Genomic DNA, 72089 nt, shown 5'->3' with positions numbered 1-72089 from the left:
GCTGTATAATTGAAATTCATATAGCTTCTTGGCATAAAAATTACAAATCTGTGTCGAATTTTGTACTAAATAAATTTAAGAGCAGATTCGAGATGAATATCCATTTGTCTTTTCTATACGACAAAAACACAAAGCACTTCATAATATTAAAGTATACAAAAAAAAGTCAAAGAAAGAATGTTCTTATTGCTTTTTATCTTCTCGTGCATGACATATACTTAGATAAAGTATCGTAATCCCGAACAAATTCGAATTCGGAGGTAAATCTCCCCATTTCAGATCTTCCTGATTTGATTCCTGGACAAGATTTTCAGAATTTTGTTTCTTTATTGCTTTGTCTATCAGTTAGTACGATGGTTCCACAACACTTTGAGTTACATGGATGAAATCTGGCAAGTGGTCTTTGCCTTAAATTTGTAAATTTCGATCAAATTTTGAACGAAATCCAATCAGAGATACAAGTGAGTTTCAAAATATAAAGAGCTAGATGGATAAACTTTGGAGCGCAGATTAAGCAATTAAAATATATATTCATTTCAAATTTTGAACCAAAATCGACAAGAAATAAACCGTTTTTCTGTTTGCAATTTGACATGCGTATAAACTCGATAAATAAAAAGCAGAACGACTTAAATAAAAGAATATATTATGAAATGTTATTAAATCTGTAATTATACATTCAGTTTTGGTTTCAGTTAGGGATAAAAAGAGTTAAAAATGAATATTTGGTTTTCTTTACCACTAATCTCAAAAGTCTCATATGCGGAATCGGAAAAAAATAATTATTAAAAAAAACTGAGGTGTTTATGACCTTCCCGTTTTCGACCAAGTTACCTTTAATTTTTTTTTCAGCTAAGAGAGGGAAATAATACTTTTTTGAATGGTACGCGAAAGAGTTCCAGGGAGATTAATTTGCAATTGTTATTTCTTCAGACTTTCTGACTCATAATGGTAAGAATCGCAAAAGAAATTGTGATAGGAGTTATTGGGTCACAAACTCTAAAAGATTTAGAAACCCTAGCTCAAGTTTTTCAGATATACCGTTCGTTTCAGTATTCTGAGACGACCACTTTTCGATGATTCCATCTCATTAAGGGGAGAGACGCGGAAGGAAGAGCGCTCCGTCATTCTTTCATCTTGATTTGTTTTAGCTTGTATGCGAGTATCGTTTTGTTTCTGACCGTACTTTTTTAATTCAGTCTGCGAGTAATCCGAGTTATTTTATTGTTAAATGTAAACATCCCCTCCTTTCATCTTTCTTCTCACCCCTATTTTGATAAATTAAACTGATCCTAACGCATGCGCAGAAGCCCGTAAAGTTTTGGATTTTTTTAGTTTAGTTTAGTTCTATTAAAGCCCCGTTGTAAAACAACACTAGGGCTATTTTGGGACTCGGTCAGATGACGAGGACGACACCTGAGCTGGCACCCCTCTCTCCACACCACACCACACCACACCAGCAGGAGGACGTTTGGCATGACAGATTTAACGTGCAACAGACCCCCTTACACGACGGTTCTTCGGTGGAATCGGGTCTTGAACCTGAAACCCTACGGCTCACAAGCCGAGACCTTACCACCAGGCCTCCGCGGCCTCGCAAAGCTTTGGAATCCGTTGTCAAACAACATCTGTGCATTCATTAATGGGTTCTGTTTCTGTTTATCTCTTTTTAGTATCTGCTAGATGTTATCTTTCTCTAAATGCTTAAACGATGCGGAATTTCCTTGTTTTATTACAATTCCCGCATCACAGAAGATTTCGCCCTTGAAAAAATCCAATTAATCGCCAGGATTGCAATTACCCGCATGCAATCGCGAATGCCAGACAGCGAGGACTGATGAACTTTTGTTCAAAGGGTATGCGCCATGTTATTCTGTCAATAAAACCTTTGACGCAAATGCCTGGTTTTTGGTTGTGTTATTTATAATAACTTGGAATCGGTAATACAAAATACTATGTCTTTTCAATATAATTTACATTAGTCAGAAATATGTTTTCTTGTGTCGTTATATTTCTCGAATGTATGCTGCTCTAACTATCTATGAAATTGCCCGTCTTGATGAAAATTTTGACAAAGCATAAAATTTCATTTTTATTTTAATGCTGCAAATACTTCAAATAAATCAAATAATAATAAATAATAATCAATAATCAAATAAATCAAATAATAAATCAATAATCAAATAATAAATCAATAATCAAATAAATCAAATAATAAATCAATAATCAAATAAATCAAATAATAAATCAATAATTAAATAAATCAAATAATAAATCAATAATCAAATAATAAATCAATAATCAAATAAATCAAATAATAAATCAATAATCAAATAATAAATCAATAATCAAATAATAAATCAATAATCAAATAAATCAAATAATAAATCAATAATTAAATAAATCAAATAATAAATCAATAATCAAATAAATCAAATAATAAATCAATAATCAAATAAATCAAATAATAAATCAATAATCAAATAATAAATCAATAATCAAATAATAAATCAATAATTAAATAAATCAAATAATAAATCAATAATCAAATAATAAATCAATAATCAAATAATAAATCAATAATCAAATAAATCAAATAATAAATCAATAATCAAATAAATCAAATAATAAATCAATAATCAAATAAATCAAATAATAAATCAATAATCAAATAATAAATCAATAATCAAATAAATCAAATAATAAATCAATAATTAAATAAATCAAATAATAAATCAATAATCAAATAATAAATAAATAATCAAATAAATCAAATAATAAATCAATAATTAAATAAATCAAATAATAAATCAATAATCAAATAATAAATCAATAATCAAATAATAAATCAATAATCAAATAAATCAAATAATAAATCAATAATCAAATAAATCAAATAATAAATCAATAAATCAAACAAATACTTCAAATAAATCAATAAATCAAACAAATACTTCAAATAAATCAAGAGAATAACCGCATGTTCTAAAAAAACAATTATTTTTCTGGAAAAGTTAAAAAACAGCAGGAGAATTCTCACTTTGCTTTTTAAGCACAACAGAGGAGTCAGACAGATTGTGGATATAGGCAATGCACAGCATGCGATCCATCTTTGAATAAACTAATCATTATTTATTTTAACATTTTAATACATTTAAATTTAATAAACATATTAATAATTTATTTTCGGCTCATTTATTTATTTTATTAATTTTTTGGATATGTTTTTATTTATTTATTATGACTCATGATCAAGTTTGGGTACAAAAATGCATGCTAAACGCAATTGGATGAATCGGATTCAGTAATACGAAATACTATGCCTTTCGATATAATTTCATATTTCTTTAGATGCTCGGTGCTAATAAATTTTGCTTTAACGAAGGGAATCCAATGAAACAAATATGAGACCTGAACAGGTTTGCTTCACAAAATGCTAATATCCTGATACAGTAGACTCCCGATTATCCGCAGGCGGGTTATCCGCGCCTGCAGCACTAATTTTTTTTTTTTTTTTTTTTTTGCTTCCAAGCAAAGAGAAAATGTTTCCAAAGCAAGAAGCAAACACAAATGACTGATTCTTTTAAAAATGTGTAGTTTTACAGTTATGCTTGTGTAATTACATAATACATTATAGTATTAAAACAATACATATGTATTCATTTTTCTGTGTATCCTCGACTCCTCTCGTAAATACAAAGCACTTTTCTGTTTTCATTAACAAAATGCATTTTAGGTTAGTTTTGAGTGATATACTAAAATATGAAGCGTTAGTTAAACATTTCCTGCTGTTTATTTTACGTTTTATTGTACATAAAAGAATTTTTCAAAGTTGGAATGACTGTTTTCTCTTTTGCTACACCCGTTTTTAGCTTTTTTCGGATTATCCGCGATTTTTGTTATCCGCGGCGGCCGCGCCACCCAATTCCGCGGATAATCGGGAGTGTACTGTATTTTATAATTTATAGAATTTGTTTTTTATGAACTTATTTGTAAGGCAATTATTTTACTAAATTTTTTTATTCTGATTACGTGCGGCCCTCTTTCAGTCCAGAGATCGCAGGCAGCTACCTAGATAGAAATCCGACTCCGATTGGTGTGTGTTGTGTTTGGTTTCATTATATAATTAAGGGACTCGGAATGGATTCCAGAGGCCCTAGGTAGCTACCTAGAAAATTCGATATTGCTCGTATGTGAGAGATGAAAATGGTGTATTTTGTGTTTAGCTTCATCAATTTAAATAATCATAATGAGTCCAGAGGCCCTAGGCAGCTGTCTAGTCAAAGTCTGACATTATTGGTGCATTACATTAGGACGAAATAGTGTATTTTTTGCTTTATCATATAACTAAGAGCGAGAATTGAATTATGGATATCTTTTCTCTGATGACTGGATAAAAAAATCTATAGAAATAGATACTTTTGGGGGTAGGATCATATTCAAAATTTTTTTATTTTATTTTATTTATTGCATTTTTGAGTTATAGTGTTCATATAAATACCGTCAAAATAGCAGAGAGGCATTTTGACTTTTTCCCCAAACTTTTTCTGCATTTTTTTTGTAACGATTATTTACCGAAATTTGGTTCTCTTTATTATTATTTTTTTTTTTGGAGTCATAGCTTTCATATGCATATGATAGAAGAATGACTGATAATCAAGCTTTTGATTGATTTAATCCAAAATTGTATACAAATCTATAATTCTAATTATATGAACGAAATTCAACCGTAAAATACATTTACCTCATTGAATTTTTAAATTATGTCCCTGTATACGCAGATGGATGTATTTCGTCGAAAATTTAATACATGTCTATAATCTGAAATAACTAAAGAAAGTCTAATTTTATTGGGTCAGTTCTCACCATTTTTGTGATGCATTTATTAATATAACTCCTAAAATTGCTTTTTGAGACCTAGCGAGGTCTGAAACTTGAAATTCTTTAAAATCTGAATCAAATTTCTTGAAATGTATGATTTTTTTTTCCCGAGAAAATAAACATTAAGAAAAATCCTTTTAAAACATAAAAGTAAAAACTAAAAAGATAGAATTTTTCTCGGTAAAGTTAAAAACAAATCCTAAAATACTTGTTATATAAGGCATATTGACACAAAATTTTAAATAGAAATTAATTTATATGTTTTTATAAAAATATTTTTATTTCCTGTCCTTGATTCTGCAAGGATACTTCCTTAAGAAATGTTTGTGAAAATGTATTGTTTTTACTTTGAATAAATATGATAAATGAAATCGTTTTGTTAATTATTTATAATATCTCGATCTTCCACATTCATTAAAAGTACCAAACCATCTCACTTCGCACTAAGCCCTGAAGACCTTCAAGTGAAAAAGACAAAGAAACGTCCCAACCCTGTAAAACAGCTTTTCTGCCGGGACTTTAACAAAAAGGGAAAACTGTTTTACAGGGGTCAAATGAAAGCCAAGAGAAGGACAGAGGATGGGTACAGAAAAACGCGAGAAGGGGGGTGAAATATGGGTCTTGACAGGCAGCTGCGCGAATAACGGAGAGTCCTCCCCATCATGTAACGTCCTTTTGACATTGAGGGTTTTTCGATTTCGAAGAGGGGGGGGGACTAGAAAGAGGGAGCACGTGCTATGGAATACAAAGGAGGTTCATATGAAGAATGGACTGGGATGGGGTGCATTCGCGTGCAGACATTTTCATAATGGAACGAAGCAATCCCCCTCCTGCATTGAGAGGTACCTTTTTCTGAGGGGGTGGAGGTCAACGGTGAAAGTGAAAAATATCGTTTGGTGGACTAAATGGCTCAGCAAACAATTCGGACAGCGGTGGTTTTTCAAAGGCCACCGATGCCTGTCTTCCTGTTTACTGAATTTTACGGAGGTCCTTGCCTTGGCTATTGTATGATCAAGGCGTAAGAGGTCTATGCTGTGGAGGTGTATGCACCGTTGTATAGACGCATGCCCGTTTTTGGCAAAATGTCTTTGAGTGATTGATTTTGTTTACTAATATCGTGTATTGAGAAAGAACTGCCAAGATTTTGAGGGCAGATCTTAGAACAGCTGAAAACCGTTTCACTGAACTCCCAATAGAGCTTTTCAGATTTTTTATTTTATTTCATACGCGTATAAAAAAATTCAAGGAATAATTAAATGTTAATGTGCTTAATGTATTCTTTTTGCTTAATTATATTGGTTTAATTATTGTATGTGTTGTATTTTCCTCTCTCTTTTGAAAGCTAAAAAAATATTGTTTAATATTTTTATTATAATATCGATATATATCTAATATATATAGATATTATATATCTAATATCTGTATATTATACGAATTTCATTTTTTTTCTCGTTGGTTGATTTATACATAGGGGTCATATAGGTCAACTGTATTCTAAAAATTAGGAACTAAAATTCTTTACTAAAAGTGAAGTTTGAAACTAACTTTATAAAAAATAAATTTAATAAAGATTTTACATTGTTTATTCATAAGAAAACTGTGGATTTTTGTTTGTTTGTTTAAATGGTAAAAATCAGAACTGGCCAAGCAATTTCCGACCTCCTAAGCCCTTTATATGTGCGCGTAAACTTTTTGAGTTGGAAAATTTATCTCTACTTTACTTCTATTTAAAATTAAATGAGATTTATTAATATATTTCAAAATTAAATATAGTCCAACGTTTACTTATTATAACATAGTTGAAAGGTTATATATCTATTGTCGTTATAGAATAAATTCCGGACAATCCAAGAAATTTAATTTCTTCGGTCTTAAACTAGTGACGGGGAATTGAACCAGAAAACCGATCAGACACCGGGGAGAAATTTATGGCATTTTACTGATTCGATAAAATCTTAAAACTCATTTGATAGGCGATGAATCTCGAAATTGAATTTTGGTGAAATAATAAATGTGTGAGCACACTGGAAAATTCTTTTCAAGGAAGATGCTGCAAATGCTCTTTTCATATGCTTTAGTTACTTTAAATTCAATATTTTTCAATATTTTAAGAAGTTTCAGTAATTTTTATCTTCTTTTGACAAAAAATAAGGATGTACCAAACACTTTGAGCTTCTAGTCTCATTATATATCTGTGTTGTTTCTAATATTATTTATTGTTAAATGTGAAACATTTTAAAAATTTATTTATCATTATTAATAACTCTAATTTAGCATTAATATTTTTCAATACATTAATGTTAAAAACATCACATATCTTTTTCCCTCTTCATTTATAAATCCAACATTTATGTTCTTTGATCTCTAACGTAAATCCGTAAAGAGAGAAAAAAACAGGAGGAAAAAAAGCCCTCAATGTCAAATAGAAGTCATATTATCACTCCACATTCCATCAGTCGCTTTGAGGACTCAGCCATTTGTTGATTTTGGATTCATATTAAATGAGATGTCTTTTCGACTACGGCACGAGTGCAAGCTGTATTATCTGATTAATAGTGTTATCCAGTATCTAATTACAGCAGCCCAAAGCCAAAAAAGAGAAGCCTTCAATGTCAGCTGAAAGTCAAATAAACAGTTCTTGCGTTCCGTCAGTCGATACCAGGCATCTGTTTACTAATTCCTGCTTGCTTGCTGCTTACTACCAAAGTCACCTTGAAATCAGCATCAAGATCAATAGAGAAAACTTAGCAAATTGCCCTCTTCCACTTTTTTTTACATCTTTTTCTCCCCACCAAAAAAATGAAATGGGGAGATATGCCAGAAAAAGGAACCGTTCGGTTCCTGAAGTTGACAAGTAGTCTTCTTCCAACAACAATACCATAAAACACTACTGGTGCGCGTGCCGATTGACCTTTGAAGTTCTTCAATGTCACACGCGACGGCACGCGCAACACCAACTTTTCCTCTTTTCGTCAACAAAAGAAATAAGAGAGAGCACCTAAAAGTTCCTTTCCCTTACTGAAACGGGGGTTCCTTTGTTGGGTTGATTCCCTTTCCAGCAAGTGTTTAGAGGGTGGTTTTTTACACATCTTCTGAAGGTGACCTTCGTTTGTATAAGTAAACACCATCGGCTTTGCAGCAAAGATTTGCTTCGTTGAACTGCGTTGGATATAGAATGTAAATGGAAGGTATAACCGAAATGCAGCTGGAAAAAAAAATTAGCAAGAACTAAATAAGGAAAGATATATTCTGGCAAAGCAAGAGTATCTCCTTTAAAAGTAGATTAGCTTTTTTATAATAATTCAATGAAATTTCAAATTTTATGAATAGATAAAATTTAATAATTATAACAGATAATAATTATTGATAAGTGATATTATAATAATAATTATTGACAGAGAGACGATATTAAGTGGATATTTATCAATGTCAATCTCTTTGAGCTTGCTGCATATTTATAAATTGGACAGATTTTATATCAAATATTCTTTAAAAATACATGAACGTGTATGTAATTTTCGAATATCTTTATTTTATGTTTCAATTATAGTAAACGCGTACTGGAGAGAATGCAAGAAAGTTTTAGGAATATTACTTTCTTTGGTTTATATCTGTTATTCTCGAATTTCACTTATCCAATGATAAACATCAGTCATTTATGCTTTGGAACCACGTATTTTACTTTATTTACTTGGCTTACTTGCTATATTTATATATATATTTAACAAAATTTACATCAATTAAGTATTTCAACAAAAGACTGATAATCTCTGCGAAATAAATAGTCTCATATGTTATTTTAAATAAAACTTTATTTTAATATCTTCTCATTTCTGTATTTACTTTTTCGTTAAACACCCACTGTTAAGTTCCAAAAATATTTTTGGTTGATTAGAACTTTCAATTCTAAAATTGTAAACAAACAAAAAAAAAACAAAAAAGATTTATCTAATGATATGTTATGCTGAGTTGTAGCGTAATAGCTGCTGAAATTTTACTAATTTCCGATTCGCTGCTCGTAATGAGGCTATTTTGAAAATGGGAGTGTTTATGCAAATTTGCATTTATATTTCCTTGCATTTTGTATGCATTTATACTTCTTACTACGTAAGAAGTTTGTATTTTAAATATTTTCACCTTTATGTTTTTAGTCTGCTCAAATTTAGATTAAATATTTAAATGAGTGATTAGCTTATTTTAGATATTTAATAGATGATGAGTTATCTTTAATCTTTTGAACTATTAGCTTGTTAGTACCAAAATCAGAACAATCTGTTTTATCAAATGCATCGACTATTCACATTTTCAGTGGAAATTTATTGGTTGCAATTTGCTTTTATAATTTTATTAAAATAGCTTAAAGATTAAGATAGGTGCAGATTGAGCCACAAGCAGTTGTCTAAATTGAGTTGCCAAAGTTACTGGGGCTATAATCTTGAATTAAAGGAATGGTTCAACAAGCAGTTTGATCAATAGTAAGCCTCATAAACTGGAAATGGAAAAGGCCAAAGCAAATAAGAATATATTAAAGACACTACGTGCTGATTAAAAAGGAATAAGAATTTAAGATACTTGGTTTTGTATCATATATGAGAAAACAAAAGAAAGCGAAATGTTATAATACATAATATATCATACTCAGGCCAAATATAGAGTATGCTGATTGAATTCAAAAAGTAAAATAAATAAATTGATTAACAGATATGGCTGAATGTGTGTTGGACCGTTGATCCAGGTTTACAAGATTAAAGACAAGAATTGTAAATTAAAGAGAATGGAAATATGCACTTCAGATTGATTTTTTTAATAAAATTTTTTAATAATTTTTCATTAATAAAAAAGTAAGAAAAATTTTGTCATTTTCTCATTTCTTGTAATATTTTATGAAAATATTGCAGCACAAAAATAATTTTTTACATCATCTTAAAATTCAAAAAATTACCTTCAGTTATTTCAATTTTTTTAAATATTTAATTAATTTAAAAAATATTTTAATATATTTTACAACGATACATTTCTTTGTTATAGTGAAACTCAAATCGTTTTCATTGTTGCTATAAATATTATATCCTAGCCTTTTTTTCTCTTTTCATGATCAAAATATGAAGATTCGGCTTATTTTTTCATGCAAAGTAGGCTTCAGTATAAGAAATGATTTTAATTAAACCTTTGAAATTTTACGGAACTTTTTTTAATTATGATTTGATTTGAGCGTCAATCAATTTTTCAAAATGAGCCCATTTTTAAATACTGCTTCTTTTTCCTATGATCTAATTAAATGTAAAAATATGTAGACAGAAAAATTGGGAAAATGCATTGTACAATGAACAGAACAATACAAGTACAGACAATACAAAACAGCGTGAGTCATATGACTATCAAAACTTTAAGTTTAAAAATATTTCGCTAAAGATGCCATTAAAATTAAATGACATCAATTATTTCATCGAAGTTTCCAGTAACGATGTTGTTTCTTATGGCACTTGCCATGGACAAGCCCGCTGTTACGAAGACAGCGATTTTAAGCCGGTGGGGGAGTGTCTCATGTTTTCATAGTAGTGCCAACTAGGGTCAAGAGTACGTCTTAGCTACTCACGCATCACTCATTGGCTTGCACAACCCCTTTTTACATGAGGGCACATTCACACACCTCACAGATAGAACAACGGAAGAACAACCGTCCTCAAACCTGGACTCCAACTCAGAACGCCCAGATCACGGGGACGAAGCGCTACCCCTATACCAGGACGCCGGCAATTTCCAATAATAATCTATCCCTACGAACGAAATAGCGAGAAACAATGATAGATAGTTAAAAAATAAAAAAGAACTTTAAAAAATATTTTTACTTTAATTGTGCTTAAAGAATGCCTTGCAGGCCAATCTTAAAAGCTGGTTCGATTGCACAAGCTATTTTTTCCCTTCAATTTCCCTTCAATCACTTCAAATTATATTTCCTAAAGCTTTAATTGATATTTGTTGATAAATACAAAATAATCATATTGGATTCTTTGTATTAACATTGCTTCAACACCAAAGCACTTTAACCCATTCTAGGTCCTTGGAAAGTGTTCTTGCCACAAACTTCATTAATCTTTGTATAAAGTTATGTAAAGATTTATTTTCTCACAAATTTTTCAGTGAAGCAAAAATCAAGATATTTCAGTTTCTTATCTTTCACAAAATGATGTATCTTGATTTGTCACCTAGTTAGTAACGAACCAAATTAATTAATATATCCAATTTTATTTATCTATTAAACTAAACGAATCATTTTTCTTAAATCTATAATAATCCAAAAAATATTTTAATATATTATTGTCTTTTAAAGGATTAAAAAATTTCTGAAGTTTGACCGTAATCGGCAATTTTTGATGTATTTTATATTTATAAACCTTTTATTTAACTGTAAGATGATATAGAGCGCATGATTGTGCGCATTGAATTTTACATTAAAATGTTCATAAATATAATAAAGCTAGTAAATTAACTACATATTTTCATATATGAATTCCCTAAATCAACAACAAAAAAAGGCAATGAAGAAAAAATTATTCTAGAGTCGGAGATGTAGGCTTCTTTTTTTACCTATCTTACGAAAATTTTGTATTCCCATAAAATATAAAAATTAATTGAATTTTATAAAATTTTCATAAATTTTTGTCCTTTATTAATCATTAACTGACTAATTTTTGTTGAAGTTTTTGACCGCATAAGTTGTAAAAGTATTATTATATTCAAATTAAGTTTTCCCATGAAAATATTTGATATTTTTGAAAAAAGAATATCGTTATTAAATAATCAATAAAATTATTTCAATAAAAAACGAAAGACAGAATAAGTTACAGATCATTACTATAACTTCCAAATTACATATTTGTGTACGGTATTTAATTATAAAATAAAAACCAAATCAAAAACATAATGTTTCAGATATGACAAATCTGCTTTGTTCAACTTATAGACGAATTTCAAATTTGTTGTTGTTTTAAAGAAACGAAGCATAGAATATACACTTTCTGCTACATACAGCATTGACTGATATACAAGGTGGTTATAATTAAAGTTCCACTTTGAAATGGTCATAAAAGGAAAACTGCTGGACCAAATGTTATCAAACTTGGTAATAATTTAAAGGAAGTCATGGGAATTTCTTTTCTACAAAAATAAAAAAGTTCAAAAACTCACCATCAGGGGGAGATATTGTTATGCAATATTGTTCAACAAAATAAGGCATATAGACATCAGTTTAAAATCTGTTTAATCGTCTCTGAAACGAAACTGTTTGTGGGGTTATGTAAAACCACAATGTCTTGTAACTGGCTTACTGCAGGAAAAAACAAATGATTTATGCAGATGCGTTTTACATGTCATTTGGTTTTCCATATAAAAAGTGAGCTTGTTTGTCAGAGTTACAAATCGACAATGTCTCTATCCATGCAAGATCATGCTTTTCTTGATAATGTTATCATGCATGCGATAGCATTGAATGGCGTACTTTGAAAAGATATCTTTCAGTAACAGGAATACACCAAGGGATATGCTAAGAGCTCTTGATGAGAATGTAGTAATGCGACTTAACTTGCTTTCAGAAAAGGAAAAATGCCATATGGACCATGTTTTATAACACATTTCAGAAACGAATTAACACATTTTAAAAAACTGTCTTCATGACCTATTTTTTTAACAATATTGCATACAGCGCCATTTACTCTCCTGATAGTGAGTCTTTGAATTTTTTTTTGGTGTCAAAGAAATTCCCATGACTTTCTTTAAACTATTACCAAATTTGATAACATTTGGTCCAGCAGTTTTCCTTTTATGACCATTTCAAAGTGGAACTTTAATTATAACCACCCTATATATTGAATGAAACTGAATTGTCAGGCGTGCAAAAATTATGCTTTAATTATAACCACCCTGTATATTGAATGAAACTGAATTGTCAGGCTTGCCAAAATTATACTTTAATCCTAACCACCCTGTATACTGAATGAAATTAAATTATCAGGCGTAAAAAAATTATGCTTTAATCATATCCATTCTGTATATTGAATGAAACTAAATTATCAGGCGTACAAAAATTATACTTAAATCATAACCACCCTGTATATTGAATGAAACTAAATTATCAGGCGTACAAAAATTATACTTTAATCATAACTACCCAGTATGTTGAATGAAACTAAATTGTCAGGCTTGCCAAAATTATACTTTAATCCTAACCACCCTGTATACTGAATGAAATTAAATTATCAGGCGTAAAAAAATTATGCTTTAATCATATCCATTCTGTATATTGAATGAAACTAAATTATCAGGCGTACAAAAATTATACTTAAATCATCACCACCCTGTATATTGAATGAAACTAAATTATCAGGCGTACAAAAATTATACTTTAATCATAACTACCCAGTATGTTGAATGAAACTAAATTGTCAGGCTTGCCAAAATTATACTTTAATCCTAACCACCCTGTATACTGAATGAAATTAAATTATCAGGCGTAAAAAAATTATGCTTTAATCATATCCATTCTGTATATTGAATGAAACTAAATTATCAGGCGTACAAAAATTATACTTAAATCATAACCACCCTGTATATTGAATGAAACTAAATTATCAGGCGTACAAAAATTATACTTTAATCATAACTACCCAGTATTTTGAATGAAACTAAATTGTCAGGCTTGCCAAAATTATACTTTAATCCTAACCACCCTGTATACTGAATGAAACTAAATTATCAGGCGTACAAAAATTATACTTAAATCATAACCACCCTGTATATTGAATGAAACTAAATTATCAGGCGTACAAAAATTATACTTTAATCATAACTACCCAGTATTTTGAATGAAACTAAATTGTCAGGCTTGCCAAAATTATACTTTAATCCTAACCACCCTGTATACTGAATGAAACTAAATTATCAGGCGTACAAAAATTATACTTAAATCATAACCACCCTGTATATTGAATGAAACTAAATTATCAGGCGTACAAAAATTATACTTAAATCATAACCACCCTGTATACTGAATGAAACTAAATTGTCAGGAGTACAAAATATATTTTTGGCTCGGAGTGGTATATACAAAATTCCAAACTCCCCAAATAGGGATCGTTGGAACTAATGCGTTAATTTCTTATTTTGTTAGTAATAGCATTTCGTTGTTGACAAGTTATTTTAAAACAGAATAATTTGTATAAAAAATGTATTAAAGTATCCCCTTTTATCTATGCTTTATTTTTATTAAGCAATAAACTTAAAGTACGTTAAATGTTTCAAAATTCCTGAAAAAAGTATTTATTAGCCTCTCCTAAAGTAAAACTTCCATAGTTTTATACCAAATGTAAATTTAAGGTTATAGAATCATAATGTCTGATAATAATAATAATCAAGACATTTTCCTGCAATAGAGTTTAAACATAAACCCAAAGTGTCATTTGGAACTTTTTGCACTTTTTTCGGATTGCGTGTGAAAAAATCATTTCACATCTGAGAATACAGCAACAGCACAACAGAAGTCATCATCGTCGCTGTGAAATATTAAATCAAAATGGTTTTAAAACGTGACGTGTCCCATTACAAGTAGCGACAGTTACATTCGAAAGAATAAAATGGAGATCATCTCTTGACAGCCGCGAAATTATATTATTCTTCATTCTTTTATTGTGTTTTAGTTAGAAAACATACATTTCGGTTACGTTTAAATCATAAAAACTTTTCCAAACTTATTAAAATTGATTATCAAACCAATATAACCCATTGAAACATGCTACGACACACGCGAAAAACAGATTGAGAATTATTACTGTTAGATAAAAAAAGAAAATCTGTAATAGACAAAAAAAGTAGCTCTTTTATGATTTCTTAATGTGATTTATATGACACGCATTACTGTGCTTGTGCATCGCCTATAAGTAGAACGGACAACAAATCGTCTATGAGAAAAATTCACTTTCACATAATTCACAATAAAGGAATCATGGTACCTCCCTACTCTTTCATTGATAGATCAGTTAGGTTTTGATCATCTAGAACGCAGTTAGGGTTTCAATGGCGTATAGAATTTTGCAACGATATCGATTATACATCGGTCGTCACGCAAAGAAATCGTATCGCTTCACGAACCAATTATTGCTCTTTTGGCTTGCATTCTTTTTCCTTTTTTTTTCAATTACTCTCGTCCCAGGCTGTGACGGACACGGCGAAAAAGCAGACGATTTCCGTGCTTGCTATCGTAATTATGACATGATGTGAAATGGGTGGAACTCTTTCGGAATCAGATTTTAATGAACAAAGTTAGAGAATTCAGATTTTGTATTAAATTTCCTTTTACATGTTTTGTTTAAAAATAAAAATGTATTTATTTACTGCGATTTGGCAATCATATGAAATGCAATTCATTACAAAAGAAAGTTTCTTTTAAAAAAATGACGGACACTAGATAATTAATTGCTTATATTTCGTTCAAATACTATTAATATTTTCGTGATGGCAACAAGACAGAATGGAACATTTATTCGAAAAGGCATTCCAAACCGATTTTCGAACAAAAGAAAATTCTACTATAGTCGTCTGCAACACGAATATGTTATTCTACGTGTTAGTAATATTGATTATTTAAATTAACAAAGATAGAAAAGAAAAATAATTTTTGTGTGATTATTTTAACAAAAGAAAGGACATTTTTTACAATCGATATGTATCGAATGTGATGAAACATTGGTTGCTATTATGGCCTACGTATCTTTTGACGGTAAAGGCATTAGAAAAAGCACATCTCATATTCATTGGAATGATTTTATGCACGCTTTTCTTTCTACAGTTTAGGGGTTATATACATAAAATCATCATTAGAGAAACCTACCTGGTTGAAAGGATCACACTGGCATCTATTATACGCTGAACTTCAGATTGAAAAAAAAATTATGGAAGCATTCTTGTCTAATGACCAACAGTTCATAGAAAATGATTCCAGAATAAAACAGCTCTAGGAAAAATCATCTTTGTTATTCTTTTGAAATCTATTTTAATCGTTTTATAATAATAGAGCATGTTTATATGAAAAATCGTCCTATCATCAATGCCCAATTCGAAATAATTATAACAGCATGCAAAAGTCAGACGATATAAATTATTAATGTTAGTTGAGCACAGTGAATTCATAACAGACTTAATGATCATGCAAGCCTTTATTTGAATGAGGAATAATGATACATTCATTCTACTTCGTTGCCAACTTTTCAAAATTAAAAAATGAAAAGAAAAAACGATTTTTAATGTAGTTCGAGTTTTCAAAAGAATAAGAGTAAATAAATGATAAATATAATGTAATAGTTGGAAGCATAAAGAATTAAAATCCACTATAAATAATGATACATTCATTCTACATTGTTACCAACATTTTAAAATTAAAAAAAAAGTCAGCAGCTTCGAATGTAATTCAGATTTTGAAAAGAATCAAATAAATAAACAAATGATCATTGAAATAATAAAAGATAATGAGAATCCAAAACCATGATGAAACCTTCAACATTTTAAAGTGGAACTAATCCAGATTTATGCATTTATCAGCTTCAAATCTGAACATCGATATTTAGTATGATATTTAAAAATATTGGAATTTAGGCATTACATTGCAGCCTTTTTTTTTCGAAATAATTAATTTGTTTACTGCATAGCAGTACAGATAACTTGAGTTTTAATTTTCTTTAGAATTTGTTAATGGCAAAGTTTATTTGGATTATTCATAGCAATTACGGAAAAGAAAATGCAAATTTTTAAGCAATTTTTTTTAATTCCCTTATTAAAAAGTGTTACGTAATAAGCCAATTTTTCATTTGTCGTGAAATCAATTGAGATTTATAAAGGAAATAGAATTTGTACGTTCTATATTTAGCTTAGTATTGGCAAGTAATGTCGTTCCAACATTAAATTGCATTCTTTTTCTGAAATAGTTTATTTATTGTAGAACAAACAATTTGAGAGTAAAAGTTTTTCTAAAGTTTATTTAAGAGGAATTTATCCTCAGTAATTCACAAAAATCATGGGAAAAATAAAAATTTTAAAGCATAAATCGTAAAAGTTTATTAAATAATTTTTATTCCATTTTGTTTAGTTCCTTTAATAAGTAATCAATAAAGAGTTTGACATTGTTTTAATTGTATGCACTGATTTTGGCAACAGCATTATATGAGATTTAACTATAGATTTTATCTGTTTCAATTTGTAATGAATGAAAATATTTTTATAAAACCGAATATCCGTTTGTTTGTTTGCTTATTTGTTGGAACCCTCTACAATTTCATACCCTTTGACATATTAAATAAAATTTGTCACGCATGTTCCTTCACACCTAAAAGGATCAACTTCCCTATTACATAATTTCTACACTCTTTAAAGGAAATGAAATGAGAGTTAAATGCTTTTTTTCCGTGATCATGTCGAATCATACCATTGCCAAAAATTATTTTTACGCTAACTAAAATCTGAAAAAAAAAATGAGAATCATAACTTTACCAAATGTTATCAAATTTGGTAATTGTTTAAAGAAGTCATAGAAATTTCTTTTCCGGCAAAAAAAAAAAAAAAAAAAACCCTCACCACCACGGGGGAAAATTGCGCAATAAGCAATAATGTTAAAAAAACAGGACATGGAGACATCGGTTTAAAATGAGTTTAATCATTTCTGAAACGTGCTTGCAAAGTATGTTCAGTGTGTGTTATTTCAAAAAGCACTGTTTACGGTGATAATCTGTACAATTTGGCGGTACTAAAAGATGCGATACACCCACATGTGCATAACATTCCTCCTGATATAATAAGAGTTTTGGTGAAAATTCTATAATGCGATTTAACTTCGTTTTTTTTTTTTAGAAAATAGTGGACGCCACATTGAATATTCTTTGTAACGTGCTTTAGAAACGATTATAGTCTGTGTATTTCCTGTAGACGGTTCAAGGTCACATTTTCTACCTCGTTATTGGCTGTCTGGTTCCAGTAATTAGTAGAAAATGTGACCTTGAACTGCCTACAGAAAATACACAAACTATAAACACATTTTAAACTGATGTCTCCCTTCATGTCTTATTTTGCATAACAATATTGCATATAACGCCATTTCTAACCTGGTGGTGAGATTTGAACTATTTTTTGGCGGAAAATAAATTCTTATGACCTCCTTTAAACTATCACCAAATTTGATAATATTTGGTGCAGTAGTTTTCCTTTTATGACTATTTCAAAGAGGAACTTTTATTATAACTCCCCTGTATAATAAGATTATTCTAATAAATTGCAAAATGATGCAAAGCTTTTAGCTTTACGAATATGAATTTAAAAAAAACATAAGCTCCAAAAATAAATTAAAAAACACAATTGCCCATCTATTCCCGATAAAAAGAATATACAAATAGGAAAAAAAATATAAAAAATAGAAGAATCTGGCAATAGAATTTTTCACACTTCCAAAAACCTTATTGCTCCATCTCTCAAAATAACTTTGGAATACTTGCGCTTCGAAACAAATTCTTCAACTGCCATTTGCACAAAAGAACTGACCGCGGCGGGATAACAAAATATTCCAGACGAAGAAGTCCACCCCACCCCATCCCACCTTCTTTCCAATCAATTCCACTCCAGTACGATTTTATTAGCTTCACGTCAATTCATCGTATAAAAAAAAAAGAAGAAGCAGGCAACAGCTCATAATAATCGATTGGAATTGCGTTGATTGACAACCACCCCAATCCGTCCACCCTCGCTGGAATGACGGGCAGTCCGCAGAAATATTCCCACTTAATCCAGTGTCACACGTGTCAGTCAAATCCATTTGGATCCACGCACCACTCCTTTTTTGCATGCGACCCTCGTCTTTCTAATTATTCGCGATCCAGAGGGCTCATGCCTTTGACAGTTGAGAGGGGTATTAAGGCTCGGGTAAGGGATCCTAAAAAGCTTTTATGTCTGCTGGTTTGATGACTTTCTAGTACTTCCTATGATATGAGAGGTTTTAGAGAGTATTAATAAGTGTCTCGATTCTGAAAATAATTTGCTTCATTTTTCAAGTAAAACTTTATTGTTTGTGGGTATTATATTAGGTTGGGGAAAAAGAAACCAAATATTTTTACGTGAACTTCAAGACTTTATTTAACATGCTTTGGGTTGCCCATTTTGGTCTAATATGCACCGTTTTGTTTTATAATTTGTTGGCATTTTAAAGGTAGCTTCATAATGCCTCTATCATACAAGTCTTTGTCCCCATTGGCGAAAAACTCTAGTAATTGATTTTCACAATCTTCTCTTGATAACTATTTCTTATCATTAAGGGAGTTCTGTTTTGCATTTTTTTCTGCAATGCAAGAAAAACATGGTAATTGCATGGTGCCAGGTCCGGACTATAGGGTGGATGCATTAAAACTTCAAAATCAAGCTGCCGGAGTTGCTGGCGAGTCACTGCAGACGTGTGTGACCTGGCGTTGTCCTGATGGAACACACACCTCTCCTGTGGTCAATTCTGGTTGTTTCTGGTCAATCGCTAGCTTTAAACGATCCAGTTGTTGACAGTAGGGATCCGAATTTAGTGTTTGGCCGTATAAAAGCAACTCATCATAAATTATTCCTTTCCATTCCCACCAAATGCATAGTATAACCTTCCACCCTTTGAGCTCCTTCACAGCGCTTTGACCAGGATCGTTTTCGCACAATGTTACCGTATGTGACCCATTTCTCATCACCAGTCATCATCCGTTTAAGAAATGGGTCGATTTCATTCCGTGACCAAGGCTCCGTAGATGGAAATTCGATCATTCATTGTTTGTTTGTTTGTTTGTTTGTGTGTGTGTGTGTGTGTGTGTGTTAATTGGTGTGGCACCCAAACACGAACCAAACTTCTCTTTGAATCCAGCTTTGTGCAAATGGTTTGAAGCTGTTTTATGGTCGATCTTTAGATCTTGGGCGATGCTACGACTGCTAACATGCCGGTCAACTTATATTATTTCTGTGATTTTTCCGACGACGGGCCTACCTGTGCGAGGTGCAACTTTAACATCACAAAGATCTACAAGGAATCAATGAAACCAAAATTGCACGTAACTGACCGTTACAGTATCGGGTCCATAGCCATAATTCACAATTACAACCGCCTGGCTTGCTTTTTCAAGTGACATGATTTCAAGTCATGAAAGTCAAATCCCGCAAAGTCTCTTTCTAGGTCAGAGTATCGCACAGGAAACCACCTATTACCTCTGGTCTGTGCATTACTAACACATTTAGTAATTCAGACAATACTATCTCCTTGTCGCAAGCTTCTTATCATTTGATTTATATATCTCGACTGACATGGGCCTTCAGTACAATTCAAAACAAATAAGGATTTATAAACCACCTATTACCTCTGGTCTGTGCATTACTAACATAATTAGTAATTCAGACAATACTGTATCTTTGTCGTAAGCTTCTTATCATTTGACTTATATATCTCTGTTCGGCTGATAGGGACCTTCAATACAACTAAATAATAAGTAACGAATTATAAACAACCAATTACTTCTGGTCTGTTCATTACTAACACATTTAGTCATTTAAAACTGTAAACACTTAAAGTGTTCATCGTTTAAATGATAACGCTACATTTCTTTGTTTAATAGATTCGCAACTTAATTCAAGTTTGTTTATCTATTCTATTATGGACCTTCAATACAATTCAATAAACCAATAACGGCTTATAACCCAATCTATCACCTCTAACCTGTGCATTTTCGCCACATTCAGTGATTCAGACTATACTGTCTCTTTGTCGCAAGCTTATTATCATTTGACTTATATATCTCTGTTTGGTTGACATAGAAATACAATACAATTCAATAACAAATGACGACTTATAAGTCAATCCATCACCTTTGACCTGTGCATTATTGCCACATTTACTGATTTTAAATTGTAGATAATAAAACGTTTATCATATAAATGATAACACTACATTCGAATCTTTCGTTATTTATTTAATTCGTTTATTTTAATGATAATTATTCTAAAAGATTGAATACTTTTAAAAACCATCACCTTTCCTTACTATCAAAAACAATTTTATTATTATCAATTCCTTACTATCAATAAAAATTCCATTCTGTATTTATTCCAACAATCGCGCAAACGATTTCTCCCTATCTAATAAAGAAAAATTCATTGCGGTCAGTGGCTGACATTTGGAATCGAGACATATTCGTTTTCACTTCATTTTTCCCCCCCATCTGGCAGTGTTGATAGTGTATTTCTAATAAACCACCTGTCAGTCAATGACCGTGATTTCCTGTCCGCAATTCTACTTCACTGACTGAAGGAATGCGATACGGCTTTTTCCGATACTTTTCGTTTGCTTTCGTTGCATTCCTGGCCGTTTTAGAACGTGATGTCATATCTGCGCAAATGGTTTCGGAATTCGAGATATGTACGGAGGAGTATTTCAGTGATGGCGGCATCTTTACAGAGGATTTATTTATTAAAGAAAAATAAAGTCCTTTTATTGCTTGTGACATAAATGTAGCCAATTCTAGTTCAATAAAATGTCTTGTATTTCCTCAATGTCTTGTATTTCACAATTATAGAGGAAATGGGGAAAAAATCCTATTTGCGTTGAGTTAATGTCCGAAGAAATCAATTGTCTTTTATTTTAAATTTAGCAATCATAAAAGGACGGAATTGATTGCTTTGATGGAGGAATTTGAAATTCATCATAACGTTAAAAACATTGTCAGAAATTGTGTATCAAATTAAATCAAAAAATTATTAAAAACAGAAAAAGAAATTAAAAGAAAAAAAGTATAAGTAAAATTTTTTTTTCTTTCTGAATTTTAAGATAATGTAAGAATTTGTTTCGGGAGATAATTAGTTTTGGAAAATTTAAACATCAATTTCCATAGGTAAATCATAGAGATAATTCATCTGATGATGATAATTACTTTCAATGCCACGATTCACTCGTGATATTTGTATCATTTATCACATTAGATGACCTCTTCTTTGCTATCTTTTAACTGAAACAAGGGCAGCAGTGGCTTGTTCGTAAGGTCTCGCCTTCGGAACTGGTTCCAGACCCGATTCCATCGAAGAACCATTTTGTAAGCGGGTTTGCTGCACGTTAAACCCGTCGAGGCCAAATGTCCTCCTGGTGGTGGTGTGGTGCAGAAGTTTGAAGAGAGTGCGTCAGTTCAGGTGTCGTCCTCGTCATCTGACTGCTGTTTAAAATTACGAGGTCCATCCCAAAATAACCCTAGTATTACTTTAAAACAGGACGTTGTTGTTGTTACTTATGGCACTTGTCATAGACAAACCCGCTGACGAAGGGCAGTAGCTTCTGAGGCTAACTGTCCTTGAGCTTTCGAGGGCAGAAATCTGACTTCTAGCTCATATGAAGATGACACTCGCTTGCACAACCCCTTTTTACAGGGAGGCTTTTTCACACGCCTCACAGAAAGAACACAGGGTAAAGAACAACCTTGCCCGAACCAGGACCTGAGGCAGGGACGCCCAGTTCAAGGGAAAGACGCGCTACCCCTAGTCCAGGACGCCGTACGGTAATTTAACTAAACTAAACTAAAACTGAGAAGCGGTCGTCTAATTAGAGGGCTTGGTGTGATTAGATAGTAAATGAGAATCTCAGTTGAATTAAGTCAACATGTTAAGCCTATATTCGTGCTTATTTGAATCTCTTATTAGATGTATATTTCTATAGTCTAGATTTCCTTTACATCTTCTTTCGTCTGACTGAATGGAGGTTTCGGCGAGTGCTCTTCCGAGCATTTCTAATAATATAATGCGGCTGCTTCAATTAACTAAGTGAAGCGTTGAATTAAGCATGGCTGTAAAAGCCATCATATAACAATTTGTAAAGTTCGAACGGTGTTTGTTTACATTTATTGTTGCCATTTGACAAAACATAGTAAGAAAGGTTTCACTCGTTAAAAGCTGCACACATTAACTTTTATATTTGTATAGATTTGTTGCAGTTGACAAATTTTTCACATTTACACAGAAACATGTGAACAAATATATTTCCTGTTTCGATGTACAACTTTGATGTCTAAACCAATACCAGATTTCAATCATTGTATTTATTTAATTTACTTAATTTAAAATCAGTGTATTTCTTAATTTACTTAATTTTCTTTCATTTAATCATTGTATTATTTATAGCTGTATAAGGAAGATCCAAAGAATCATCTAGATTGCATGTATCTACAATAAAATTAAAATACTTAACATTTTGTTGTAAAGATTATGTGCTAAAATTCATTCATCTAGCTTTTCAATTTTTTTGAATTATGATGCTTACACGTACATATTTAAATTATTCTTAAAACAATTTATATTATGTTTATATTTACTTATAATAAAGATGAATTTGTGTATGTCTGTATTTGTACGGCCATTTTCCCTAGAGCTACGTCACTTGAATAGCAGTCGGCCACAACAAATCCTGTCGATGCTGCTACGTTCAGTGGTGGCGGGGTGGTCGGCTGTACGCAAGAACAAGAAAAAGCCACGTCACTTGCATATAATATTTTGGAGGGTAGAATTGTACACCTCGCAGTGATTTTTTTTTTTGAAATTTTAATTAGAAGTTTATTAATTAAAAATTATGCATTGTCTTGACGCTTTTCAGTAAGAACATCTGAAAACATTAAAGTACAAAAATAATTTTTACATTATCTTAAAATTAAAAAAAAAATCATTTCAATTACATAAGTTTTTTCACGGAATAAATTCAGTTTCTACTTTAAATAGATTTTTTTTAAAAAAATATTTTAACTATATTTTACAATTTATTTCATACGAAATAAAAAAATACAATTTAATCTGCACGAGGAAGTTACGCGTGATTGGGGAAAATAAGCTTTTATCAGCGTGTTGCCATCACGTTTACAAAAGCTCAAATGAAACGATTAACTCTTACAGCAAACTAAGCACAGAAAAATATATTTTTTCAGCATATGTTCGTAAGAAATTAAATAAACATGAAATATGATATTTTGAAGAAAGACAAGAGCACGAAAACGTTTTCTGTGAACTTGAAAAACATCCACATCATTAATTCAGTAATATTTAAGACAAACATGGTTTATATATATACAGGATGTTCATTCTAATAGGGTCTAAGTACCTAATTTTTAAACTACTGGCATTAGGTATATACATGTAGTAGAAAAAATGATCTAAAGGAAATAAAATAAACTTTTTTAATAAAATTTAAATCAATAAATTTCCTGATGATTTACGAATTTTATATTTTTATACAGAGTATTAGTTCTATGATTAGGACTGGGCGATGCCCGAATTTCATCTAACACACATCGATATTTTTTGATATACCCTGATAACATTATTTATTTAAAGCTATTATAAGTTATAAACAGCAACTTTTAACATACTGACTTCAGAACGAGTCCAAATAAATGGAAGTTTTAATTTATATAATAGAAATATTCATTTTCTTTTGAATAAAAATGGTTGGAAAATAATTTTGTTAATACCCCTTTAATAAAGTGTGTCAGTGTCAAAGCAATGTCTGCATGTTACAGTTTATAACATTGTGTTTTTTCAATATAATAATTTTTTAAAATTTTTACTTTTTTTACTGCTGACTTAAAAAAACTTCATTTTTTTTTTCATTTTTTTATTTAAAAAAAAAGTACGCTTGAGTGTTAAAATGCGAGCTGCGAATAAAATTTTGGATTAAATCTGATTTAATCATTTTTGCTTTTGTTTCTAAAGATGAATATTTAGCAATTAAACAAAGGACAGTTAACAACCTTCTGATAACCGCAATTATTTTTCAATAATGGGTATCATTCAGTTAGGGAACACAAAACAGTTTATTCCAATATTATTGCTGAAAACAAGTATTTTTATATATTAGAACAAGACAGTATTTATATAAATATTAACAAAAAATATGTATGAATGTGAAAAAGAGCAAAGAGCAACAAAAATAAACACTAACCGATAATGAAAACGAAATCGAAAATGCAAATTAATTGTGAATATCGATTTATTATATCGCGATTCATCGTGAACTATTGTTCATGTTCATGATCTCGCGGCAATAATAAAACCCAAACGTTGGTTTTACTTTACAGAGTAAATGATTTCCACTTACTAAGTAGGCTCCTGCATTTAGACTAATTTTCTATTAGTTTAAATGCTAAAACTAAAGTAATTCTAGCATTTAGATAAATTTTCATCCTGGTTCTGTCAAGATTTGAAATTTAAGGTCTGAGTTTAAGTTTCCATACATTTGAACTACCTTTAAAACTTTGCCGGCATCCTTCCGATTCTTTGCGCATATCAATACTGAGGGCTATTTAATAAAATCTCGGCTATATCAGCAAATTTAAAGATTAAAAAGTAACAAACTAAATAATAATTTTTACTGATAAGCTTTTTAAATGGAATTAAAATTCCATTCAGAATTATTTTTGTTTGATGATTTGTATTTCTGTTGAAATCTTTATCTATCTAAAACTGATTAATTGAAATTTAAAATTAAAAATAATGAAGAATTTACAGGACAGGTACAGGATTTCAACAAAAAGCTTAAACATTAGTTACTTGTACTTCAATTTAAAGTTCAAATTTCAAGGGAGCTGACAGAAAATCAGGGAGATATATAATGCAATAAATAGAACGGCGTGAGGCTTCTATACCAGTATGAGTTTGAGTTATAAGGCTATGAAAGTTTATTACATACATAAATTTTGATAAACGGGCTATTATGTGACCGAGCTTCATATTTGAAGTTAAAATTTCAGCAAGTATCCCAGCGAACTGACTGGTCGTCAAAAGCGGCTAGTATTTAATAATACACTAGATAATACATTAGAACATTATAAATCATCACATTCTTATAGAATAATGAAATAACATAATACAAAGCTTTCAAATGGGTTACTAAACAAAATTCTTCTATAATGATTCAAAATTTATTTAAATAACGATTTATTAGTTTATTCAAAGATTAAACTAATTTATTAGATTTATTCAAATGGATTTTTAATGGATTGCATTAAAAATCCATTTGAATAAATCTAATTACATTGCCTTTGTAAGTGAAAGAAAGCACAAGATTAAGTAACTTTCAAATTACGACAAAAAATTTTAAGGACTCGAAGACTCCTAACTTTATAAGTGCCCCTAAAGAATTACCTACTGAGCCAATTTAATAATCAGGCATCTGAACTTGTCACCAGCATTTTAAATCAGTATGAAATTTTGGGATCAGGCGTTGGAAAAAATTGCATTAAAAATCCATTCACATTTTTACCTTCTCGTATGCGTAGTATATAGAGAAAGTATTATAATCTTCAAACAATTCGAACTCGAGATTTTGGCGAATCGCCGCATTTTATACCTCAAAGAGTTCGCAAAATACATTTTCGGAAAATGTCTGTCTGTCTGTCTGTGACAAAGATAATTCAAAAACACTTTGAGCTAGACTTTTGAAATTCGGTATACAGTCTTCACACCAAATTTTCAGATTTCTATCAAATTTTTGAGTAAACTCCGTTCAGAGGAAGTCTGTCTGTCCGGGTGTTCGTATATAAATTAACACAAAAATTACAAAACGAAGAGAGCTATCTAGATAAAATTCGGTACACAGATTTAGCAACTATAGTGAAGACACCAATTGGCTGTCTGTCCATCTGTGCTTTCAGAAAAATGTAAACGCTATCACTTATGACTTAAATATATGAAATTTGCTACGGGATTTTGTACTTGCAAGTTCAGTTTTGTGTCAAATTTTGGTTTAAATCGGTCAGGAAAAACGAATCTAAAACATGAATTAGTTTACAGATACTGTAAACCTCATGCCAGGGATTAATCGCCAAAAACTTCGCCAAGAATGACACGAAAGATTCAGTCAAAAGACTCAATTTTCGCCAAAAAAAATTTCGTTACTATTATACGTCAAAGCCATGTAAGGCGTTCTTAGGAATGGCACCTTTAAGAGAGAGTTTGAGAGAAAGTTTTTGGAGAACCCTTCCCATTGGTTTTATTTTTCACCTTATTAAGAATCATAAAATACACCCATTGTGTTAGTATACGAAAACCCATCTAGTTTAATAAAAGACATTTTTTAACTATTCTATATTTTGTTATTGCTGACTTTATAAGAGCAATTTGGCATTGAAAGCTTTTATATATAACTCTTTTAATGATAAAATGAGGTCACTTCCAGCTTTTTTTTTTTCATCCGCAGTAAATATAAATTGCTTGTTACTTCTACGCGATTAAATCCACAACGTTATTATTTTCAGAAATATACTTCAGAGCTATTCTAAGCACAATTAAGTTTCTCATTCCAATGCTATTAATATTCAGACTTGTCATATTTTTTCTCTCTCTTGCCGAGACGGGGGGAAAAAAATCGAACTACTTCAGCTTTTAAGATAAACGATACGGGTCTTTATTCGTTGACATCCGCGGTCGCGCCTAACACCACCTGTTACTCGTCAACCCTCTCTTTAAGCTTCGGTCATCGGCCACAAGCCCTTTGTTACCGGCAACGCCTGCGTCATTACATCTGCCAAACGATTTTGAAGATGGAACACCTGAAATGTAGATAATGACATTGTTTTGCTTTGTTCCGACATCTGCGGGGAAATGCTGCCATTCTTTTCTTTCTTTCTTTATTTATTTTTAAAAATTCTTTTTTTTTAATTGTACATAATGCATATTTAAAGATACAATGTGTTCTTTAATCCTCCCCCCCCCTTATACAAATAAATTTTGAGCTGTTATGGCCAAATTTTATTTCATTTTTCTTGTGTCATAAAAAGAATGAACTAAATGCACTGATAATGATTCTTTCAACGGTGATATCTTTTAATGATATCTTTTTAAATAAAATTTTAATGAAATGCTGTGAGTGACCGATTTAATGAACATTATATATTAAAAAATAATTAATGATATTTACATTGTTAATAAATAATCATAATTTAATTCCCTTTCTTATGGAAATATAGTATATATTTCTTAGAGATCATGTGCAAAATTAATAAGTAAAAATATAATTTATTTTTACTTCTTATTTCTTTTATATTTTTCGTTAGATAAAATAATACATTCATAAAAACAAATATGAACTTGAGAATAAATTTTGATGAATCTTTATGTTCTAGACCTTCCAAAGTCTAAAAAACATATTTTCAAAATTATGTCTATGTGTTTGTGAATATGATATCATGGAAATACTTAGAGCTAGAAGAGTGAAATTTGGTAAAACTGTAATGACACATTTCACTTTTTTACCAAAATTGTGCATCTGCAGTCAATTTTGGGATAAATAAAGCAAAGAAAAATCTATGTAAATGAGAAAAAGATTATTTAAAAATAAAACATCAAAATAAACAATAAATTTTACATACAGTTTTACCAACAGAATTGTTGATAGATATAAAATTTTGTTCCTTTTCTGTCACAAAACTTGATTGTCACCTATTAATTAAATGAGCTATTTTAAAAATTCTAAAACATAACAAACTAGGAGGAAAAGCTTTAGTATATGATTTCTAAAAGAAATTCTAGAATTGTTCCGAATTTTTCACTAGATTTCTCAAGAACTATATTGTGTGCCTACCCACTTATGTGTATCTGCAGGTGAATTCAATAGCTCAAAAACATAAACAGCTAGATAAATGAAATTTGATGCGAGATCTTGTATCTAAAATTGTGCATTATAACAAAGTGGATGTATAATTCATCAAAGGTAAGAGGCGAATTCAAAAACATAAACAGCTAGACAAATGAAATTTGATACCAGATCTTGTATCTAAAATTGTGCATCTATAACAAAGTGGCTGTATAATTCATCAAAGGTAAGAGGCGAATTCAAAATCTCATAAGCATAAATAGCTAGATAAATGAAATTTGATGCGAGATCTTGTATCTAAAATTGTGCATCTATAACAAAGTGGCTGTATAATTCATCAAAGGTAAGAGGCGAATTCAAAATCTCATAAACATAAATAGCTAGATAAATGAAATTTGATACGAGATCTTGTATCTAAAATTGTGCATGTATAACAAAGTGTGTGTATATTTCATCAAAAGTAAGAATCCTTTATACATGCTTGATTTCTCTTTGCATTTAATAAGTTAAACACAAAGTATGTTATAAATATATGAGGAAGAATGTTTTTACTTGCTTATTGAAAAGTTTTCAAGAAGTGATTAATAGGACCTTATTAATAGTTAATTAATAGCACCGAAGTGATTCATAGTTTGTGGGTTTCTGCTGCCGTATAGATTCACAAACTTGATGACATTAAACTGATGTGGCTGCCATTTTAGAGGTTCATCCAGTAGTTGATTTTGATTTTATATCAGATTGGGACATGGCAGATTTCCAGCATACTTCCAAAGATTTGAAAGAATGCGGGAAAATAATATCTATTGTGGAATTGGAACAGTTTATCATTTTCTAATGGAGTACTTAGAATTCTCGGAACTAAGATAAATTCTAAAAGTTTAAAATAATGACTGAATAACTGTATTAATGGTTCCAGGGAATCTTAAAATACTGAAAGATATTGTGTTAAAAATTGACAGTTTTTTTTTTTATTTTTTGTCAATTCTTTAAAAATTTATACGTGTTTGCCTTTCTTTGTTGTGGATCGTACATTTGGAGAGATATAGAGAATCTTGAGAAGATTTCTTCAAAATTGTGGCCAACTCCTTGTTAAACAGGATGATAAGTGAAGAGAAATATGAGGAGGAAGGTCAGAGATTAACCACTTTTTGGCTGGTGGCCAAACCGCCTAGAAGAGAATGCCAGTTTGGTGAATTGGCTAATAGTTTAGTTATATTAACGTCCCCTTGTAAAGCAACACTAGGGCTTCTTTGAGACAATCCTCGACATTTTGAACCGCGGTCAGAAGATGAGGACAGCACCTGAGTTGGCACCTCTCTCTTATAAACTTCCACATCACACCAGCTGGAGGACATTCGGCTCCGACGGATTTAACATGACCAGACCCGTTTACAAGACGGTTCTTCGATGGAATCGGGTCTCGAACCTGAAACCTCCGGTTCCGAAGACTTACCACCAGGCCAACGCAGCCCCTGAATTGGCCAGTATTACGAATGGATTGTGATAAAGACAAAAATCATCTACAAAGAAATCCTGTCGATATTGCTTCGTTCAATGGTGGCGAGGTGGTCGGGTGTAAAAAAGAAGTTAATTTTGGTGTTGGTATTCTTTTATTTTCCATTTTACCGAATGGAAACGCATTTCGTTGAATTTCTTGGTGCTATTTCATTGCAGTGGGATTGTTCGGAATGGTTATCCCTAATGTCAAATTATAACCTCAATTTCAGATGTTGCAATTGAGACATCTATCTCAAATTCTGTCTTATTGTGTTGAGGTCATTTTAACTAACACAATGCTTGACACGTTTTCTTTGTGATATATCTGGTCTGGATTGGAATTCATGGATTTGGCTAGATATAGTATATTAAAACACACAACGAGTTTTCTCGTGTTCGCGAACCATCTGTAAGAACCGCTCACGAGTTTTGTCGTGTTTTTCCAGTCTTCTATAAGGACGATTAAGAAGTTTTCTGGTGGCCATTTTATTAAGGACACTCACAAATTTTCTCGTGTTTCGTGCGCCATGTGTCAAGTACACGAGTTTTTTTGTTTTAGTTTCTTTTCCTTATGATCTGTAGTTACGATGACTTTAACAACGTGCAGTTTGCCCCAAAACATGTGGTCACTGGCGTATGTCTTAGAGATTTTTAATGCTGTACGTACTGTGTCAAATGAGATCAAAACCAATACTATCACAATGCCACCCATTATTTCAGGAATCTAATTTCTATCTCATTGAATGCACTGTTATTAACAAAATTCAACTGACGTTTGAATTTCTCAAATTTTACACCTCGTATTGCATTCTCCTTTTGTATTTGCCCTGTGAGATATTTGCTATCTTAACAGATGTCCATTGTCAAAACGTAAAAATAAACCAGGGGTGGAGTGTAGGACGTGTAAGGATGCACTGGGTACCAATATTTGAAACCATCTCAAAAATAAAGAGGGGGGGGGGGAGAAAAAGAAATACTAAACTTCGCTGGGTAACTTATTCTCGCTCTATCAGAGTAAAAAAACTTCTTCAAAAATATCAAATTTAATCGCAATTTGATATTGTTTTAGTAGAAATGTCTGGAATGCCCGCGTCCTGGCCTAGGGGTAGAGCGTCTTCCCTCTGATTTGGGTATCCCCGGTTCGGGCATGGTTGTTCTTCTGTGTTCTATCTGGGAGGTGCGTGAATGTGCCCTCCTGTAAAAAGGGGTTGGACAAGCGAATGTGACGCATGAATTAGCTAACTCGTACTCTTGAACCTAGTTGACGTTACTGAAAAAACAAGAGACGCTCACTCGGTTTAAATCCCTGACAGATAAGCCAGCGGGCTTGGAAAGTGCCATAAGTAAGAACAACGTCTGGAATGCATAATCTTAGATTTTATTCTGAAATTTTCAAACATTTTTTTTTTTTTTTTGAGTTGAAGTAAACTTTTTTTTTTTTACATAAGTAACTTAAAAAGACATTAAGCATCTTCATTAAAATTTTCAATGGCTGTTATAGATTACTTTCGATTTTTTTTGGAATTAAAAAATCCAGGATATCTCAGAATAAAATCACGAATTTTAACCACGATCAGGATAAATGATTCAAAATGATGCAGGTCTGTCCCTAACAATAAAACCTTTAGGAAATGAATAAAAGTCGCTGTCAGTTGAGAACAGCTGCTGAAGCCATATTACTGTTGGCAGTATATATTTCACATGTTGATAATTCAGTTTTGCCAACTCTATAAATTAAGAATTGTTGAAAATGTTATGTTATAAAGCAAATTTGACACATGGTACCGCAACCTCTTTTTGTATTTGTCTTGTGAGATATTCGTCATCTTAACAAATGTTCTTTGTCAAAACATAAAAATAAACCAGTGGTGGTATGTAGGAATCTTAAAGATGTGCTGGGTACCTATATGTGAAAATGTCTCGCAAATAAAGAGGGATGGCGAGAAATCGATGCTAAACTCGTTTCAGTTTTTAACGAATTTGTTGGGAAAACTTTTCACCCATAACATAGATTCTTTGACACCATCTGACTGTCCAATTCATACATAAAACGCTGATTTTTGCATTTTAAGCAGGAAGAAAGAGTTCAAATTTTGACGATGCTCAATCACCTAAGAAAAATAAAGCAAAAAAACCCCCAAAAAATAATGCAAAAAAACAGCAAATTTTTTGTAGTTATTGTCAATATAAATATGGAGAAGCCTCCTACTCCTAAATTCAGGAAATAAGCAAATTGAACCGATGCAGATGGTTTCATTTTGATTCATTGATACGACAGAGAATCATTTTTAGAGTCCTTTTTTCTGTATATATACGTCCCCTATTTCATAATGACAATTGTTATTATAAAATAAGGAATTATTTCCAAAATCCACTTCTCAGACTATAGTTACAATAATTATTAAAAAAAAAGAAATTGTCATCAAAATTCCTTTTCTCTGCATATAGTTGCAATTATTGTTATGCTATGGAATCGTTTCCAAAATGTACATGTTTAGTCCAAGAAATTTTATAGTTCTTTGAAGAAAGAAGTTTCATTTTGCTTTTATTTAAAATTAACAGTTTTTCATTGAGTAACATCTAATTTATTTCAATTTTGAAGAACAAATTACGTATTCTGATGTATAGATACATAAATTGGAGAACAGTTCTAAATTACTTAGTTGCATTTAATCAATCTAAGAAATAATAATTTTTGTTATTTGAATCTGGGATAGAGAAAGGAAATGTATGGCAAGATGCGATGACTGGAATCCCTATTTAGCTTTCTTTAATTTATGCCACTTTTTGTGAGTGAATAGTTAAATTCTACTAGCATGTTAAAAAATTTTTCATTACAAATATCTGAGCATCTTATATTGTTGACATTATTTCAGACATTGATAAAGATGAAAACTTAAATAAAATCTTAACAAGAAATATATTATTTCACATCCATTTTCTACAGCAGTTCAGATTCCTAAATGGTTTAATTGAGCTTCAATTGAGCTTCAAAATACACTTTAATAATTTTTCTATCTTTAATTATTTATTGGAGTAACGTCCCAATTTATAAATACGCATGGGCTTATTCCGTATCTGACCGAAGTATTCTGATTTTTGATCAGACAACAGATAAAATCTAAGCTGCCACTACGCTTCTCATAATTCTAGAGTATAACCCATTGGTTTTGACGATGGTAATAATTATCATATAATCGGCATTCAAACTCACGATCTTTTAACCATATATGCAGACTTGTTATCAGGTTACTTTGAATTGCCCCTATCACGCAAAAACACTTTAAATTTTCGGAATCTGTTTTTTCAAACACAACTCAAGAAAATCACGAATGGATTCTTGCGAATGTATGCAGAATTTTAATATGAAATTCATATTCTATACTTATTACTAAAAATTTTATAGAAAGGAAGAATTTTTATAGAAGATTCTATATAATGCATGGAATGAAAGCGACGTAAATGATTCTCATTCAAACTCTATCTCAATAAAGGTTATTTTTATTTTAAAATGTCAAGGAAGAGTCTTTAAAATTCAAATATCTTTCTTAAAATGGAGATTCTGCTCGTAGTTGTTCTGAGTTATTGTTAAATATCTTGAGTGTATTCTAACACCTTAATTTTTCATAACATTATTTTGAAAGTATACCTTAAGAAACTCGTAAATGTTATATAAAGAATTTATGTATTTAGAACTTTAAAATTAAACTCATATTTTATATTTGAATTAAGACACTATTGTAAATGTGTCCTCTTTAGAGGAATTAAGTAGATGCAGCCTTAATTATCGATCCTACGTTCTTAATTATTAGGATGCGTCTCAGTACATCCTGATGAGTGAAAAGCTATAATGTAGAATTGAATGTATCTGTTACCGTTAAAGTATATAATGCAGTTATTTCATAGAATACCTAGTTATTCCATGAAATAACTGATCGTGTCCGTTAAAGTGTGTAATATGTTACATTTCATTTGACACTTTAACTAGTTATTCTATGAAATAACTAGGTATTCTATAAATTAACTAATGAGAGACAGTTAAAGTGTAAAATAAACAATTTATCTAAAATGAAATGAAATTAATTATAGACAATTAAAATGAAAAAGAAGCAATTTATCTAATTTATGCAGCGTATAAATGGTATTTATGGAAACGTACCATAAAATCATTTGTTACAACAAGAATTACTAAAATGACACTTGGAATTACAAAGAACATTATTTCTAAAACAAAAACATTTTTTGTTGACACACTGGGTTTTACACGAATATTTTTTAAATCCCTGACCAGTACCTAAACTTTCAGCTGTAGCAACCGACCGGAGCGATATTTCTACATCCGGTACTTCTACGATTTTAAGATTATTTTACACTTTAACGGGCTGCAGATCGTTATTCTATGAAATAACTAGTTAAACTATGAAATACAAGAGAGTTTTACACTTTAACGGCACTATCAGTTATTTCATGGAATAACTAGGTATTCTATAAAATAACTGCATTATATACTTTAACGGTAACATATCTACAATGTAGAATTTTGAAATTAATCTCACATTCTGTACTTTTCTTGTAAATTTTATAGAAAGCATGACGTCATCAGTGGAATTAAGTATATGTAACCTTAATTATCGACCTATAGTACTAGTTATTTAGATACATTGTAGTTAGGTGCATCCTCATCAGTGGAAAACAAAGAAAATTCGAGTAGAATTTTGAAATTCATCTCACATTCCATACTTTTCTTATGAATTTTATAGAAAGCATGACGTCATCAGTGGAATTAAATCTATGTAATCTTAATTATCTGTCTACAGTGCTAGTTATTTTTTTGCATTGTATTTAAATTCATCCTCATCAGTGGAAAACACGGTGAATTCATGTAGAATTTTGAAGTTAATTCTATATTTCAAACTTTTCTAATAGATTCTATAGAAAACATAGCGTCATCAGTGGAGTTAAGTAGATATAACTTTAATTATCTTCCTTGTATGCAAGTTATTTACATACATCGCAGTTAGTTCATCCTCATCAGTGGAAAACACAAGGAATCCAAGCAGAATTTTGAAATCAATCTCATATTCTCTACTTTTCTACTATAAAAAGCATACATAGGAAGCGTGAAAGGTCATCAGTGGAATTAAATATATATAACCTAATTATCTACCTACAGTACTAGTTATTTAGGTGATTTTTTGTGGAAAACATAGAGAATTCATGTAGAATTTTAAAACAAATCTCATATTCCTTACTTTCCTAAATAGATATAGAAAACATGCCACCATCTGTGGAATTAAGTAGATATACCTTAATTATCTCAGTACAGTACTAGTTATTGATACTTATTATAGATAGATTCATCCTCATCAGTGGCATAAAAAAGAATTCATGTAGAATTTTAAAATTAAAAGCATATTTTATAATTCGAATGAAGATTCTATAGAATGTACGCATATCAATAGAATATTGATAAGAACATATAATCATTAATGAATGTATGAATTTTTATATGATAACTATTCTTCGGCAAATGAAAATCAACATTTGCCGAAGATTAATCTTTGGCATTTAAGAGATTTTTTTTCTTTGATGTATATATATAAAAAAAGCCATTATCGATTCCGTAGATGCAACCAGTGTCTTGAACCTTTCAGTTTGTTCCGACTACGATTGATTAAGGTGTTTGCGCAGATCGACCAATCAAATTCCACCTATGGAATGATTCCACAAATACCAAAGCGTTGTTCTACAGCGCAAATCACTCTGATGAGAGAGGAGGAGTCATTTTCCTCCAATTCGCCAACGATGTGCAAGAGAATTTTTAGAATCACGCATGGGACCGCATTTGGCGAAAGATCGCCAATTTGGCACTTACAATATTTTGATGTAGTGAAGAGGAGATCTCTCCGAGAATCAGAGCCTCGGAAATTAAAACAAAGGTTGGATTTTAAAATCAGTAAGTTTTCTTTTCTTGTAGTTTAAAGAATAAGTTGAAATGCTACAGGTATTAATTTGTTTTGAAGAAGAGTTGTTTACGGTGTTCATGTTTTCACGATTTTTTATTTACCTTGTTAAAAATCCATAGAAGTAAATACGTCTTTTATTTTTTTAATCTATGTTATTAAAAAAAAAAGATCGATGGAGAATTTAATTTTAAAATTTATTTGAAGCCACCAGTTTTTTATAAAATTTATATTATTGATATTAAGAGAGGAAAAAATGTTTTGAGGAAAAAAATACGGAAATATTCTTAAAATGTGGTATTAAAAAAAACTCTTTTTTTTTCTTTTCAATTTGTATGTTTTTGTTAACTAGTTCAATTACAGAAACACTATGACTAAAAAAAAGCAATACTTGTTCCGTTCATTATTTCTTTAAAAAATAAGAAATTAATCTGTAAATTTTTTTTATCTTTGAGTTCAGCTTCGAAAAATCCAAAAACAACCTTTCAGTAATATATATATATATATATATATATATATATATATATATATATATATATATATATATATATATATATATATATACAATGTTTTTGATAATAAAGTGCAATTATTACATATTAATTTCGTCTTTAGTGATTTAGTTTTTATATATTTTTTTGTCGTTAGTATTTTAGTCTTTATCGAAAAATCCATTTAATTTACCAATATCAAAAGAAATGTAATAATAAACAATGTTTAAATAATTGCAGCGGTGTTTAATTAAGTAGTTTTAATTCCAATATCTTTTTTCAAAATAATTATTGAAATATGTACTGATTTCTAACTAATTTAAGCTCTAAAATTAATCCCCCGATCTTCTGAATTCAGTCTTCTCGGTAACTTCGGTGTTACTTAAACTATTCATTTTCCCATGGAATCAAAATGCTCAATCGACAAATTCCTTTCGAAAACTATATAAGCTCAAAATACTTTCTTCTTACTTTTTCATGCGTTCTGTCTTCTCATTCGGTTTCCGAAGCTTCACTCGTAATGGCTTGGACAAATTTGAATAATTTCCTCGAAGTTGTGAAAAATAAAATCGTAAAGAACTTGCACTTGTTTCTTCAAATCATGTTTTTCATATATGACGTATCTCCACGTTTGCAATAATCCGAGAGATAATTTCTCAAATTGTAACAATATTCATATATACTTCTAGTTCGATAGTTATTTTTAAAAAATTAAGAATTATTTTTCATGCTGATTGAGTCAATAAATGTATCGCTGAAAAAATTACAAATACAAATTTTTATCTTACCTTCTTATCGTGTTGGATAAATCAAGAAAAGTATTCTAAAGAACTCTTAATCTGTACGCTGCGAATGAAATTTGTTCAAAATCGTAACTTAAAATTTAAAGTGACAAATCAGAAAATATTTCAATAAATAATAAAAATTATATTTTAATGATGTTATACGATTTTGGAATTTCACCACGAAATATTGACATACGGAATGTGATTGTAATTTCGTATAATAATTTGAATAAATTATTTGGTAATTGGTTTCGGTTTTTATATGTTACAAATCCTAATTTTAAAATTTAGGATGGGCTTTTGCTGGCTTTGATTATACTATTGCTGTATTTAATAATGCCAACAACGGTTGAATTTATTCAATCAATTAGCAGTTTTCATTTGGCCTGATCCGAGTTTACCTACTCCTTTTAAATATATCGCTCTTTTAAGCTTGTTGTTTTTGTTTAATAAAGCATTAGTTGACTTTATAGCTTACTTCCAGCCGAAATGAAATCAAACAGTTATTTGAATTAATTTTTTCCATTGCTTTCTTTTTGATATTTTTTCGTACAATTCTTGTTTTATTTCAGCAAATTTTTATTCTTCATCTTTTTTTTATTTTATTTTTCCCGTTACTGTAATAAAATTTCTAAATAAATATAAATGCTTTTTTAATTTGGATAGATAGCATAAACAAGAATCAAGCATGGATATTATCCTCTATATAATCTATATATTTAAAAAAAAACTGTAAATATTAAGAAGCAGGCCCATAGCTTCGATCAGTGATCTGATTTCACCAATTTTTTTTCATATGGAAGAGCATGAGATATAGATACGTCAACAATAGATACCTCTACACCACTATCCCCCAGCAGTTCCTATATTCTAGAGCAATCTCAAGAACACTATTTCACTATACAATCTCTTTTGGAAAAATCTAAAAGAGTTACTTCCCATCCACAATAATATACCGATTTCACCATTTTTCAATTTTTTAAGAAAGTTCACAAACATTTAGATGCGTAATCGTGGCCGCTTGCCCCCCCCCCCACACACACACATTTCTCGATTTCGAAATATATTGAAAAATGAAACTTTGGCAAAGCCTCAGCCTCAACAACAAGAGCGGTTTAGTTGCTTTTATGCGCCATTTTGCAAACGTGATTAACAAATCAGAGCTTACTTAAATTTATTATGGAAATAGAATTTAAAATTGAACTTTGGTTTTGTTGTGGAAAGGTTTAGTTTATCAAAGTTAATTGCTGGGCTAAATTATTACTATTAATAGGGTTGATTAATTGCCAGTCATGGAAGACAGCTAATTTTTTGAAAAGCTGCAGAAAAACTTTTGAATAGGAAAATAATGCAATTTTATGTTGATTTTTTATATATCATTAGGAATTTCGTTATAAACAAATACGACTATAAGATTTTAACTTTTCTCTAGAATAGAAAATATTTTATGACAGTTCTTGAAATACAAATGGAAACAAACATTTTATTAAACTTTTCATCAAAGTATAAAATATTATTTATATCAGATCTCTTAATACAGAAGAAAATACGATCAGATTGCACAAAATATTTCGGGAACTTTTTTTTCCCTTTCATGCTTTAAATTTTCTTTTAAAAAATGTGCTCATGTTGAAAAAACCTTTTTTTATTTCTAAACATTTTTCACGCATTTGCCATTTTTGAGAGCCATTTAGAAATAACTGATTAAAAAAAGTTATTTTAAAACTCTTAACCATTATTTACATTATAAAATTAATTGATTTTTTTTGCTAAACTCTTTTTATAGCCTAATACACTAAAAAAAAGAACAATGACATTCATGAAATTTATTCAGTACTGAACTTATCAATTAGCATCCCAATTGAAATTTAATAAAAGTATATTTAAAGAATTTCTGTAAATAGGGTTATAAAGGATATTTTTTCATGTAACTCTGAATCTTGAATTTATACAGACTTCGTATTATTTCCTTCAAAATATCTATTTAAAACGATCAGTTTAAGTTTAAGTTTTAAAATTTACAGAAACCATGAGCTTCTTCCCTATTTTTCCCCATTTCTGTCTCTCATTTTTATGGATGATTAAATTTTTTAAGATAAAAAGCAATACTTTCCATTAAAATAACAACTAATCTTTTCTAAAGACACAAAAGGTTGTTATATTCCTTGTAATACAAATCTTAAATAGAAATCAATTAAATGAAAAAAAGAAAATATCTGTTTTTCTGAAAAATGAATCTATTTTCCATCAAAACTCTTCGTATTAATTAAATATCAAGAATATTTTTTTTAATTTATGATTTTACGAATCAAAGCCCTATTTTTTAATTTAAGATTTCGTAACAGAATTTTTATCCTCGATCTTTTTAAGATGAAAATAGATTTAGCAATCTAACAGTAAGAAAACGAGAACAAAAATATTAATTAAATATAAATAAAAATGCCCATATTAGTTATTCAATGTATTCTAATACATTTTGATTCAAGATTATTCTTTCAGTTATTTTTGATAACAAATCTAAGAATCGAATTTAAAAGAAGATAGCATTGTAAAAATATTAGCTGCTCCAATATTGAAAAGATGGTTTAATAGTGAGGAAAGCGCACATAAAATTTCTTTTTTTTAAATTATTTGTTGAAATAATAATGAGAAATACATTATGTTACCATATAATAAATTTTTAATCTTGTTATCATATATATATATATATATATATATATATACGAATAATCTTATTAAGATATATATAAGAAAGCCATATATATCTTAATTAATCTTATTTCTATATCTTAACTGCAAACAGAAAAATATAGATAATTTTTTTAATGTTAAGTCTTTGAAAAGATGTATGACCGAAATTAGCGAAGAGAATATGGATCCCAAATCACATGACAACTGTTTTACTTTCTTTAATGAAAAAGGAAAAGATGTATATATTTATGAGTGAATTCCACTCCACAAAAAAAGGAAAAAAGGAAGAAATTAAAAACTCACAAAACACAATAGCTATTTTCAAAAAAAAATTATTCTGTTTTTTTTTTTTCCAATATTATTTGCTTATCAGGAATAGCAACAAAACACACACACACATATTTTTTATACATATTCTTTATAATTCCCTGTACATTTCCTCCCCTTCTGCATCCTATAGATGCGCTTCAACAACTTGGCTTCCGATCTCTCCCTCGCCAAGATTTTCTTGGCGAACTTTTTCCTGCGCGCACTCCGTCATGCAACCCTCCCCAAAAGTAAAAAGCGGGAAATAAAACTGTGTTACCTTTCACCGCTCACATCAGTCGCGTGGGTTAACACGGATCCAGCGGTCGTGCGTGCGAGAATGCGTTTCAGTTTCGTTTATAAACTTCTATACGAATGAGATTCCTGATCATGTGATTCTTGTAACTACATTCCCATGTGAATTTTTCTAGTCTCACCTCTAGTCCCAGAATCTAGTCTAAATGGAATTCTATTTATTGCACATCAGTTTGACTTTATAGTGATTACATGAAAAAAACTTTTTTTTAATATATATATTTCAGATATTGAGTATATGTGCAATATTTGAAGACTCAATGCAACTCAAGACTGCCAAGCAGTATTATATTTCTGATTTTGTGTTGAAAATAATAATATCTGGGACTTTCGTACCGGAAACGACGATATTTTCGCACTGGACTAAATCATATTTGTGTTCTTGAAGACATATAAGGGACATTTGTGTTAGAAAAGACACTTGTTGTTGTTTATTAATAACTTATCTGGTGAATTTTTTTTCTGAAACGGAACTTTAAAAATTCAGAATTAAATATGACCAGCATTATATAAAATTGCTAGGACTTTTATAAAAACTGGACCTTATTGATAAAGCGTTTTATTCCTGTTAAATCATTTTTTCTTGAACCGTATAGATGCCAGTTTTCAGAAATTGAACGCCAAACGACTTTTTGTGATAAAAATGGAACCTTTCGGCAAGAACAACAGCATCTGGTGTCCTATACTTCTTCGAAATTTCCGTGAAAAAAGATTCAAACACGGCTAAGGCTTTTCTTACTAGCCGGGCACTCTACAAAAATCACATCAAGTCCCGAAATTATGCCTCGGGGTTTTCTAGTCAAACGTTTCGGCAAGACTTCACCCCCATTATCATCCCTATCATCTATTCCTGCATCCCAAACGTGTTCATCATCGACTCCATCACTTTCTTCTGCATATTCGAGGATCAGAAGATATTCGGACGAAGATAGGAGTGATACCAGCTCTGACCACGAACTGCCTGACCCCTCTGACATCATTCGAAACACCTTATTTTGTCATCCTGGTCCACCTCCCCTAAGGTCCGGCGTCCCTCAAAAGTCGTCTACTGAAGGATCTGACGGCGATACACCATCGCCTCCTTTGTCAAGATTTGGATCAGATCTTTGCCAGGTAAATTGGTTTGCTAATAACTTCAATCAATTTACTTACAAATGTCATTAATGATAAAATCTCAATTAAATGGTTTACAAATCTAATTAATAGTTCAGATTAAATTAATTTCTCCATTAATCCTTTGATGACAAAATTTCCTTAATTTATTTACTAATTCTATTAATGTCACAAGTTTTAATTAATGGTAAAAATTCAATAAATTTCTTTACAAATAAAGTTAAAAGTATAAATTTAATTATTGGTTCGGATTTAATTAATTTGCTTACCAGTTTTAATAATGATTCCCATTTAATTGATAATTTTTGAATGAAAGAGATTAGTGATTCATTAATAGATTAATTCAGTTAATTAGATAGAACTTCGATTATGCGAGTTGATAAAGAGCATAATCGCAACGATTAATCGAAAACTCCGTTGATCAAGAGCATAATCGCGATGATTAATCGAAAACTCCGTTAAAAGTGATTAAATTTGAAATCACGATTTCTTTATTCATAAGGTTTTCCAAAATTGTTTATTTATTTAAAATCATAAAAATAAATCTTTAAAATCATAAAAATAAATCTTTAAAATCATAAAAATAAATCTTTAAAATCATAAAAATAATACCATATAGTAACATTTTAATAAAATTTATTATTAACTATCAAATTTCCTAAACTCAATTTTGATTTTGAAATATTAATAAATTTCGATAGAAGATTCACGGTTGTTTCTTATTTCCGCTGTTTCCTTTGCTTTTTCCTAATGATTGTTCACTTGACTTCTCAAAAGAACATTTTCGCTTGGTCAATAACTTGAAACTTTCTGATGCATTTATATAATATAATTTTTTCATGAGTATATTTGGAATTTTCGTATATGATAATCAAAATGCTTACAAATTGATTTTTTTTCCTCCTGACTTTTAAAAGACGATCGTCTGGTAAAAGTCTTCTGAAAATCGTATAGGGAAAATCGGCTCTGAAGTCAACCTTGACATTCTTTTTTGGAAAGTGTGGTAACTTTATTAAAATTGAAAACTCGGTTTATCTGATACCGGATAATCGAGATAATATTTACTCTGTTAATAGGAATCTCGACTGATAAAGGCCCGGATAATCAGGGTTCCACAGTATTTATAAAAATTAATTTTATTTTGCCATGACATACTAGTTAAATGTTCTGCAATGTTATTTTTGCAATAGAGCTTGGTTAAGCATTTTAAAATTTGTTGTTAATTCGATTTTTTTTTCTCTGCGTCTCTTTAAATTTCCTATTAACATAATATCATCTTTATTTTTTTTCTGGTAAATATTCGAATTCCAAATTGAAAAGCTTAAGAAATTATCTTTATTTCTGTAGTATTTCCGTTAGTTAAATATCTTCGCGTTGTGAACTTGGAGATTTTATGCGTAATTTTTAATGCCATCAATTAACTAGTGGATTTTAGAACCGAGTTATATTTTCAAAGAAAATTGCAGTAAAAAGTTTATTCCTTTATTTAAAAAAATACTTGAAATTGCAATAAATCACTGTTTACTATTTTCTCATTAAAAAGGAACATTTGCTTAAGTTGCTGTATTTAATATTTTTTTAAAAATTAACTAAAATTATTATCAATTATTTTCATATAAATTATTGAATATTGATTTATTAATTATGAATTACTTATTTAAGCCATTAAATATAACAAAACAATCTTAACACCATTTTTAAGTTCAAAACTGTCATTGTCTTTCGCTGCACTCGTTTTTAGGCAAAATTTTTTCACAGTCCAAATCTGTGGATAAATCGAATTTTTACCTCTCTCTCCTTTATATTCGAATTAGACAAGTTTCGTTGCAAATAAATAAATAAATAAATAAAATGTTACATAAAAAAATCAATGCATTTACCTATTCGATACATTTAAGCAATTGGAAATCGATATAAACATGCGAATTTCAAATTCGTCATTGAAATTGGTTTTAAATCTATTCATTCTTAACCAAAATTGAAAACAATTCTAATTTCTTTTTACAAGAGACTACTTTTAATGTAATGATCAAATTTATTACTTTCCAAGAGTTGTAATAAAGTCTTTATTTCTATATTATACTTTGTGCTGTTTTCCATTGTATAAATGTGTCCAACTTCTAAGCGTAAAAATTGGTGGTGTTGCTAAAACAAAGAAAAAATGTGCGTACGACAGTCAATGTATTTGTCAAACATTCAATGCAGTCAGTGTTCATACAGTCAATGTTTGGTAACTTATAGGACGCTTAAAAATTTTTGGCATTACAATATAGATTTTCAGATTTATGCGATAATTGATGATTATACTTACAATATATAATTTCTCGTCCTTGAAAGTTGTTGAAAAAGTTGTTGCAATCACTTTTTATGATCATCGTCAAGGAAACGCGGAAACCGATGACGAATTGTACTTAGAATTCTTATTTCTTCTCTATACATAGCACAATTCTTATGAATTGCTTCTACGATTTAGCGATTCGATTAAAGGCAAAAAAAAAAAATTCTATTTTATTTTGTCCGTACGACATTTTGTTATGAGAATCTGAAAATTATAATAAAACAATGCACTATTTTGTAGAACATTTTAATTCATTTTCGACTAATAAGTAAGATTCTGCCGATGAATTTTAATTCTACGTGCATTTTTAAATTTCAAGCGAAATATCCATCATTAATTATTAGTCTACCTAATATTTGAAAAAAAAAATATGATAAAAGAAACTAAGTATGCATACATTATTATACTATGTTATGTTTAAATTACGTTGATTAAAAATATTAATTTTTATATCTTTTTTGATTAAAGAGTTGCATATTTAGTTTATTCACGTGTTCTTTGCTTTTTAAATTATTTCTTTCCTAATATATTATCTATTATTATTTGTTATTGTTATTTATTAATATATTGTTTTGTTTTATTATTTATATATTATTTCTTACGTTTCTTTGTTTTATAATAGTTTTAAAAACTAAACTATCCATTTTAATTTATAAACAGAATCACAAAAACAGCCAATGTCACTTGAAAGTTTAACTGTATCTTCCTTTTAATTAATTATTCCTTTTTGTCTTGCTTATTCTCTGACATGACGTCATTTCCTCTTTGCAAGATAAGATACGAATTTTGGAATTTAATTGGCTTTTTATATTTGATGCATATCTCGTGATCTGAAATGGATCCCTCCTTATAAAACTGAGCGAATATTTTGTTAAATTTATAAAATAATCTGACACATATTTACTGTGATATTGTAAGTCAAAATGTGTCACCGTTAATTAATGAAAATTAAAGCGTATATATACTAACATCCTTTAAAGTAGAGTAAATTCATTTATAATGTAAATAGCTACTAATGTAGTATAATATATAACGTAGTAGTAAATAGTATTTTTAGTCAACTCGTTCGTGCTATAAGTACAATGATTACTCTTACGTAAAAATTATGACCAATTTTTGTATAAATGAAGTAAGTATCACAATTTTTACTTTCTTTCATGCAAACAGAAAGTATAGAAACGGCGAACAAATTAGGTCCGGATGCTTTGATGAATTCTTCCAGTTATAGAATGTCCTGAAGTTCGAAAAGCATTTTTTAAACATTTTATTTTAACACGATTTGTTTCCTGTTTGTAAAAAATGGAATTTAAAAATATGGAAGAGGATACATTCATAGAGAAGAATGGATTTTGGTGTCCGTCTGTCCAAAGTTAGAAACAGATCTACAAAGATGTCTATAAGAAAACATACTAAATTTGTCTAAATCGTTTTGTTTTTAAGTTATCTCGGTCACATACAGACAAATAAATAAGAGCAAAAAATATTCAAGATATCGATGGATTTGGTCCAAAATTTAATGCATATCTGCAACTCAAATCATAAAATTACATACTAGCTAAATTTCATTTATCTAGCTATTTGGGTTTTCGAATGATTACGATCATGTGAACATGGAAACACGAACGTACAGACTTCCTGTTATTGGATTTCATTCAAAATTTGATAGAAATTTGCAGTATTTCTGCGATATTGGTACAAACGCCGCATACTCCATTTCATGCTTCTAATTTGTTGTACTTTTGAGTTGACATATTAACAGAATAACGAGCAAAAATGTTTCCCTAAAAATTGCTTTCTTTCTTTTTAGAATTAAAGTATTCTGAAATACGGAAGTGTGTTAAGATATCAAAAGCAGAATTTTTTGATAAGTTTTATTTAATAGTTTTCGAGATATTACACTTCGTACATGTGGGAAAAAAATATTTTGTAGTGCGCAACACAGTAATTTCTGAAATTCTTTAATTAGCAACTCTTTTTTTTTTCTAGTTTTCCCCTTTTCTGCTAATATAAATTCCTTGCCCACCTGATTTAATGTCTATAGAAAATTATTCTACCAAAAGGTTCCGTTTTTATAATTTTCTGTATTTCCTGAGACCCTTAAAATGGTTTCTTAAATCGGTTGTTGTTTCTTATGGCACTTGCCACGGACACGCCCGCTGTTACGAAGACAACGATTTAAGCCGGTGGGGGAGCGTCTCTTGTTTTTATAGTAGCGCAAAGTAGGGCTCAGGAGTACGACTTAGCTACTTACGCATCACTCATTCGCTTGCAAAACCCATTTTTACACTTTGATCTTAGCCAAAAGGCCGAGAAGCGATAAACCCATTTTTACAGGAGGGCACGTTCACACATCTCACAGAGAGAACAACCATGCCCAAACCGGGACTCGAACCCAGGACGCCCAGATGACGGGGAAGACGCGCTGCCCCTATGCCAGGACGCCGGCTCTGAAATCTGTAGTATCAAAAAATATTTCGTTTAATAAATAAGTCATTAATATTTTGTTTCCGTCTTTTAAGCATGTATCTTTCTTATAATTCTTTTTGAAATCAGTTAAATTCTATTGAATAATTGCAAAACTTGTGTAATTGTATCCCCAAAGCTCTTTATAGTTTCAGTTCTTACTGTATGAAGGAATCGTAAAGATGATTATAAATTTAACTCTAAATTAAATCTTTTTTATATTTGTTTATTTAAAAAGCTCATCAAAGTGAGGGTTATACTGAAAGGATCGTATCTTTAAAAAAATATTTAATTTAAAAATGGTTTTGTTAATAATAGGCTTTAAATATAAAACGATATCAACAAATTTAATTAAATTATATGCATTTTTATTGAGCACATATTTAATCAACGTATTTTTTTTCTTTTTCCAATGCATCGCATTACTATATCGTATACGTATATAAAGAGAAAGCATTAGAATCATTAAAAAAAATTAACTTTGACGAATCTATAATATTTCTATGTTTCAGACTGAATTCGAAAACACAATTTTATAATTCTGTCTTACTATGAAATAGATTAACTCAACAAAACCTTCACCTAGACGGGTGAGATCTAATATATAGATTTTAGACCCATTTGTAGATTTTTATCAAAGTTTGAACGAAATCCATTCAGAGAAAGTCTGTCTGACTGCCCAAGTACATGTGCATATAATAACTAAGATCATAAGTATTTTTAATTACTTTTATTAAGGGCTGGATTGGTAAAATTTGGTGCACAGATTTAGCATCTAAGGTAAAAAATATCCATGGAATCGAAAATATTCTATAATGAGTTATGTAATCTAAAATTATAATGTATTAATCTTTTCTATTTGAGTTTAATGAACCAGTGGCATACCAAAATTTCACTTACTCTCTAATAAATTTGTGCTGGAGAACGCCTTGCATGGTATTGGCGTACAATGGTTACGAAATGTTAACTTTTGGAGAGAATTTAGTAATTTTACTGAATCCATCGTGTCATCCTTGACGTGTTCTATAGCATGCCGTTAATAGTGCCGTTAATTGTGTTTTAGACACGTTTTTCTGAACCATTTGGAAAAAAAGATTTCATACAAAATTGCACTTATAATTATAAAATCTCGCATCAAATTTGTCATATTTAAGTCACTGCATTTTTTTAAATAATCGCGTTGACACGCTTTTAAAAATATAGAGCGACAGACAGTCAACTCGTTGTTGGATTTGGCTTAAAGTTTGCTAAGCGTCTACACTATAGATATTAAATGTGTGTACCGAATTTTATCTATCTAGCTCTCTTCATTTTGTAGTTATCGTGTTGATTTATATTTGAATAGCCGGACAGAAGAACGTCCTCTGAACAGATTTCATTCAAAATTTGAGAGAAATCTGAAAATTTGGTATAAAAATCGTATAACGAATTTCAACCGTTTAGCTGAAAGCATTTTCCGAGCTATGTTTGTCACAGATAGACGTATAATTTCCAAAAATGTGTTTTTCGAACTCAGGAGGGTTTAAAACTATAAATTCGTCAAATTCTCGGATTCGAATTTTTTCATGATTACTTTACTTTCTCTATACTACGTACACCAGAAAATAAAAATGAAAACGATTGTATTCTTTCTTCCCTGGCTAAATAACTAACCAAAGATGAGGCTTTTATAACAAACGATTCGAAGACTTCTGAATCATTTTTTTTTCTTTTTGAATAGTTAGTAATTTATTGGCAAATGCAATAGTCTGAAGTCATTGCATAAAATATTATGGATATCTGAAGCAATAAAATTCGCAATTCATCCAACAATATTATTAAAAATATTTTATTTTATTGAGCTGCAATTTATTGCGATGAAAGTTATTTTAATATTATAATAAATTTATATGCATGGTTATATATAAAAAAAGATATTTGCTATTAAAATGCTATATTTATCATTAATCGTTTGCTCAATAATAATTTGAAAACATATATAATTAAAATATATTAAAATTTAATAATATCGTCTGAAATTAGAAGAAAAATAAAACTGTATGAAATTTTAATTGAAAAATAGATCTGTACCATTATATTGTAGAATGTTCTAAGAAAGTAATCGCATTTCGAACCATTTGCAAATACATCGGTTTTGAGCAACCATTTAAATGCCTTAGGACTTAAAAGTTATGAAAAGTAACTTTAGCATTCCGAGTTGTCTAATTCTTTTAAATAAAATAAATCCTATTTTGATCAGGAAAAAGATTCAATTCACGATTTTCTCGTTCACGATCAGCACGTACCGACGAAATTTTTGGAAGCTTAATATATTCTGCATATATTTCTATAATTCTATTTCAAGGAATTCGATAAATAATTCATTCTTTACGATAAAAATAAACTCTGATTTCGCACAGCGAATAAATTTTCTATCATACCAATGGTGTTATTTAAGCGCTCAGATTAACAAGAATTGAAATTGATTTTATTAGTTTGGTATATGGTTAATGAATAATTATTAATGTTAATATAATTATTAATTAATAATTAATAATGTTATTCCGGCAGTAATATTTCTATTTTCTCATATATATAGTATAGAGAAAATATAGTAATCGTCGAAAAATTCGAACTCAAAATTTTGACGAATCATCACGTTCCCTGAGTTCGAAAAACCTATTTTTTTCGAAAATGTCCGTCCGTCTGTCTGTTTGTGCTAAAGATAACTCAAAACCGCTTTGAGCTAGAGGGTCGAAATGTGGCATACGGTCTTGACACCAAACTTGCATATTTCTATCAAATTTTGAGCCAAATCTGTTCAGCGGAAGGGCATCTGTACGGCTGTTGATTAAATTAACACGATAATTACAAAAAGAAAAGTTGTTGTTGTTGTTGTATGGTTTATTGGCGCAAGAGCCATTTTTGGCTATACTGCGCCAAGCTTACGGTAAAATCAAGACAGACATTTAAACCAAAACGATTTTAAAAGTTAGTGTAAGTAAAACTCCATAAAAATGTCGATACAAATATTATAAAACTATTTTAACGAAAGACAATGATTAATGTAAATGCAAAATAATCATGCAATGAAGACTTATTTTACAAAAAATGAAAACCAGACGAAAAAAGTGTTAAATACAGTTGATGAAGCGTATAGCTCTTAAAAATTTAAAAATATTTGGATGGTATTTCTCACCCACCAGGTCTTGCAAGTTAAAAGAAGACGAGTTGAAAAAATTATGACGATGAGCATTAAAATCAGGACATTCAATTAAAATATGTTTCACACTAAAAGCAATATGACAAGTGGGACAAATTGGCACCCTTTCACCCATGATGAGATGACGATGAGTAAAGCGGGTGTGTCCTATACGGAGGCGAGTCAAAACAAAAAGAAAAGAGCTAGATAGATAAAATTTGGTAGGCAGATTTAATATTTATAGTGTAGACATATTTCTAATTTTGAGCCAAATCCAACAAGGATTGGGTGTCTGTCTATCTGTACTTTCAGAAACATGTAAATGCGACAGTTCAAATACGCAAAGATTTAAAGGTATCAAATTTGGTATCGGAATTTTTGATTACAAGTGCAGTTTATGTCAATTTTTTGTTTCAATCGGTTGCGAAAAATATACACGCACAACACAAATTCAATTTTTAGATACTGTTAATACTAATCAGCGATTTATTGCCAAGATTCAGTAAAAATACTAAATTCATGAAAAAAAGTTTATATTTCTTAACTATTGTAAGGATTTCTCTGGCACGACAAGTTTACTGGAGAGTATGCGAGAAATTTTTAGGAAGACCACCCCAGCTGGGTTTTTTCCCCCGCGAAAACAAACACTTCCTTTTCTGAAAAAAACTTTGCTGATTTGGTGTGAAATCGCAGTTTCCGGAAATTCTCTGATGAAGATATAGTAATGTCTCTTTAAATATACAGATTATTTATTCTAACAATAATTCAAAAGCTAATTTCTAATCTGTTAAAGAATCCACTAGGGAAAAAGGCTTTAAATGTCAAAACGCACAACGTTTTACATTTAAAGTTGCCACTTCGGTCTAGAGGGTTTCAGGTTCGAGACCCGATTCCCCCAAAGAACCGTCGTATAAGCGGGGCTGGTGCAACGTTATATCCGTCAGAGCCAAACGTCCTTCCTTTGGTGTGTTGTGGAAATTTGGAGAGGGGAAAGTCAGCTCAGATGTCGTTCTTGTCATCTGGTCGCGGCTCAATATCACGAGGTCCATTCCAAATCAGTGATAGTGTTGCTTTAAAAACAAAACGTTAGACGTTCCGTTAACTAAATTTTAAATGGAAACAATTACATTTTATGTTATTTCAATCAAAAAATGTGCTGCCAAAGAATTGTGAAGACTGGATTTTAATACATCAAATCTTCGCCGCTCAATTAGTCATATTTTGTTAAATATTTTTTGATATATAAATATTTTAAATAAAAATTGTCCCATTTTTCTTCAGCTAAAACGGATCGAGTTTGAAAGCTTTGTATTTTAGCATTTTTGCACAATCAACGTTCCCGGGAGTAAATGCCGTGCGTATATTCGAGAACCTTCCTCTAGTCGGCATTGAAGTGGCCTAAAATGTTATGAAATATTAATATTCAAAGTTTCATAACTCGGTCGTTGTTAGTTGCAGATGTGTGAAACTTTTTTTATGTTTAAAATATTAGTGTGTTAAAAGCATTTTTCAAAATGTGACAGATAGAACAGATGTTAATAAAAGTTTAGGTATTATAACTTTTACATCAGTGAAATGACGTGAAATATAATTCTTTACGTCATTTAAAGCATTTATTCCAATTATATGCCAGATTAGAGCATTAGTATTAGACAATGAAGAGAATAATGCATGAATGTGGATACCTAGATAAAACAAAAACCTTTATAATACGTCATTCGTTAATGCACCATTTTTATTAGCACTTCATTTTGCGTTGGTCTTGCTATCAATAGTGTTTGCAGGAATTCGATGTTAGCCTGTCTGCACTTGCAAAACATCACTTATTGGTTTATTCGAGCTCAAACGAAAATTGCATTCCTCGCAATAGAAAGTCTAAAGCCAAATTTCTTACGAGAGAATTTTCACTTCTGTCGCAAATTAAGATGATCTCACTGAAAAATAAAATAATATTATTAACATACAATTGAATGAAAGTAGCTAAAATATATGATTAAGTAAATTGAAATGTAATATATTCAGAGCATCTGCTTTGGTTTTCAAGTTTAGTTTAATTATATTAACGTACCGCTTTAAAGCAACGCTAATGCTACTTTGGGACGGGCCTCGTAATTTTGAACCACGGTCAGATGACGAGGATAACACTTCAGCTGGCACCCCACCTCTCCAAACTTTCACACCTTACCAGTACCTGAGCGATTGGTCCCGCTGGAATTGCTGCGCACCAGACCCACTCATACAAGGCTCTTCGGTGGAAACGGGTCTCGAACCTTAAATTCCCCGGTTCCGCAACCGAGACTTTGTCTTCAGGTCAACTCGGCTCCTTGTCTTCAAGGATAGTCTGAAAAATAGATTGGAATATTGACCAATTCTAATTTTTGAATAAGTTTATATCGATTAATTGGAATGCTGGAATATCTTTGTAGCTCATGGCGAAATATTCAAATTCTTCTCATTAAAATCATCAGATAACTTTAAAAATAGAATTTAGGTGACGAAAAAAGGTATGTGATTAAATTAAAGCCCTTGAAAGATTCTACTTCATGACTTTTATCGAATTATCATAAACAAAGCGATTTGGGGTCACTGATCAGGGGATGCCATTGAAAGAGGATGCTGAAATGCAATGTGAGATGACTTAGATATTTTCGAGAGGGGGAGTTCCCTGCTTCTAGACTATTTTTAATAGTTTTTTTTTCAATGAAATTCGAAGTTAGATCAATTTATGATTGATTATTTTTACCTTATTGAGTTGGTTTAGATGTACCGACGTCATTTTTTAAAACAAACGCTAGGATATTTTTGATACTCGTAATTTCGGACGAGGACAGTACTTGATCTTTAAGCTTCCACACCATCAGTTAGAAGGAGTTTGCCCCCTTGGATTTAATACGCAGCAGTGCCGCGCACACGGAAGTTTTTCGAAGAAATTTAGAGAAATTTCGAAGAACTGTCTGCCCCGAAGCTGAGATCTTGCTATGCGGCCATTACGGCAAATTTTCAGCTAATTACAAAAAACCTTATATGAAGCAGTAGTGGAATTAAATTCCATCTCTATTTATATAACAAATAAGATTAATTGTCTTTTAAAACATGGCTAAAAAATAGCTCTTACGGTCATAAACATTTCTCCGTATATATTTTTAGAAGTAGTAATTATATATATATATATATATATATATATATATATATATATATATATATATATATATAGAGAGAGAGAGAGAGAGAGAGAGAGAGAGAGAGTCTTTTTACTGAACTATTTATTAAAATTTCGTCATTTTATAATCGAATTCATTCAACTTATTGACAAGACAAATGGAATTATCCAAGTTCTACAAAATGTTGTTTACTATTGTTGCAATATCTTCACAATATGATGCAAATTAAAACTATTCAACTACGTGAAAACATTGCACAATATATATCTACTATTAGGGCGTTTGAACAAAAGTTCTGTCAATGCTATTAAAACTCACGGCATGAAACACACTAGTTTCCGTTGCTTTATTTATAATTTTTAAAAACATTCCTTTATTTCAGGTTAGAAAGTTGTCTTTTCATTAATATAGCTAGAATAAACATAAATAGGATGCTTAATAAGTTAATTTATTCTTGTTATATTTAATCAAAAGTGAACTGTCCCATCTTGAATCAAGGGCAGGCATCTTAGCGATTGCTATAGTAATTTTGAATATTGATTTAATGATAAAAATCTCATCTGTATTGGCATTATAGTTTTTGAATTTCACGTCACACTAAAGCTATTATATTTTGAAATGCCTGCGTAATATTTTTGGATTAAAAGTTATAATTCTAAATTTTCTTCTTTTATGCATGGTTTGGAACAATTAAGAATCAAAATAAAAATTTATTATATATTTTAATATTGTATTTAATACATATATAATGGTATAAATTTTGACTTATCTTTTATAATATTGATATTATTAATGATTTGATTTATAATTCTTTAAATATAGTATTTTTAAACCTTCAAGCTTTTATAGACATTTCAGCTTAATGTGCACATGCAATTTATTAAAATTATAGATTGTAATTAATGTGCACATGAAGGTTTCTGAATAGAGGATTTTACGAATGAATCGTCCTCTAATGGGAATAGAGGACTTACGAATGCATCTTCTATTAAGGTGACTTTACAAATGAATTTCTCACAATAGAGGACTTTACAAATGAATCGTAAAGTCTTCTATTGTAAGTGTCAGCGTCATATAACATCGAATTCCTATAATATCTAGTTGGTGGCCTGCACTTATTTGTTTCTCTTATTCCTAATGCAAAATTAGTATTATTTATTTCATTTTATACCATTACTAAAAAGATGTAATGTATTTTATATATGACTGCATATTAATTGAATTGAAACATGAGGATAAAAAATAATTTAAAAGAATGATAGTCATAGCATCTTGTTGTTGTTTCTTATGGCATTTGCCATGGACAAGCCTACTGTTGCGAAGACAGCGATTTAAGCCGGTGGGGGAGCGCCTCTTGTTTTTATAGTAGTGCCAACTAGGACCAAGAGTACGACTTTACTACGCACGCATCACTCATTCGCTCGCACAACCCCTTTTTACAGGAGGGCACATTCACAGATAGAACAACGGAAGAGCAACCATGCCCAAACAGGGATTTGAACCCAGTACGCCCAGACCAGGGGAAGACGCGCTACCCCTATGCCTTAACGCCGGTATAGGATCGTGTAACTTAACTTAATATGTTATCAAAAATTATTGTGAAAATAAAAAAAATAATAAAATTTCTCACAAAATTATCAAACAGAAAAAAAAAGCGAAATATTTTTTCCTAGGAAAAATGGTAAAAAAGTTTGGAATTAAACGTTATCAAAAGTGAAATCGATTTCAATTTCATCAGAGCAATGAAAAATATTGTTTTTAAATACTCTTTAAAATATTTTTAAAAATGATAGAAATGAATTTTAGGGCAATAAATTGGTATTATTGACATTTTTGCATTTTAAGGTGGTGAAAAATGTATTTCCTTACCACAAAGTATTCGGAAGTTATCGTCAAAAAGCTAGAAAAGGTTGTTTTAGTTTTAAGCCTTTTTACATTCTAATTTAAATAAACCCGAATCGAATTTCAAATTCCAACTATTCAAAATATCATCGAATCAAATTTGATGCTTTCTAACCAGCGATCTGATTATCGAGCGCCTGCAGACAGAAAACAACAACAACAACAAAAACATGGATACATATTTGCAATTATTATTAATCAAGATTATTGAATTACAAAGGAAATGTTATACATCGTAGCATCATTTTAAATAAAACCTACTGATTCTTTTCTGAGAGAATGAAAGAGTATTAATTATTAAAAAGACTTCATGCAAAATTCTGCAACAATTTTACTTATGAAATTCGTTAAAAATATCTATAGAATGCAAAGTAATTTCGCATTCACTTAGCTATCATTACTTAAGCCTTCACAACGGAATCATATTTAATCATATTTTGTTTGAACAAATCAAATATATAAATATTCAACAATGGCTGTAATTGCTTTCCGATATATGCAACTGCAAAACTTGTAAAATATGCACATCATATTCCATAATACATTTGTGCGTGATTGCATCATCATTCATTCCATTGTAGATTCCGCTTCCTTTACTTACATTTTTATTTTAACATTCGCGAATTCATATTCTAGTATATGAATTCCATGAAAAGAGTTTATCGTTAAAGCAGAATTAATTGTACTAAGCATGGGTAATGTAAATGAAAGTTAACGTATATTACCGAAATGAATAATATATATATTTTTGTTTTCTCTTGCACGAAAAATACAAAGAAAAAATATTGTAATCGCCAAAGACTCATCTCATTAGATTTTAATGAGTCTTCTAGTTCTATATCTGTATGAATCCGAAAATATCGTTTTTGGACATAAATGTGACTGTCTAAAAATGTGATAAGCCAAAAATATTGTAGAAATTGCAGAAAAGAGAAAATATTGTAATCTCCAAAGACTCATTAGATTTTAACGAATCTTCTTTATATCTCGATGAATCCGAAAATATCGTTTTTGGACATAAATGTGTCTGTCTTGAAATGTGATAAGCCAAAAATATTGTAGAAATTGTAGAAAAGAGAAAATATTTTAATCTCCGATAACCCATTAGATTTTAAAGAGTCTTCTTTATATCTCGATGAATCCGAAAATATCGTTTTTGAACATAAATGTGACTGTCTAAAAATGTGATAAGCCAAAAATTGGAAATTGTAGAAAAGAGAAAATATTGTAATCTCCAAAAACTCATTAGATTTTAACGAATCTTCTTTATATCTCGATGAATCCGAAAATATCGTTTTTGGACATAAATGTGACTGTCTAAAAATGTGATAAGCCAAAAATATTGTAGAAATTGTAGAAAAGAGAAAATATTTTAATCTCCAATGACTCATTAGATTTTAACGAATCTTCTTTATATCTCGATGAATCCGAAAATATCGTTTTTGGACATAAATGTGACTGTCTAAAAATGTGATAAGCCAAAAATGGAACAAGTTAGACGAATAGAAATAGGCCTTTACGCTAATACTACATATTATATTAAATTTTAGACGGAATCTTTCAATGGATTGTCTATATGTTCACCCGTTTGCTTGTGATCATAAGAATTTAAAAATGCAAAAAACTAAAAAAGAAAAAAAAAAAAAAATGTAAGTTGGCGTTTAAATACATAATCTTAAATCTAAACTACGTCAAAATTTTAAATCATTCAAACCAAGGATTCTGCTCTTCTACTTGTGTATATATGACAACGATAAATTTTTACTAATAATAAAAATGAGTATGTGATATCTGAGTTGTCTTTATGTGTATGTTGGCGCTCTGCAGGGTAGACCGTTTGATATAAAGCTACCGAGTATATCACATATATATTTTGGATGCACCTCAGAGATATAAAAAAATTAATCTCCAGAGGATGATACAAAAATTTGCTCCTCGGAGCAATTTTTAGAAATTTTAATTAATTAAAAATTAAGGATAAAAATTAATCTGAACTTTGGCATTATCTTCCGCGCTAACTTCGAGATATTTATTGAACCCGAATAAATGTCACACCCCTTCAAAATTTAAAAATTGTTTTTTTAATGATATCAATTTAATAATTGTAGAAAATTTTTTCAAAATTTTGTCAAGATTAGATTACATTATTGACATGAAATTCATGTAATTTATAAGACGAATAAAAATTCGTTACCATACCGGGAAATTTAGGAGATAAATTAATCCCAATTAAATCATACATTTAATTGTACTATGGTGACATTGGAGTCTGCAATAGAGAAGTTCATGTTCACAATGAACTATATAAATGTAAGACAATTAATAAGTCATATCCCTGACACACCACCCGGAGGCACACGGATAACGAAAACTGAATGACCAGACCGCCGCAGCAACACTGGCGAGAAGCATGGTTGAGTTCTAAGGTCCATCACAGACCACGGTACAACCCTTCCCGAAGGAAGTACGTCCCGTCATCGATGAAAAAAGCCAGATCCGCCACATTAGTGTACACCCACCAAGGTGGCGAGATCCAACCACCATACCGGAAGCCTCTCGTTCTCATTTCGAGGTGCCCCCCCCCAGGTTTAGACAATTAACGAAAAATCGAACTACTCCGCCATGCCAAAGCATCTGGTGGAACATAAAGATCTAGCTTCCCAGACTGCATATTCAAACAATGAGATGAGCAAAGATCTAGCTTCCCAGACTGCATATTCAAACAATGAGATGAGCAAAGATCTAGCTTCCCAGACTGCATATTCAAACAATGAGATGAGCAAAGATCTAGCTTCCCAGACTGCATATTCAAACAATGAGATGAGCACAATATGACTATCATTTTGTTGCTGCCCACACACCAATCACCTACGAAGAACTCAACTTCCGTATAGAGGCAGTTGAAAGCATTGTATTTATACTATTCCACCGAAGAAGAGAGAACCTGCTTACTTATCCTGTAACTTCTTACCCCATATCTGATATGTGCCCCATACCTCCCCCCTCAAGTGGGATGTATAAAAGAATTAAAATAACTTGGTTTTAATGTCTTTCAATTTGACGGAACCATGGATTTGAAGTTATGCCTAAACGATTAACCTTACCAATTAAATGATTAATTTAAATATAAATATTTCCAGTAAACCAGATGATCGCCAAAGGCAATTAATTGTTTTTAAGTAGCATGATGAATTTTAAAATGTGATCTTCACTTCAGAATTAGAGATTTGAGTTTGTACCTAATTGCTCAACAGGAAGATTCCATCTACAATGGGATCACAATTTTCTTCACTGTACTATGAAGCTAAACAGAAAACGCATCGTATTTTTAAAGCATGTAGGAAATTCAAGGATAAGATATTCTTGTTTATATTTATTTATTTTATAAACTTCAAAATTGACACAGTGAAACTTCCTATGTTATTCGTATTTCATTTTTGTATTAAGAAATGAAAAAAGTAAAATGTGAAGGGACCAGTAAATGTTTCAATGAAATTGATAGTATTCCTCTAACAGAGATTCTGACTGATGTGTCAGTCGTTCTTCTTTCAAATATTAAAATAAATCGAGGTAATATTCTAAATTACAAACTTCATACGAATATTAAGGTAACTGATATTTAAATGAAAAATAAGCAAAATGTCAAATGGCACACCAAAATATTTATTACTTTTTAGTCTAGAGTTTCTTGAAAGAAGTTTGACTTTATATTTGTACATGAAGCATATGCATCATCTGTCATAATTCATTTATTTTTCTTCTAGGACGTCCCTCTGGCACTGACGACAGACAAATCTCCCCACTCTCCAAGTAATGGAAGACTTGACAATCGCATTTATCACCCCATTAGAAACTCCGTCTTGTTCTTCCAACGCCATGATGGCATATACACGCCGAGCACTCCCCCTCCCTTAAAACCCAAATCAACTCCCCCTCATCCTCATTCAGCTCCAGCCTCAACTGTGACCGCTGAAAAGCAGCAAGCCATCACCCCCAAGGTCAGCTCCTGCCAGCCTCCTAAAAAGCGTGTTTCCGATACGGGCTCTTCCGACGCCAAAGCGAAGACAGCCAAAAAGAGCAAAGTGGCCAGAAAGCTCAACTTTGACCAAGATAAAAGTTCTCCAGTGTCTGGAACATTCATTCGGGACATTGACGACGACGAAGTCATGTTGGCCACTTCTCATCCCTCTGCCGTTAAAAGAGGTGACATCGACCCAAGCTTAAATGTGGTGGTTATAACGGACGAAGCAAGAGCAGAGCTTGCCAAAATCGAGAACAAGATTGGCGATTATGTGTGCCAACTCTGCAAAGAACATTATGACGATGCCTTCGGATTGGCCCAGCATCGCTGTTCGAGGATCGTCCACGTAGAGTATAGATGCCCTGAATGTGACAAGGTCTTCAACTGTCCAGCCAATTTGGCATCTCACAGGCGATGGCACAAGCCTCGTCCACCACCAGGCATGAAAAATGGCAGTGCCAATTCCAAAAATCAGCCTAAATTGTTGTCTAACAGCGCTGAAAAGTCTGTAGTGAAAACGGACATTAAGTTACCCATCAAGGAGGGGTCACACCAAGGCTTCACCACCGATCCAAGCGACACTGAAAGCATCAGGGATGCATCATCTCCAGAACTGTCATCAAATCGCAGGTACTCTACCTCCAGCGATGACAAGGACTTAGAATGCCATCTTTGCTGCAAAAAATTCAGCCAGTATTTCTACTTTAGGAAGCATCTTCTATCTCATTTGACTACCGATGCGAACGGACAATTGGAGAATGAAGTCCTCCAAAGCGTGTTTTCCAAAAGTATTTCCGAGAAGAGAACGGCTCTAGCGAGACTGAACTTCACCCCACCCCCAGAGAATGAGAAAGCGGAGAAGAACATTTTTACTTGTTCCATCTGTGGGTTGATGTTCCATTCAAAGGCTGACATGGAACAGCATACCTTCAAGCATGATGAACTCAAAGGCATCCAATGTAAGTATTGTCCAAGCATCTTCTATAGCTCTGCTGGGTTGACAAGGCATATCAACAAGCATCATCCAAGTGAAAACAGACAGGTTCTTCTTCTACAGTCTCCTGTTGTCCGCCCTATGTCTACGTAAAACATATTTGAAATCTAGCGCTTGATACGATGCCAAGTTTCGACGTCAAATGTCTTTTAGCTCTTTCTTTGGCATACTCTTGGTACCGCATATGCTATAGATATTCATGAAATATTTAACCATGAGGCAAAAAATCTGATAAATGATTCAACAATTAAGACGCCACGGTATATACGTAAATTATTATATTGGTGATGTCTTAGAAGTTATTATTTTTAAAATTTCAGGAACTGCAATGTTAGCATATGTTGAAAATGAAAATATGGGAGATGTAAAATTATTAGTTTTATGAATTGTCTGATGAAAAATGTTGATTCTAGTCTCCGATTTTGGATTTCCGCCTGTTTCTGTAGGAAAATTTAAAGTTTGAAATTATGTGAATTTTACGGTCATAATGCTCATGCCAAAAAATAACTCATACTTCTTTATCAGGCTTAGTTAATTAACTTTTTATTTAAAGTAAAACTATTAGCATTAATTAAAAATAATTTTGTTTTTATGTTATAATTAATTGAATAAACAATTCTTTATGAATTAAAAACTAGTTTTAAAATTTTAGAGGATTGTTATGGGAAATATGCAGGAATATTCTATTGATTTTATTTAAAAAAAAAAAAACTCAGACAAAAGAATCTCGTATGAATTAATTATTGACTATATCTGAAATTTCGAATGTAAATATATCATGGGTATTCGTTATCATTCTAAAATTCTTTTTTATGAAATAATTTTTCACAAAGAATTTTTGCTTAAAAAATTTAGATTAATATTCTTAATATGGCCGTAAATATTCAAAATCCTTTAAAAAAAGGGGAAATCTTAAAAAATAAATTCCGAAAAAAATCATAAAAATCTCATTTCTAGTCAATGAAGTATTCAAAATAGATAAACTAAATCAAAATTCGGATTTTCAGTTTTCTAATAAAGGACTTCTGTAGCAAGATAATTTAGTTTCAGAATGGTTAAGATATTTGTTAATAAGTAAATTTACATTAATTTTATCTTTTTATTTGTATATTTTCATGTGAATTTTTTTATGATTGTTTATTTTGAAAAGTTTCCTATGCCATGCAGACGTGCCAGTTAAACTCGCCTACTTTAATACATCCATCTTAGTCTAATTGATTTTTTTAAAATCATATATGGCCTTTTCCAAATCTCAGTTATTAAATATTAAGAAAAATAAAAATAAAAAATAAAAAATTTTCATTTATTAAACCATGTGAAATTCCTCAACCACATCATGTTTACATACTTCAAAATTAAGCATTAATTTGTCATTAATAAATTATTTTATTTAATTCACTGCTACATAATATATTTAATATTTTTTCATTATTTCTCTTGATAGTTTGATTGTTTAACTGATAGTGGAAATTATTATCACTAAAAATGTTTAAAAAACGATTTAAAACACAGCCCTGACCTATAAAAAATGCGACTGCCTGAAATACAATTATATTAACTTAGATGATAATACAAGACTTTTCTAAAAATGATGGGGTTTTTTCCCCCTTTTTGTTTTGACTTTCATCGAATTCTAGTGATATTGAAAGTATACTAGAAGCTATTGAAATTCCCGGTTAAACAATAGAATTTTATTCCACCAGAATTTCAAATCCCTAATCGATCAAATTGCACAATCCATTCCCAGTAAAAATTCTTCTATTTTTATTAATAATACAAAGAATAAATTATTATCGAGCATTATGTTGAATTATAATTTCTAGAATGAGCACAATAAGAAGTGAAAAAATATTGAATAACAAATTACATTTCAAAGAATCTTTAATTCAGAGGTTTTCACAAAAAGAATTGTAACAAAGCTCTTTGAGCAAACATTTCCATTCTTTGAAAAGCGGTTTCACCATGAACATGCTCGCTCTATAAACAAAGAAGCTTGTTAGTCTATTTTATTTTTTCCCCTAAAGTGGCAACACGGTTTTCTGCAAAATAGACAAATTCCGAACTCGCAGCTGTCCCTAAATACTCACAGACATCAAACATTCAGGTTGAGATTCGGGGAAGCGTTTTGAGTCCCAAGGGGAACTAGGAAATTAGTTTGTGTAAAACGCAGGGAAAATGCTCAAGGTCAGACTGAAATATCCGCGGAAGCTATTTCCGAGTTTTTGGACTTCTTTTTATGGAGGTTGTAAATCAGGAAATAACTAAAAATGGATAAATCTGGCCTCGTTTTAGGAAAAAAAAGAATGGGAATTTTTTATAGCAAAATGCTTGAAGATTCTTGGATTCTTTCAGCATAATAGACAAAGGACGTAATGGGTTGTTTTTCTTTGAAATCTGCTTTTAAAAAGATCTTTGACATTCCTATTTTTTTACAAGATTTTATATAAAGCATCTATCTAATCATTTCCAAGAATATTTAGGACCAGTTTCTAAAAATTGTCTTGGAATTCCCAGGTAATATTTTAAAGACAGTATGGCATTAAATTTTATTTGCAGATTTTTTTTTTAATTTTTGAATAAAAAAAAAAAGAAATGCTTTTAATTTATATCTTATAAAGAACATTGATTACACCTAAAATATCTGAGTATTGAAACAAATTTTTAGCCATTTAAAAAAAAAAACAGGTTTAGATATAATAAAATCTATTCAGGTAACAATGCAATTTAAAAAGGAAAAACATTTTAGTTTGAATCCTGAAATATATGACAAATATATTCTTTTATAAATCAAAATTAATAACTTTTATTTTACTTATGAGGTATGAAAAAAATCTCAACACTGAAAATAAATTCTTATCAAAAATTTCTAATGCAATAACAAAATATTAGCGTTGAGAATTTTTGTTCAAAATTGAAATATTGTGAAAAATTCTTCATCATGTTTAGGGAAATATCATGATCTTTATAGCATAAAAAATTCTTTATAAAGATTTTGAATATTTTAGTTGCTTCACTTTCAGCATTAAATGCGACTTTATTAATGTATTTCAAGATCAGAATTCTGAAGTAAACATCTTAATTTCTAAACGCCATTTATTACGTAAACATTTGCCAATTTTACGTAATGGCAAATGAAAACAAGACAGTAAATTCTATTAAATTAATGGTCATTAAACTCAGCATATTTGCACATTTCTTTTTATTTTACCAAGTTTTAGCCATCCAAAAGAACAGACAAGACACAGGAATGTTGTCTTTTTTACCAGGAAGTCGCATTTAAAAGGGTGTCTTTGAAATCCAGCTGCAAAAACTTTACGCTCCGCGTATTCTATTTGTAATGTTTGTTCTAAGTTGAAGTGCCTGGTGTGAGAGGAATGTAGTTAATCACTTATTTATGTAGAAGAATTGTTCAGGTAATAAAATTGCGAGATTTCGAATAACTTCCTCATTTATGCAGAAATATTCGTGACTAACTGAATGTACTTTTTGCACTTGTTGTCAATTATAGAGCGAGAAACCAGTCTGCATTAAATATTTTGTTAACCAAAAATAAAATCGTTTGCAATTAGATATTCATATCTGTATTAATTTAGTAGAAGTGGCAACACCATTTCTGTAAAATAGTTTGCAGCAGTTCGTAACCTATCTTTAAGAAACTTGAAAAATCATATTTGGTAATTAAAGCAATTCCATTTCAGAAATTTAATTTTTTCCTAGATTGTATTTCATCTAAAATGGAATAAAAATAAGGATTAACCCCAGGTAAAAATGGGTATTAATGATAACGAATTAAATAATAATAATAGTTAGCAAGAATTACCAACTTTTTCAAAGTAATAAACAGATGTCAAATGCGACTTAAAACGTTAATTTGTTTTCAGTTTTATAATGGATCGTCTGTTTTTAAATCAATATATATCGGCTTAAAATCGTTTTCTGTTTTAAGTTGTTAGTTGCATTTTAAACTGTAACCTTTAGCGGAAATTTTCTTAGTTAATGAGCTAGCCTGTTTAATAATTTCTTTCTGCATACTTTTGTATGGAACTTGAAGATTATAAAAATATTCAATATATTTTTCAGAAAATTAAGTTAAGGGTTGTGAAGTTTTAATTTCATTTCTGCAACTTAATTTTGTCCTTGAAAATGGTAAAACTATTAGTAAATTTTCAGCTGTTTCTATTGCTTAATTTATAGAACTGCAATCAGATTAAAACACTTGTAAAAAGGAAGGAATTTAGAAAATCAATATCCATTTTTCCCCTCCTTTTTGGCTTATTTTCGATATCCGAACAGTTATGAAAGGTATTAAATTACGTAATAATAAAAATTCCTGACAGATTAAGTTTCTTCAATGCACTTGGCCTTTAAAGAAATTCTTTCTCTAAATATCTATTTCCGAATCAATTTCGAAAACTTCAACAAATTCCTTTGCTTTTCAGTGAAGGTTTCGTAATATATATATGTTCGAATATAAATTTGTGGCATTATTTTTCTAATCACTTTTAGTGGAAACCTAATTAAGGCATGTCATTTTTTTTTCAGATTATTCGGGGTGGTAAATAAACTCCTTGAATTGCTTTAACTCAAATAATTTAAATTTTAAAACAATTCTAAATATATTTCTAAGTTTTTAATATTTTTGAGTTTTTAATAAATTTTTATTTTATTATATTACATTCATAGAACGGATATCATTTTATTTAAACTAAATCACTGCAAACTTTTGTTTCGAATTTTATTGATTTCGCTATACGATTAATATTTTTAAATTTTAAATAACCGTCAAATACTATTAGAAATACATAATTAAAACTAATACGACTTTGGATACAAATATGTGATCTCTATTTTGCTGCTTTAAAAAATTTATAAACATCAACAAATAGATAAATGTACACAGAAAATGATTCTGAACAATCCAAAGAAAAAAAAATTACACCTGAACCGATATTGGTAAATATATCTTGAGTTAATATCGTCATTTTCTTTGATTTGCACTGTTATAAATCCACTAAAAACACGCGCACGTCAATTTTCCAAATAGAATATTCAATATGGGCCAATAAACTCAGCCTGCATATTTTACACTAGTGATCGATTCATCACACATATCGGGAGTCGGAGGCCATTTGAAATATATTTGATGGACTATCGGTTAAGTTCTTTAACCTCAGTGCACGCTCTGTAAGAACAGCTATCAAAACAATGGCTCTTTTTTGTTGCCCTATTCCTGTCTATTAGCGTTTCTGTCAGCTATTTTTTCATAGCTTTTTTTTGTACATCATCATTTCGATATATACTCATCGTCTGTGTAAATATAACAAATTAATTGGTTTTTCTATTGGAAATAGCTGAAGAGCTTTTCCCCCCCCTTCCGATTTAATATAGTCAATACAGCTGTAAGGATCTTATTTCAATATTTATCAGTTTTGGAGAAGGTTTTATTTTCTTAGTGGTTATTGATGTTGGTCAGGGTTACGATTGCAGTGACGTTTAATTTCAAAGTGATTTATGAGAAATAAACTTTTATGACTTCCGAAAATAATCCATTCCTTTCATTGTCAATATTTCATTGAAAAACGAAAAAACAACTGCTGTTTTTTTTTGTACTCTTTTCGTGACTAGTTAAGTATTGACGCTTTTGTCTTTGTTTTTTTAATTCAATTCAGTTCTTGTTAGAATATTTTCTAGTTTTGTTGGAATATATCACAATTCCTATGAAGTCTTATATGTAATAATAGCGTGTAATTTATAAAAATTTTTCTTTCATATTAAATTGGCTGGGACCGGAAGTTTAGACGATCTGATTGGCAAATATAGCCAATTCAAAACCTAAAATTTGTCATACATTTCATTTTTCATGCATTTCATTTATTAACTTATTCAACTTTAAATCTATCTAAATTTATCATCTGACAAACATTATTATAATTATCTTCAAAATATGTCCTGTAGCTTCAAAATAGGATGTTTTCATCCAATTTTAATTCAAAATAAGATTTTTAATTCCTTTCGTTGTATATTCAAAATAGGGCGCTTAATTCTTTTTATTGCTAAATCATAATAGGGAGTAATTTAATTCCTTCACAGTTCAGAATAGCACGTTTAATTCATTTTCGTTGTTAATTCATAATAAATCTTTAATTCCAAAAGAATATTAATCCCTTTCATCGTTAATTCAAAATAAGATATTCAGTTTCTTTTCATTATTAATATAAAATAGATATTTTATTCCAGAAAGGTTGCTGATTCCTTTCATTGTTAATTCAAAATAGGGTTTTTAATTCCTTTTACTCTTAATACAAAACAAACTGTTGATTACAAAAAGAATGTTGATTCCATTCACCGTTAATTCAACGCAAATCATTGATTCCAAAAATAATGTTAATTCCTTTCATCATTAATTCAAAATAAGACATTCAATTCTTTTCATTATTAATTCAAAAAAGATCTTTAATTTTAGAAAGGGTGTTCATTCCTTTCAGTGTTAGTTCAAAATAAGGCGATAAATTCCTTTCATTATTAATTCAAAGCAAATCTTTGATTCCAAAAAGAATGTTAATTCCTTGCATCGTTAATTCAAAATAGCACGTTTAATTCTTTTCATTATTAGTTCAAAAAAGATCTTTAATTCCAGAAAAGGTATCAATTCCTTTCAGTGTTAATTCAAAAGAGGATTTTTAATTCCTTTCATTATTAATTCAAAGCAAATCGTTTATTTCAAAAGGAATGTTAATTCCTTTCATTGCTATTTCAAAATAGAACGTTTAATACTTTTCAGTATCAATTCAAAAAGGTTCTTCAATTCCAGAAAGATTGCTCATTCCTTTCATTGTTAATTCAAAACAGGGGTTTTAATTCCTTTTACTGTTAACTCAAGGCAAATCATTGATTCCAAAAGGAATGTTAATTCCTTTCACCGTTAATTCAAAATAATAAGTTTAATTATTTTTATTATTAATTCAAAATATATCTTTAATTGAAAGAATGCTTATTCTTTTCAGTATTAATTCAAAATAGGACGATTAATTCGTTTCATTATTAATTCAAAGCAAATCGTTGATTCCAAAAGGAATATTAATTCCTTTCATCGTTAATTCAAAATAGTACTTTTAATTCTTTTTATTATTAATTCAAAAAAAATGTCAGTTCGAAAAAGAATATTTCTTTTATTGTTAACTAAAAGTGGCAGTTTGATATTTTTTATTACACATTAACAAAAGTGAATCATTTGGCATTTGTTAGAAATATTAAATTGAAACTAAAACATTCGTAATAAATCAAATATTTCAACATATTCATTAATAAAAGATGAAAGATTACAAGAAAAGAATAAAAATAATAGATTCTTGTAATCTTTAATATTCTTGTAATAATAATTGATTATGGAAAAAATAAATTTAAATTTCACTATTTTTATATAATTGAAATAATAAATTATCTATCAGATAATTGAAATTTATATTATAAGAAATATTCATATGGAGTGAAATATATGTATGGCATGTTTAATTAGCGCGTCTGCTGTTTGTTTTGATTTATTTTGGCAAAATGTCGTCTTCCTAGAAACTGATTTTAGTTATTGTTGCAAAATTATTTCTTTAATAGTTTTTATGTTAAGTTGATTATTTGTTAATTGTTTATTTAGTGTACAAAGTTTTAGTGTTTGTATTATTTTTATATCATTACTTTTTTTGTATTTCTATATTTTTTATGATCATTTACAATGTATGTTGAACGAACAGCGCACAAGTGTGTATATGGCTTGTATGAAACTTAAATCATTCACTTTCATAATTCATAGTTAATGCATCAGAAGACTAGAAAATTCTGATTAGAAATTCCGAAAGTTGTGTGAATTTAAAAAAAGATGTTAACACTGCGGTTCAAAATTATTAGAAAATAGTACAGTGAAACTTGTATAATTCGACGTTGATGAAGCCATAGTAAATATTCATTGTTCACCAAAAAATTTAAATTAATAAGAATTGGGTCACTAAATGAATATAATTAGAAAAAAAATAGAATCACTTATTTAAAAAAAACTATAAGCATTTACTTTAAATTTCATTTAGTAATTTTAATGAAAAACTAAATCTAAGTAAATAAAGTGATAACAATTTTAAAAAAATAATAAAGATGTTTGCATATTGAAATAAAGCAATTTACTGACCTTTGAATACAATATTTATACCATAAAATTGCAACATAAATTATTTAATCTTCATTTAATGTGTTCAAAAATTTTTTAAAGTAATAAATACTTTTTTTTTTGTTTCTCTTAATAAAAATAGACACGATAGACGCGAACTTTTGACATAATTTAACTCTCAAAAATAATACAAAAATAAAAATATTTTTGCATTTTTTAAATTTGGCTTCAAATTATCCAAGAAAAATCCGATTGATATATAAAATGCTAAAATAATGAACTGAAAATTCTAAACAGCAGAGAAGAAATCTGAATATCAAATAATTCGAATTATCCAAATATCATTCTATTGGTTACTAAATTTGTCTTCATAAAGAAATTTCAAATTTTTTCCAAATAATCAAATACGTATCAAATTTACGAGTGAGTTATAAACTTTATAATCATTTAGAAATGTTTTAATATTGTTGAATTATATTAGTCTACTCTTGAAGTATTTCTTCGTGTCAAAGTTGTATTTTGCATTCTTAAGTTAGCAACAAATTCAGTAGCCACAGAAGTAAGATGATAATAACTCTTAATTTTTAAGAAAATTGAAATTTTTGAAAAACTTTTTACCTATACAGTATTATATAAATATAAAAAAAAATTATAAATTGCAGTTCAAAGAATTTCAGTATTTTTCTTAAATATGAATATTTAGAATAATAAATATTACTCATATGAAAAATTACTGAGAAAAATAATAATTTTTTTATTACAATAATAACATTAGTATTAAAAAATATAATAATTTTAGAAAAATATAATGTAATATGTTTTATATAATTGTTAAAAATTAATATTTTTCCAATTTTATTAATTTAAAAAATTAATTTAATTTTTAAAAATTTTTTATGCAGACATTTTATATTAGAATGTCGTTATAAATGCAAATATATACATATTTTGCATGTTGTTGACAAAAGAATCATATTAAAATGAAAGAAACATCTATGGGACCAACAGTATTTGAAAATATTCAATCAGTATTTTAAGAAATGAGCAAATAGTTGAAAGTTTTTGCTAAAAATACTGTATTTTTGGATTGATTTGTTTATTGGTAAAAAATATAGGATACTCAAAGCAAATGTATTTTTTAAGTCAATAACAGTTTTTGCTATGACGATAAAAATTAATTATGAAAATTTTTTTGAAAAAGTTTGATGTTTGCAAAAAAATATAACATTGCCTTAAAAAGTTTTGTAAGACAAACATTTTTATTATATATGATTAAAGATAATTCGTTTTTGTAAGGTTTGAAATTTCAGTTAAACACATGAGAAATGTTATATTCAATAAATATTACCAAACAAGTGTATATTATTACTGATAATAATATAATAAATTTATATTTATGGACATGCTGAATTATAATACTTATGATCGAAACTGTTGTTAAATTTCTTCTACGTGTTTACGCCGTATTGGCGTAAAATTTTGTATTAATGTAAAAAAAAATGTTTTGCAATTGTTGCAATTTTGCATGTCACTGTTGACTTATAAAAATGCTATTTTCGGGTCCCATACACATTTCTGGTATTCATCTTTGACAAAATTAGTTCGCCAAATTTACTGATTGACTGCTTTTGTTCCACAAAAGAATTTACAATTAATATTTTAGAAAATGTAGAAACTCTAAAAGAAATGTAGTAAAATTATTAATTTCAAATCTTGAAATTATTATTTTAAATTTCTTATTATCAATAATTATATAGATCCAATTTATATGATTTATGCTGTAATAAACCAACTTTTTAATTATTCTATTTTTTAGAACTGAATTTAAAATAAGGTTTCTAGATTAAACATTTTTAAAAACAAATTTTACTTGTTTTTTAAATATAATATGAAGAATTTATAATAGATGTATAAATAAACACGCGGAATTAATCAATATTTAATGTATTTTTCACATTGCCCGATTTTAATTCAATCTCTTTTATGGTCTACAAATTATGATTTTTATGAATTTATAAAAAATTAAGATTGTTCTTTTTTTGGTTCAAATGAGTTTGAACATTTTTTTTAAAATTTAGTGACTTAATTGGTTTTTAAAATGCAATATATTCATTGCAAAACTTAAAAAGAAATTAGTCCTCTTTTATTCAAAATTTTGAACAAACCATAATGTGTATAGGACCTGAAACTCTCACAATGTATCTCTGTCTTTCACGTAATATAATTAGCACTAATAAATTTGTAGAACTTTCCGAATTGGAAATATTTTTGTAATTTTTAAAAGCCAACTGATTTTGTTCAAGACGGCTTCAGATGAGTAAAGTCTAGTCAAAATGGATTATTTTGTGTAAAACTGATTTCACATTATTTCCTATATCGCTAATCCGCACGTGTTAAATATCACTCACATCAAAATTTGTTTTATTGAGTAAAATTTGTAAATTATTATTTGTGATTTGAGTGCGAAGGAATTATTTTTTCATTAATTATTGTGACTTTAACTGTAAACAAATTTTCTATTAAAAAAATTTTTTTTTCTAAAATTAATAATTCATGAGGAAGTTTTTTGACCCACTTCATAAAAGTACAACCGAATTTATTTATTAGAAAAATAATTATGTTATTTATTCTTAAAATATTTTTTTTAAATAAAGAATAAATTTTTAAAAAAATTCTTAAGGTGAATGATTTTTAGAAGAACTTTTAATAAACAAAATGAAAAAAAAAAAACATATTCCGTTGGCAACATATAGCTTTTAAAATAAATTTATTATTTAAAATACATTAGATTCCATACAATGACCAAACGATTTTCATTTCTAAAATAAACATTATCTTCTTTTAATTTCATTTGTTGTAGTACGTCAGAGTTAGATTTTTTTCAATTGAATCATTTGAATGTTAATGTTGGAAATTAAATCACCAACAAAAAATTACTGAATAAACAAAAGCATCTTGCTGTCCGTTTTGTTTATAGTTTTAAAAATTTGTTCATTTATTGTGCATTTAAATATTTGTGTTCTTCATGTTCCAAATAATCATTATATATCTGTCTCGTTTTTAAGCATTCTATTTATCATATAGTGAAAAATAGCATTTATATTTGTATAAGTTCGAAGTCTTTATTATACTTCAGTCATTTTAAACTGTTAACTGAATAACATGTGATTGTTAGTATCATTTAATGCTATCTTTACTTATTGTAAATGTTTTCTGTCTCTCTTATTTCACCTATTGTTGAAAGCATTTGCACTGATTCAAGAATATTTCATGAACTACTCTTGTCAATTTATGTATGTAATTTATTGCTCTGCTTTATTGTAAACGCTTGAAGAAATAAAGTTTTATTACAGTATTATGGATCTCTTGAAATAAAATACATTTCCTTCTTTTCCCAGAATTTCTGCCAGGAATTTTCAGCTTGTAATGTCCAATGCCGGATTTACACCCGGCCAGTTATAAGACGGCCAGTAGGCAGCGCATGCATAGAAAGGCTTAAAAATGTTGCTCGGTTGATAGCAATTAATTGCCCCGACGAGACAACAACATGCCATTATATTTTATTTCATTTTTCTTACTAAGCATGCATTTATAAAATTTGGAGTTTTTTTTTTTTTTTTTTGCTTGCTTGTTTTAAAAAATTGATCAATTATCAGAGATTAATTCCGACAATTTTTGCTTTTTGTTTTTTCTGATGCGATTTATTTTTTTTTCATTTTATTTGCCATTTTTTCACTACAGTTTTCCAAATTTAGGTATGTTAACATTTTTGTTTTATTTTACCATGTTTCTTTGTGTAAATATCCATCATTTTAATACGATACGCAGTTAAAAAGAAAAATTCAGGGACGTGAAAACGGCACGGCAATTTATAGCCAAGTATGGAATTCCTAATATATTTTATGAAATTATAGCAAACATAAATCAGTCCCTTTCTGCGCATGCGTTGCCTACTTACCTTCTTATTATTGGTCGAGCGTAAACCTGGCATTATTGGTAACATTTTTTTCATGATTTACGAATCCTTAACAAATATTTGAGCTGCTAAAACAAATGTAGAATAATTTACAATTTAAGCTAAACTGAGTTTTTATGTTACTATCTACCATCGGCATCACAACAGAAAGAAAAATAGGATTTCATTCAAAATTAAAATGAATCAAAAGAACG

General features: G+C 29.8%; 1 protein-coding gene across 1 annotated transcript; it reads left to right on the top strand.

Moving 5' to 3' along the window:
• The first annotated feature begins 40596 nt into the window (after window positions 1–40596).
• Window positions 40597–62473, top strand: LOC129956426 (insulinoma-associated protein 1a-like). The gene is made up of 2 exons (XM_056068308.1): window positions 40597–41707; window positions 58517–62473. Exons 1-2 carry the CDS (start codon window positions 41375–41377, stop codon window positions 59858–59860), a joined length of 1677 nt encoding a protein of 558 aa, XP_055924283.1. The 5' UTR covers window positions 40597–41374; the 3' UTR covers window positions 59861–62473.
• Window positions 62474–72089: the final 9616 nt, after the last annotated feature.

Source organism: Argiope bruennichi, chromosome 11 (genome assembly GCF_947563725.1).
Source record: "Argiope bruennichi chromosome 11, qqArgBrue1.1, whole genome shotgun sequence".
Lineage (NCBI taxonomy): Eukaryota > Metazoa > Arthropoda > Arachnida > Araneae > Araneidae > Argiope > Argiope bruennichi.
The sequence above is the reverse complement of the archived record's forward strand: the minus strand, read 5'-3'. Positions and strand labels throughout refer to the sequence as shown.

What these genes read in the sequence shown, in the direction of transcription:
- LOC129956426 (XM_056068308.1), top strand. Translation starts at nt 41,375, where the DNA reads ATGCCTCGGGGTTTTCTAGTCAAACGTTTCGGCAAGACTTCACCCCCA. An exon ending in TTGGATCAGATCTTTGCCAG is followed by an intron (nt 41,708 to 58,516) that starts GTAAATTGGTTT and finishes TTTTTCTTCTAG; the next exon opens with GACGTCCCTCTGGCACTGAC.